This window comes from Myodes glareolus, chromosome X, assembly GCF_982192425.1.
Source record: "Myodes glareolus chromosome X, mMyoGla1.1, whole genome shotgun sequence".
NCBI classification, from domain to species: Eukaryota; Metazoa; Chordata; class Mammalia; order Rodentia; family Cricetidae; genus Myodes; species Myodes glareolus.
This window is the reverse complement of record NC_142053.1, coordinates 62178721-62250809: the sequence shown is the minus strand read 5'-3', so window position 1 is coordinate 62250809 and position 72089 is coordinate 62178721. Positions and strand designations below refer to the sequence as shown.

At 38.7% G+C, this 72089-nt stretch overlaps 1 pseudogene; it reads left to right on the top strand.

Annotated features, from left to right (window-relative positions):
* Positions 1 to 36119: 36119 nt before the first annotated feature.
* Positions 36120 to 39499, top strand: LOC125389443 (ubiquitin carboxyl-terminal hydrolase 28 pseudogene; annotated as a pseudogene).
* Positions 39500 to 72089: the final 32590 nt, after the last annotated feature.

The following is a 72089-nucleotide window of genomic DNA, read 5'->3' as shown; positions in this document are numbered from 1 at the left end:
ACTGAATCTCCTTTAAGTGCTAAAAGGCAAGGTAACCGAGAATCTGAATTATTTCCGCTTCATTCTATTTATTTTATAATGATTTGCCCACATGATCTTCAAGTAGTTTCTTGGAAGTAGCCCACACTTTCTTACTGCAGGGACTTTTCACTTATTCATACTTCCATTTAAAATACATTTCCCGCAATACTGTAGAACTAGACACCTATTCTTACTTTAGGTATTAAACCACTTTTATCTTCTTTTATAACATATGGAAATAGGCATTTTCTTCCAAACTACTTTTTTAAGAGCACCTGAATTGTTCATTTTCTTCTCACTTTTCACCTTCCATGTCTGGGCATCTTCAGAGCAGTATGCTTTTATCTCTGTTTACTGCTCTATTCCTATCTAACATTAGAACAGACCTGGCACTTATCATATAGTAATCAGTTAGGACTAGATAATCATATAATAAACAGCTAGATATGAAGTAGATAAGATTACTTTAGTCATAACTAAATAAGAACATATAGAGGGCAGTGTAATGCATGGGTCATACTTAACACAAAGATCTGTAGCTCTTTTCATCTCACAATCAGTGATCCCTGAGAAGTCTAAGGAATTTCATGAACAAGCCTAATTTTGATTATCATTGTGTGACATACTTTTCCTGAGGAAATTCAATGTGCAGTCTAGTGATTTGAATGAAAAATATTGTCCAATGATTTATGTGTATGAACCTTGGTCTCCTAGCACGGCTTAAAGAGATTATGGAGCTTTTAAGAGGTAAAGTCTTAAACGAGGCAACATGTAAATGGAGGTATTTGAAGAGTATCCCCCATTTCCAATATGCTTTCTTTGCTTCACATATAAGAAAGTATGATTATCCAGCTCCCTTCTCTCAACTCCTACTTCCATACCTTTCCTGCTGTTACTCTTTCTTCTTTTGGGATAATAAGAAGTAAACTATTTTTTTTCTATTAGTTGGTTATGCTCAAGAAATTTTATCACAACAATGAAATTTTACTAATGCAAAAACATGAAATCATTTCAATTCACCAGAGACACAAAACTTATAACAGAACAAAAAATTATTCCATCAAACTATCAATTGGTAAACCAATAACACTTAATGGGCTTACCAATAGGAGAATGGATAAGAAAGTCATTTATAAGGGTGAAAGAATGACTTAAAGGTATCTATGTCAGTGAAAGAAAATCCCACCTCAATATTGGTGACAATTACCAAAATAAGTAACCCTAAAGCACTTTGCACAGCTTTCGGGCAACTCAAAAGCTAAACTGTCAAGAATGTACTCTCACAGAAAGAGTTTACATTTTTTTTAAATTATAGCAAAAGGCTATAAATACTTCCAAGTTTCTGCTGTGCTAGCCATCTGAGCTTTGTTCATGTAATAGGTGTAATGATCCACATCCACTCTAGGAAAGAATGTTTTCAATTGGAGATTGAAGGCGTAAGTCACAGACAATCCCACACCAGTTTGGAATTATGATTAATAGAATGGTTATTTATTCAAAGGGGAAAAAACTTACAGATTACCGTCCCAGACAACAGCCCCTCCGCGCGAACAGGAAAGGAGTCCAGGGGCCGGAAACGGAGCCGGAAGACAAAGAGAGAGTGGAGGACAGCCGCTGCTTTTTTTAAAGGGAGAGACCACGCCCCAATGGGCTGGTAACTCAGCGGCGATTGGCTGAAGGAGCTGAAGGAACTCCCACAGCATCTCCCCCTTTTGTTTAAGTAAGAGAGTTCTAAGCCTACTACGCAATTATATACAATAAGTACAAACCTACGAAATTATATACAATAAATACAAATATCCTATTCTAACTAGCTTAAGTCTTGTATAACAAATAACTTGGCCAAGTCATGAAAGGAAAGTAACTACATTTATATAATCTTCAATCCCATCGAAGATCTGAGAAGGGAAATAATGTTATCTGAGTAATTAGGAAGTGCAATCAAACAACTTCCAGAACATGTACCAAATCGCAGAGACAACTGGCTACCTGGACAAACACCCAAAGTCACATTTGCAGCGTTGAAGCAACCAACTTTGGCTAAGGCCTGATGTAACTGACATACCATTTTCAAAGGCAAGAAACTTCAAAACTATCTTACCCTGTCTTGGCAGGATATGACAGTCTTGTTTTATCCATTTACGGATATTCTGTAACTCTGTCAGTAGTTGAGGTATGAGCATTTTTTTACCCAAAGGCCAGTTCTGCCAAGAAGAAAGGCTCCAGGTGGAGTGTCTTTGGTGCTCAACATTCTCTCGGGCATAGATCAGTGTTGCCAGGAGTGATTGTGTCTCCCTACCATAGAACTCTGAATTAGATTAAAGGCCATTTTCTACAGCTCTTTGAAGAGGTTGAAGATTATCTATCTATACTGAATATAATCTCTATATATCTAAAGAACCTGATTAGTCTAATTATAAATGACAAACTTAGATGACTGTTGATCTATATAATTCTCAGTATCTATCTAACTTAAAGACTGAGATAATAAACAAGTGTGCAATAAATGAGGACAATGAGACCTCCAAATATAAACAATGTGCAAGTATACATTGCAATATGGTAAATATATATCAATACATAAACAATATATAAGTATCTTAATCAGAGGTAGAAGTGTACAATGCAATATGGTAAATATACATATATCAATACAATATATATATACAAATACATAAAAATGTTTTAAACAGAGGTAGAAGCATGAAGCATGCATGCATAAAATAGTCAACATAATTTAACTTTGTATCAATATATAAGAATCGATACCAATATGTTTGTCTAAAAGCAATAACTCACAAGTACAAATCTATTTATCCCATAATCCAATTATCCCTCCTTTTTTTTTTTTTTTTTAAGATTACTGTGCTTATAAAATTCCTCCCCCAACCCTCAACCGTATAATAATTATAACCAACCCCTAAATGATGTCCCTAAACCCAAGGACCAACTTTATTGGGAGAGGGGACGTCGTTCTCTAGAATTATTTCCAGCTGTCATGGGGGCGACGTTCTTTCTGGGGGATCCTGTGAAAGTAAAATGATGGTTAAATTTAAAGATCAATGTCTTTTAAAATTGCAAATAGTCTCTGAGTATTTTGTGGAGGTCTGGCCAGAATGTTGTACAAGATGTGGACCATTTCAGCACGTTGGAACCGTCTTGTGCAGCTGGTACCCAAAACAGGTCTTGTAGTAGTGCTATCAGTATCATGACGTCATATCAACCAGGTGGAGTTGTTGTTATGGGGCCCCATCTTCTTCCTGGAAACTTCAAATGTCAATGTAGGAAAAACTCATTGTTCATTGTGGAAAACTTAAACATTAATTATATAGACATATATATGAATACCTATATTCATACCTATATTCAGCTTTTAAGGCATATTCCTCAATAAAACCAGATTTAAAAAAAAAAACAATGAATCTGTAGCCTCTCATATTCATTGGAAATTAAAGCATAAAATCTCCCCCAAAGTTACATATCTTGTGAATTAAATTTGAAGTTATGATATTTGTAAAATATATAAGTTGGTTGAATCTAGCAGTTTTTATAATCCAGTGTCTCCTAGCAGCCATAATATCTAAAGGCAACAATATAACATATGGGATCCAGACTCTCTATATTTCTCTCATTTTACATGGCTTATTATATTTTTTTTACTCTATTTTTTGGTGACTTTCTCTACTATTCCTTTTCTTTCCTAAGCTGACATATATTTTTAAACACATTATTAACCTACTTAGAATTTTTTTCTCTCTTAATCTGTCTTTACTGGTATATGTAACCTTTTTTGTGTGTATGAACAACAACCCTAAACCTACCATGTAGTGGAATGGCTTAACTTCATTGGTAGCTTAAGCCTACAGGAAGTGAATGGAAGAAGGCTTTCTGTATTATTGTCCATGAGAGAGAATGTAGCATTCTGTCAGGCAGGCTTAGCTCACAGCAGGTGACGGCTAGCTTCATCTGGCAGACAGTTATCATTACATGCATCTCTGTACTGTGTCTGTCCTGAGGCTGTCTTACCAGAAAAATGCATTTGACTTCATTTTTGTGTTTTGAATGTTTTAAATATTTTTAAAAGTATTATTTAGATTCACCATTTGACTGCTGTGTTTACCTGATCCAAATGCCTGCTCCCAAATAACTGACTTGGAGACATATTATGAATAAAAAATCTTTCGTCAAAAGCTCAGGCTTGTTACTACTAACTCTTACAACTTAAGGCATGTCTATTAATTTTTATGCTTTCCCAAGTCTCAAGTCTTTAACCTCTGGTCCATTTTGTGTGTCTAACTTGTTTTACATCTAGCTGGCAGTTCCTCTGACTCTGAAATACTTTATCCCATCATTCTCAGTTTGGCCTTTACACCTAATTTTATCCTGTTCAGATATTGGCAATTCAGATTGTTTATTAAATCAAGCATAGTGACATATATTCACACAATGTTTAGAAGGATTATTCCAAAGCAGAGTATCTTAATAAACAAGTTTCATTTTTAACTTTTGAGAAAAAAAATTCATTTTTATTTCCATTATGGCATAAATAAATAACATTACTATCAGAACATGTGAAAAAAAAAATAATTCAATGTATGTCTAACCCCCACTGACTTAAACTTCCAACTTGATAAAGAAGTGGGACAAAAATATTTTTCTCCTGGAAAGAATTGATAAATTAGAGATGCTATAAATGTGATTCAAGTGGACCCACATTGTATCAATTTAATAGTCAAACTTGGCAATGTGATCCCCATTGTTCTAGTTTCAGAATCATGAAGAAAAACTGATTAAGGGAGTTGTTTTATATTCTTCTATGGTTAAGAAGAGCTGGTAAAGACAGGCATATATCAGGAGAGTCCCTGCATGGAGACCCTGAGAAATGATTGCATGAAGCTATGAAAGGGAAGCTTGAATTGTTTTGAAAACCCCAGGGTGTTTGAGATGCCCTGCATCTCAATATCTTCCAGAAAGAGTTGCACAATATTTTGGTGCAGAAGAATTGTCTGTATTCTGTCAATCATGTTTTAAATAAACGCTGATTGGCCAGGCAGGAGGTGTAGGCGAGGAAACCAGAAAGGAAGTGGAAATGATGCAAGGAGAGCAGGAGAATTCTGGGGAGAAGGAAGTTGATTCCTCCCACTCCTGCCCCGATCACCGAAGCAGCAGGATGTGAGCTGCACCACTGAAAAAGGTACTGAGCCTCATGGCTAACATAGATCAGAAAATAGGTTAATCAAGATGTGAGTGTTAGCTAATAAGTAGCCTGACCTAAAGGGCCAATCAGCTTTATAACTTACGGAGTTCTTTGTGTAATTTTTCATTTGGGCTAAACAAGCTGGGGGAACCAGGTGGCACAGAAACCCACAAACAAACAGGCCCAGCCCGTTCATGTTATAATATTTGCCAGGAAGAGCTGCATACAAACAGTAGAACTATTCTAAAAGATATAAGTATATTTTAGGAAGCAAACTTGGAAATACAGAGCCATCTAAGCTCTTTGACATGTAGAAGGAGCTATAAGAGTTGGAATTTGCGCTCCTGTCTTTCAGATAATGACAGTTTGAATAAGAATGGCTCAATAGACTTACATGTGTCTGTCCATTTTGGAATAGGTATGTTATTAGGAATGGGATTGAAGCTCATATTAGGGGCATTCTCTATTTCCCTTTCTGCTACATGCAGATTCAGATAAAGGATTCCCAGAAACCTTTTCTCTGGCATGACGTTTGTGTACATAATTCCCTTTTCCTGCCATAATAAGAATGGACATAAACCTCTAAAATTGTAGGCATGACTTAGTTAAATTCTTTATTTTATAAGTATTGCCATGGTCATGGTGTCTATTCACGGCAATAGAACACTAAATAAGAAAAGACTATTTTTGGTTCAAGGGCTGGTAGTTTCTTCAAAGCCTGCAACATTTCTTCAGTTAGAGGTCACTATAACATATTTGTCTCTCAGTTAACCATTTTAAAGGTAGGGTGTAGTATGAGGACCAGCTTGTTGGGATTTCTGTCCCTCCCTGTTCCCTACAACCAACAAACCCCAAAGAAATTCACACACAGGACTCCATAAGATTATAATCTGATTGGCCCATTAGTTCTGACTTCTTGTTAATTTTTTATAGCTTATATTAACCCGTTATTCTCATCTATGTTAGCCATAAGGCTTGGTACCTTTTTCAGCTGTCAGCTCACATGTTGCTTCTTAGGTGATCTGGGCAGGAATGGTGGAGGGAGCTTCCTCCTCCCTAGCCTTCTCCTATTCTCATTGGCCCGCCAATACTTCCTGTCTGGATGACCCGTCTATACATCCTGCCTGGCCAATCAGCATTTTATTAAAATATATGATTGGCAGAATACAAATAATTCTCCCACACCATTTCCCTCTTTTTTTTTAAACAAAGAAAAATACACATAGTCCATTTGTTGGGAATGTGCGCATAGTATTTCAGGCTACTTCTGGCCGGTTGTGGTGCTGATAATCTTATGGGGGCCTAAAGAAAATTTAGAGTTATAATCAAGTCCTGACTGGAGTATCCTGTGGGTCTCGATCATCTCAGGTAGGAGTCTTGAATCAGTTCTGGATGTAGAACTCAGACATCCGGGCCATCTGTTCCTACCAGGGATTTCTCAGGTGGTCTTCCTTGATCAAATCTGATTTTTCTTAACTCAGAATGAATTCACAGCCTCTCATTTTCTGTGGAAACAAATGCAATATCTTTTCTCCAAAGTAGCATACATTTTTTAAGCCAAGGTATTTTCAAAATCTCTATCTTGGATTAATTCAGCATCATTTACAAGCAAATATCTTTTAGCAGCTGTTGTTCCTTCCTCAACATTCAAACAATTCAAAGAGAGCATAATAACACACAGTATTAAGATTCTCTAAGTAATTTCCATCTTTATGCGGCTTTATTTTAACCTCTATTTCTTTTATATTTACTTTCACTTTTTGAGACAGGTTCTCTGTATATCTTTGTCCTGGAATAACTCTGTAGACCAGGCTGTTCTTAAACTCACATAGATCCACTTATCTCTGCCTCCCCAGTGCTGGGATTAAAGGTGTGTGCTACCACACCTTGAACTCACAGAGATCCATCTGTCTCTGCCTCCCAGGCATTGGAATTAAAAGTGCATGCTACCACAACTTGAAATCAGAGAGGTCAATCTACCTCTTCCTCCCAAGTGTTGGGATTAAAGATGTGTACCACCATGCCCAACTACTCTCTTTCTTTTTTACTTTTAAGAAGTTTAACCTTGACTCTTGTCTCCTGGGCCCTGGGAAGACCAGCTACCCTGTAGCAGTGCTGAGGTGTTCTACCCAGAGAGGTGAGTTGGTGCTAGCCTGGGCGGCCAGCCTGGGAAGAGAGCACCGCCCCTCCCCTCTCAGCTTCTGCGGCAGGGTCTTCCGTGTTTCACCGGACCCCTCCCTGCCCCCACTGCCCTGCACTCTTCTCTCCTGGGCCCTGGGAAGACCAGCTACCCCTGTAGCAGTGCTGAGGAGCTCTAACCAGAGAGTGCTGAGGAGTTCTATCCAGAGAGTGCGGAGGAGTTTCATCCAGAGAGGTGGAGATGGGCAGGCTCCAATGTAAGAATTCCTCCCCACAACCTGAAAGGCAACATGACATCTCCAGAATCCTGGGAGAACGAAATGAGAAGAATTGAACACTCTACTCCAGAAGAAATAGAAGAAATCGACTCTAAGCGGATCTATATGAAAATAATAGAGGCACTTAAACAGGAGGTGAAAACCTGCCATAAAGAAATGGAAGATAAGTATAACAAAAAGATTGAGGAAATAAGTAAAGAAATGGAAGAGAAATATACCAAAAAGTTTGAAGAAATGAGTAAATCCATAAATGAAATTCTGGGAAACAAAGAAAAACAATCACACAGGTAATGGAAACAGTTCAAGATTTGAAAACTGAAAAGGAGTCAATGAAGAAATCACAAACCAAGGGCCGGCTGGCTATGGAAAATCTAGGTAAACGAACAGAGACTTCAGAAACAAGCATAACCAACAGAATACAAGAGATAGAAGAAAGAATCTCAGACTCTGAGGACACCATAGAGAAATTAAACGCTCTGACCAAAGAAAACAGCAAATCCAACAAATTCTCATCACAAAACATTCAGGAATTGTGGGACACAATAAAAAACCAAATCTAAGAATAATAGGGATTGAAGAAGGAGAAGAATGGCAGATCAAAGGCCCAGAAAATATATTCAACAAAATTATAGAAGAAAACTTTCCCAACCTAAGGAAAGATATTCCTCTGAAGGTTCTAGAAGCATACAGAACACCAAATAGACTGGATCAGAAAAAAAATCCCCTTGCCATATAATAATCAAAACACAAAACATACAGATTAAAGAAAGAATATTAAGAGCTGCAAAGGAAAAAGGGCAAGTAATTTATAAAGGTAAACCTATCAGGCTTACACCGGACTTCTCTATGGAAACCATGAAAGCCAGAAGATCCTGGATAGAGGTACTGCAGAAACTAAGAGACCATGGATGCAAGCCCAGACTACTATACCCAGCCAAGCTATCATTCACTATCAATGGAGAAAACAAAATATTCCAGGATAAAAATAAATTTAAACAATTCGTAGCCACAAATCCAGCCTTACAGAAAGTAATAGAAGGAAAATCGCAACCCAAGGAATCCAACATTGCCATCACTACCTACAATAACCCAGACATCTAGCGACCCTTCACAACCACAACTCAAAGAAGAGAAACACACAAACTCTACTACACACACACACACACACACACAAAGTAATAACCGGAATCAACAACCACTGGTCATTAATATCACTGAATATTAATAGACTCAACTCACTTATAAAAAGGCACAGACTAAGAGATTGGATACGAAAACAGGATCCAACATTCTGCTGTTTACAAGAAACACACCTCAAACTGAAAGATAGACATCTACTCAGAGTAAAGGGTTGGGAAAAGGTTTTCCAAGCAAACGGACCTAAGAAACAAGCTGGTGTGGCCATTCTAATATCTAACAAAATTGACGTCAAACAAAAATCAATCAGAAGAGATGGAGATGGACATTTCATACTCATAACAGGAACAAATCATCAGGAGGAAGTCTCAATCCTGAATATCTATGCCCCTAATATAAAAGCACCCACTTATGTAAAAGAAAAATTTTTAGAACTCAAGGCAGTCATCAAACCACACACACTAGTAGTAGGAGACTTCAACACACCTCTCTCATCAAAGGACATGTCAATCAAACAGAAACTCAACAGAGAAATAAGAAAATTACTAGAGGTAATGAATCAAATGGACTTAACAGATAACTATAGAACATTCCACCCAAACAGGAAAGAATATACCTTCTTCTCTGCAGCTCATGGAATCTTCTCGAAAATTGACCACATACTTGGAAAAAAAGCAAACTTCACCATATGCAAAAAAATTTTAGTAACCACCTGTGTCTTGTCGGATCACCACGGTATAAATTTAGAATTCAATAACAATTTGAACACCAGAAAGCCTACAAACGTGTGGAAGTTGAACAGTCAACTACTGAATTATCCCTGGGTCAAGGAAGAAATAAAGAAAGAAATTAAAGTCTTCCATGAATTTAATGAAAATAAAGACACAACATACTCAAACCTATGGGACACAATGAAAGCAGTGCTAAGAGGAAAGTTCATAGCACTAAGGGCCCATTTAAAGAAAACGGAGAAAGCACATATTGGAGTCTTAACAGCACACCTGAAAACTCTGGAAAAAAGAGAAGCAGACTCTCCCAGGAGGAGTAGAAGACTGGAAATAATCAAACTGAGGGCTGAAATCAACAAAATAGAAACACGGAAAACAATCCAAAAAATCAACGAAACAAAAAGTTGGTTCTTGGAGAAAATCAACAAGATTGACAAACCCCAGCCAAACCAATCAAAAGGCAGAGAGAGAACACTCAAATTAATAAGATCAGAAATGAAAAGGGGGACATAACAACAGACACAGAGGAAATTCAGAGAATCATTAGATCTTACTACAAAATTTTTTATGCCATAAAGTTGGAAAATGCATAAGAAATGGATTGGTTTTTTAGATAAATACCATTTACCAAAGTTAAATCAAGACTAGGTGAACAATCTAAATAGACCTCTTAGTCGCAAAGAATTAGAAGCTGTTATCAAAAACCTCCCGACCAAAAAAGGCCCAGGGCCAGATGGTTTCAATGCAGAATTCTACCAGAACTTCCAAGAAGAGCTGATACCTATGCTCCTTAAGGTATTTCACAATATAGAAACAGAAGAATCATTGCCAAACTCTTTTTATGAAGTTACAGTTACCCTGATACCAAAACCACATAAAGACACAACCAAGAAAGAGAATTACAGGCCAATCTCACACATGAACAAAAAACTGGCAAACCGATTCCAAGAACACATTAGAATAATTATCCATTATGATCAAGTAGGCTTCATTCCAGAGATGCAGGGCTGGTTCAACATATGCAAATCTATCAATGTAATTCATCATATAAATAAACTGAAAGAAAAAACCATGTGATCATTTCATTAGGTGCTGAAAAAGCATTTGACAAAATCCAACATCCCTTTATGATAAAGGTGTTGGAGAGATTGGGGATACAAGGATCATACCTATATATAATAAAAGCTATTTACAGCAAGCCAACAGCTAACATCAAACTGAACAGAGAGAAACTCAAAGCCATTCCATTGAAATCAGGAACAAGACAAGGCTGTCCTCTCTCCCCATACCTCTTCAATATAGTTCTAGCAATAGCAATATGACAAAAAAAGGGGATCAAGGGGATTCAAATTGGAAAAGAAGAAGTTAAACTCTCGTCATTTGCAGACGATATGATAGTATACATGAGAGACCTCAAAAACTCTACCAAAGAACTCCTACAGCTGATAAACACCTTTAGAAATGTGGCAGGATACAAGATCAATGCCAAAAAATCAGTTGCCCTCCTATACACAAAGGATAAAGAATCAGGGAGGGAAATCAGAGAAACTTCACCTTTCACGATAGCCAAAAATAACATAAGATATCTTGGGATAACTCTGACCAAGGAAGTGAAAGACCTATTTGAAAAGAACTTTAAGTCTTTGAAGAAAGAAATAGAGGAGGATACCAGAAAATGGAAATATCTCCCTTACTCTTGGATTGGGAGGATAACATAGTAAAAATGGCAATTCTACCAAAAGCAATCTATAGATTTAATGCAATCCCCATCAAAATCTCATCAAACTTCTTCAGAGACCTTGAGAGAACAATAATTAAGTTTATATGGAAAAACAAAAAACCTTGGATAGCCAAAACAATCTTATATAATAAAGGAACTTCTGGAGTTATAACCATCCCTGACTTCAAACTCTATTACACAGCTACAGTATTGAAAACAGCTTGGTACTGGCATAAGAACAGAGAAGTCGACCTATGGAATTGAATAGAAGACCTGGATATTAACCCACAAACCTATGAACACTTGATTTTCGACAAGGGGGCTAAAGGTATGCAATGGAAGAAGGAAAGCATCTTTAACAAATGGTGCTGGCATAACTGGATGTCAACCTGTAGAAGAATGAAAGTGGATCCATATTTATCACCATGCACAAAAATCAAGTCCAAATGGATTAAAGACCTCAACATTAATTGGACCACTTTGAACCAGATAGAAGAGAAAGTGGGAAATAGTCTACAAGATATAGGAACAGGAGACCTCTTCCTAAGTAGAACCCCAGTAGCACAGACAATAAGAGAATCAATGAATAAATGGGACCTCCTGAAACTGAGAAGCTTCTGTAAAGCAAAGGACACTGTCAGTAGGACAAAAAGGCTGCCTTCTGACTGGGAGAAGATCTTCACCAACCCCTCATCAGATAAAGGCCTGATCTCCAAAATATACAAATAACTCAAGAAACTAGACACTTAAAACTCTAATTAACCCATTTAAAAAATGGGGTGCTGATCTGAACAGAGAATTCTCAACAGAAGAACTCCGAATGGCCAAAAGACACTTAAGGTCATGCTCAACATCCTTAGTGATTAGGGAAATGCAAATCAAAACAACTATAAGATACCATTTTACACTGGTCAGATTAGCTAAAGTCAAAAACACCAATGATAGCCTATGCTGGAGAGGATGTGGAGAGAGGGGAACTCTCATCCATTGTTGGTGGGAATGCAAAATTATGCAGCCGCTGTGGAAATCGGTGTGGCGGTTTCTCAGGAAACTGGGAGTCAATCTCCCTCAAGACCCAGCAATTCCACTCTTGGGAATATACCCAAGAGATGCTCTGTCATACCACAAAAGCATTTGTTCAACTTTGTCCATAGCAGCACTATTTCTAATAGCCAGAACCTAAAAACAAACTAGGTGCCCTTCAATAGAAGAATGGTTAAAGAAGGTGTGGAACATATATACACTAGAGTTTTACTCAGTGGTAAAATCAATGACATCTTGAATTTTGCATGCAAATGGATGGACATAGAAAACGCTTTACTGAGTGACGTAAGCCAGACCCAGAAAGAGAAATATGGTATGTATTAACTCATAAGTGGATTCTAGCCATAATTAAAGGTCTTTGAGCCTATTATTTGAGATCCTAGAGAAGCTAAATAAGAAGGTGAATCTGAAGAAAATCATGTACTTATCCTCCTGGAGATTGGAAATAGACAAGAGTCCCAGGTAACCTCGGGTGCATGGGGGGGGGTGGATGGGAGGGTTATTGGAAGGGGAAAGGGGTAGAGAGAATGGAGTAGGGGAGGAATGGGGAAAGCTCGGGGGACTGAGATGGGGGGAGGGAGGAAGAATTGATATGGGATCAGGGAAGAATATATCTCAACTAAGGGAGTCATTTTAGGGTTTACAAGAGACTTGATTATAAATGGGATCCCAGGTCCAAGGAGAGATCCCCAGATTGTTCTCTGGACAGAGTAGAGGGTGCCTGAACCGGTTTGGCCTATAACCATACTGATGAATATTTTGCTTATCACCATAGATCCTTCATCCGATGATGGATGGCGATACAGATGGAAACCGATATTGGAGCACTGGACTGAGCCCCTAATGGTTCAAATGAGGAGCAGAAGGATGAAGAACATGAAAAAAAAATCTCAGGACCGCGAGGGGTGCGATCACCCACTGATACAAGGGGACTGATCTAATGAGAGTTCACCAAGGCCAGTTGGACTGGGACTGAACGAGCATGTGATCCAACCAGATTTTCTGTATGTGGCCGTGTTCTCTGAATGTGGCTGGCCCGAAGCCTTTCTGAAAAGCCATTGACAATGACACTGGAACTTGTTTCCTCTACATATACTGGATTTTGGGGATCCAGTTTGTTTGGATACTCACCTTCCTGGACCTGGAGAGAGGGGGGAGGATCTTGAACTTCCCACAGGGCTGGAAGCTTTGACTGCTCTTAGGGATGGAGAGGGAGGAGGAGGGGGAGGGGGGAGTGGGAGGGTGTTGGGAGGAGGGGTGGAAATGGAAACTTTCATAATTTAATAAACTTTGAAAAAAAAAGAAGTTTAACCTTTAGTTTGTATCTATTTTTAACACAGTGTAGACTATTTAGAGAGTTTTTTTTTGTCTTTGAATCTCTCTTTACTGTATATGTCTCTTTTTCTGACTTCATAAGTCTTTAAGGAGAGGATTAAAGCTGGGGTTTTGACGAGTAGATTCAGCCCATTCCTTAGCTTTCCAGTCTCATGGCAGAGGGATCCCTGGAGCCATTTTTATTGCCACAACTCTATGGTGTTTCAAGTTCCCTGCAAGCAAGCAAGCTGCAGCATTCTGCTCTCAGACCACACTCAGTCTGACTGCTTGCCTGAAAGAGTCAAAGTTTGCCCTGGCAGGACAGCCCAGAAAGTTGGCATTTTATTTTTTTTTATTTTTTTTGAAAGTAATTTTATTAAATTATAAAAGTTTCCATTTCCACCCCTCCTCCCACCACCCTCCAACTCCCCCCACTCCCTCTCTTCCTCCCTCTTTGTCCCTAAGAGCAGTCAGGGTTTCCTGCCCTGTGGGAAGTTCAAGTCCCCCCCCTCAAGGTCCAGGAAGGTGAGTGTCCAGACAGACTGGATCCACAAAATCCAGTATATGCAGAGGAAACAAGTCCCAGTGACATTGTCAATGGCTTTTCAGAAAGACTCCGGGCCAGCCACATTCAGAGAATTCGGCCACATCCAGAGAATCTGGTTGGATTGCATCCTCGTTCAGTCCCAGTCCAACTGGCCTTGGTAAACTCTCATTAGATCTGTCCCCTTGTATCAGTGGGTGATCGCATCCCTTGCAGTCCTTATTTCCTTTTTCATTTTCTTCATCCTCCTGCTCCTCATTTTAAAACAGCACAGATTTTTTCCTGCTAAGTCTGAAAGCTGAAAAGCATGCGTTCAGATTTTCATCAACGCCATTTAAGTGTTACATGGCAGGACCTCTTAAAAGAGTTGCAGGGTTTTGCAGCTAAACCTGAATCAGAAAGCCTCTCTTAGATGAGAACACTTGCTTGCCTCTAGCAAGCAGAGCAGAACCAAGAAATTGCTGCTACCAAGAAAAATGCTTTACTCTATTCTTTCCCAAGCTTTCTCAGACTTTCTGTAGATGCAGTTATCCATGTTAGGCACCATCTGTAGTATGAGAACCAGCTTGTTGGGGTTTCTGTCCCGCCTGGTTCCCCAACAAGTCGACAATCCCCCAAAAAAATCTCACAGAGAGGACTACATAAGATTATAAACTGATTGGCCCATTAGTTCTGGCTTCTTAATAAATCTTATAACTTATATTAACCCATTATTCTCATCTATGTTAGCCATAAGGCTTGGAACCTTTTTCAGCTGTCAGCTCACATGTTGCTTCTTTGGTGGTCTAGGCAGGAATGGTGGAGGGAGCTTCCTCTTCCCTAGCCTTCTCCTATTCTCATTGCCCTGCCTAAACTTCCTATCTGGTTGATCTGCCTATACTTCCTGCCTGGCCAATCAGTGTTTTACTAAAATACATGATTGACAGAATATAGATAATTCTCCTACACTAGTAGTGTTCTTGATACCTCTATAGATTTGCTAGTTGCTTTGTGTTCTTGTACAGCCTGAACAGCTGATGACCTTTGTGTGTAGTGCTTAATAATATCCTTCCAATTTTCTGAGACTGCAAGAATGTTAATCTGAATATAACATTGCTGCAGTAGGTCATGACCTCATAAATTCATTGCAATATTAGCCACATATGGTCTCAGGTTCCCTCTCAGGCCTTCTGACACTATGCATTCAACCGATCACGTGCTTTGTTTAACATGAGATTGGGTTTCAATTTCTAGTAATCAAACATTTTCGTCTTGAAGAGGCCAATTTGGATGTCAAAATTCTGGAGTAATGGTACTCATAACCACACCTGTGTCTATCAAACCTACAATTACAATGCTATTTATGTGTACTCTAAGATGAGGTCTTTGATCATTTATAGAAGTTTGCAAGAATTTATTTTTCCTATATTTTATTATAGTTTTTGATTTGTCCTTCATGTTTATTCCATTATCTAGAACAATATGTATGGTCTTTTAAAGAAGGCTCAGGATTTTTTTTTTAATTTTCCTGGTGAGATATGTTCTCCACACTGTCTGGGAATAACTGGACCACTTTTGTCATGGGTGGCTGTGAGAGGTGCCTCAAATAGTTTCCTGATGGTATCAGATTGCATTGTCTCTTTTTTTGTTCATCTCTATTTATTGGTCCAATCTCTGCCTTTGCCACACCCTCTAAATATACCTGAAGGATGAGTTCCCTTATTCTTGCAATTACCAGAGGAGATATTATTCCCAGAAATTCCTTGTCAAGAATCGCTTCGCAGATGTCCTATTCTAGCACAATTAAAACACATTTGGAATTTTGATGCCTCCTCATACCATCAGAAATTGCTTCTCCTACCCAAGATTCAGTCAAGTGCCTCAATGTTTAATGTATGTAGAAATCATTTATCCATTGGTGCTGATCTAACCTTTAAAAGTGCAAGTATTTTTTCATTCTAAGTTGGCATTTTCAAAAGTCTGAGATTCAATAAGTACTCGTCTAGCATCTGGGTCTGTTACTCCTATTTGAACAGTCTTAGTAAATTGTAAAAAAAAAAATCACTATAATTTGACCCTGGCATATAGTTCAATTCATTGTTCTAGTTCTTGAATCCTGTCCCAAGTATTTAAGGCTGCTTTATGGCATAAGGACAAGATTTGTTCATCATAAAGAGCTTGAACCTGTGGGTCCACAGAAGTCCCCTTGCCAAAAATTTGATCTTGAAAATTATCAAGGGCTTTTGCTTTTCCCTGTTGTTCTAAAATTTTTGCCTCTTCTCTGAAACAGCATTTAACATCAGTTGAGGCCCATCATCAAATACTGCTGAAATTGACTGAAGCCAGTTGTGTGATATCACTTTAATGCTGCAGGCCGATGTCTTTATCATCTACTTTACCAATGCAGAATTAAATCCATAAGTTATGACAGCTTGCTTAATTCCTTTCTTAATTCATTTCTATAGGTATCCACTTACCTTCTTTAAATCCTTTTGGACCTCTGGAACTTGATGCTTTGTCAGAGTAGATTACAGGATTGGAAGCTAAAACCCAGGGTAGAACATCTCTGATAGCGACTGGCGATGATGAATCCATCCTTGTGCCTTCTTTCCCTGTCTATCAGCTCCAAAAATTTCTTCAACTGTTTCAAACCTCTTTACTATTGTCTTTTTGTAAAGCCCGAATCTCCTGGCCTGTATATATTTCTTGTGATTTCACTGAGGCACCAACCCTCTAGACTTCATTCTGCATATGTGATTCCAAGGTCAGAGGATTCTCCTTTAAAGATAGCACCTCATCCTTGGACATTATTTAGATAGTTTGCAGATTGCCATCCTAGAGAAATACTCAATCTGCTAACCTATCATAATTTTTAAATAAATTTTGATTGTCAAATTCACCAGTATGAATTTTTCAGATAATTTCTCAGTACCCTTAGATATGGATTCAGTTTTGCCTGTCAATATTTTTTCTTTTTTTCAAGACAGGGTTTCTCTGTAGCATTAAAGCCTGTCATGGAACTTGCTCTTGAAGACAAGGCTGGCCTCAAACTCACAGAAATCTACCTGCCTCTGCCTCACACGTGCTTGGATTAAAGGTGTGTGCCACCACCAGCAAGCTTGTCTGTCAAATTAATGTTACACTTTTCAATAGTATTTTTTTTTTCGGGAAAACGTTTGACATTTGATGGTATGAATCTTGCCAACTAGCTGTTCATAATTATTCTGTAAAGAATGTGTCATTCTTAAAGTGACACATTCTGTCTTATTAAAATAATATGAAGAAAAAACTGAGTCCCAATATCAAATAAATAGGTGTTTCACCATAACCATATATATCTTGCAGAATAAAATACATAATATTAGCAAAAAGTTAGTTAACTTTTTAATATTAATATAGCCTGTCATATTGATTTATTAATTACCTATTATGAGATCTGGTAAATTGTTTTAGGTGTAATAATGTTTATTTTCCATCAGGTGTCATGGTTGCAAAGTTGTGAATAGCAGCAATGCAACCAGTTGAAACAGGTATGGTCCCTAGCTATGATTTTCTGTCTTGGTGCTGATTAAATACTGCTTGAAGGAATAAAAGCAATTAAATCAATTCCATTCATGGAACAAGAAACACAGAACACACGTGCAGGAAGCTTAAAACAGAAGCTGTATATGTCACCATGTGGCAAGGAACTGTGCAAGGGAACCAAACCAGGGATTGCAACAGTGGGGGTGGGAGGATGTGCATGCAGCTTTTGAAATTTCCAAGTCACTGCATGCAGTAAGCTTAGATGTGACAAGGATTCAAAAAAAAAAAAAAAGACGAAATTAAAAAAAAAAACACTTAGGGAGAAGCAAGACTAGAAGGTAAGGTTGGGAGAATATCTGGGCCTTTGACCAGTTATGTTTTAAGGTTGTCCATCTGGTAACTGTGGAATACAAATCCACATAAGTGCCAGATAAAAAAGGATGCTTAAAAGAAATCCCATACTAGCTCATAATTGAAAATAATGCAGGGTTATTTATTTAAGGATAGACTCACCAATCAATATTCTGTTCTGGAATGGAGACCAGCAACCAATTCCCATGGCCAGAAAAGAGGGCAGACATACACTTTATATTTCCATGAATAGTATAAGAGGCGACATCCAAGTGTTCTGGTAACTTAAAGGCTCCCGATTGTAGGAATTCCTACAGAAAGCAGTAGGTCTAGGGTACAGTAGAGGTGGCAGGAAGGGTTTGAAAAGAGTGAAGAAAGGAGAAATTGTAGTCAGGATTATTAGATGAGCAAAAAATAATTCTAAAAAAAAATGACATGAGTCAACAGTACCAAACTTTTGGTGAAGAGTCTGCATATAGTCACTATTTTTGAATGCTGAAGTAACCACTGTGAAGGACTTTGCATGGTAGTGAAACAAACACCATTGTCTGTGGTCCTTAAGAACCTGTTACATGGACATAGGTACCAATCTTACTATGGTTAAATCTCTAGAAATTATTTTTTCCCGAGTCTGCTTGTGTAGTTTCTCACATGATGACTTGTTCTCGCTGTGGTTTTCAGTAAATTCTAGAATGGACATGGTTATTGAATCAGCATTCATGAAGAATTTGTAACGGACATGCAAAACTTGTTACTAGGTTAACATTTCCTCTCACCACTTGTTTCTATAAATTAAGAAATTCAGTTAATAGTCAAAGGTAATTTAACTAGAAGTTCATCCAGCAGAGCCACATGCACTCCAAAAAGATATTGAAATATGCTGTCCTGAATGAATATAACAGCAAAAAGGATTCTGTGAAGACTTATTTTACTATATTTTAAAGAAGACTCTATGAAGATTTTTGAGATAGGATACAATCATAGCATAAGGTTATCTTTTGCTCTCACAAATAAAAGTAAATAAAAACTTTCATATAGGACTTTTTTGTAGTCCTCTGGATAATTCCTCACTGGGTATAGTCAAACACAAACACACAGAATAAACAATATAATAAGAAATCTAAGTATTTTTCAAGATTAAAAAAAACTCTTCTTTAGTGTACAATCATAAGAAAATATTTTTACACATTAGTTTTTGATATACTAGATCTGTAACCTCAGCATTCTTTAATCAAAAAGGAACATTTTATCAGTAGATATATATACTAGGATAAAACCGGAGTCATTTTTTTTACCTTACATCTAACTCCTTTCCTTCTTGTTTAATTTCTCTATCTAAATTCATTTCTTTTAATTTTATATGGAAAGATTGAAGGAATTATCCCTTTTCAGTAACTTTAAGACTGAAAAAGTATGAAGATAATGCCTATGTCTCAAACATCCTTTTGAGTATAGGATTCTATTGGCATAAATAGTAGATGATACAGTTGGTTTAAATGTCTCATGAAAATTTTGCACCAGTTTAGGATTTGATGTCTTGAGATTTTTATTTTTCTTGGAAAATTTGACCAGTATCTTTATTGAATACTTTTTGAAGTATATTTTTTTGAGTTCTGGAAGAAACAATGTAGACATCCCATTTAAGGACACAGGAAAATTTCAAGAGAAAAAAAAACGTTGTTCTGAAACTGAAGAGTGAACAATCATGCCCACTTTCACACATATAGTGAATGAATATAGTAATCTTTAATACAAAAACTAAAAGTTTGGAAAAGACTAAGAGAATGATTTTTCACACCCTAAAAAGGAACAAGATAAAAAAATCTACTGTGTAATTGAGTAGGGATCTCAGAGAATTTTTGCACAATTTTTCCTTTCTGAAGCAAACATAAGCAGAGACTTCAGAGAAATAAAACAAAAGACAGATTTATTTATGATCAGTTAGTGTGTATAAGTTCCCTACTGATGCCCCATGGATCATATAGGGTCTAAGATTTAAAGAAGTTACAGGATATGGTTTATAATATCAGGATAAAGGACAAACGGTTTAAGTTTAATTGAAGAATACAATGACATATCTGACTATAATAGAGATTTTCTACATAATTGTGAAAGAAATAGTAAACATTAAATTGTGTTCTGTTTATATGGATCCAAGGTAGGTATTACAGAAAAACCAAGCAACTTGTACAAATGAATTCATCTGGTACAACACAGGAAAAGATAGGTATAACTGCTATCAAGAAAAATTTCATTTGCATAATAAAGAATAGAAAACTGTGAATTTCTGTCTTAACGTTTCTGTTGCTGGGATGAAACACCATGATTAAAAGCAAGTAGGGAAGGAAAGGTTTATTTGACTCGACCTTTCACATCATTCTTCATCACTTAAACATGGTAGGAATTTGAAGGCAGAAACTTAGTGAAGGCCACAAATGGGTAATACTTACTGAATTGCTCCTCATGGCTTGCTCAACCTATATTCTTATATGGCCTAGGACCAATATCAAGAAATAACACCACTCATAATGGACTATGCTATCACCCATAAATCATTACTTAAGAAAATGACTATACTGGATTTTATGAAAGCATTACTAAATTTAAGTTACCTCATTTCAGATGACTCTATATTTTGTCAATTTGATAAACAACTAACCAGGACAATGGGTTGATGGTTTTGCTTATATGAATTTAAGACTTATATTTCCATCTTAAGAAAAAAAACATAATTCACATGAGTGCTAAATTAGTTTGCCATTCATATAAAACAATATTTTATCTCACAGTGAGTGTTTCTTTAAAAAAACTTTTATCGTGGATCAATAAACACAGTATAATCTGGATTTGACAGATATTAGTAATATTGTTTCTATTTAATAGTTGAAGATGGCCATCTGAATGTCTGTATTCATAGTTAATAAAAAGAATCCAGATATCTAGATAAATGGGATAAAGAAGAAATCATGGTTAGTCAATAGTGGGTTTTTTAAGTTATTTTCTTATTTAGGAGCATCAGTGGGATGGACTGTCTTTGCATATTCTTTAAAAGAACATATTCTTTGTCTAAACCACGTCAGTAAAAAAATTTTTGTCTAGTTTTGGATTATTTTTGTCTAGGTTTCCCCAACAATGTTCACTGAAGAGATAGATTTTGTTGGGTCATCTCTTTTGTTACATTTTCTCCTTCCCATACTCCCCTTACTCCTTTGCTGGAAGTAACAGAAATGGGTCCATTCTACCTCGACTAAAGGTCACAGATATCAGGCTTATTCATGCCCCTTCAAAGGTACGATGTAGTAGGAGCCCACTTGTTGGTTCCTTGCTGTGGGTCAATGGTCTGTATTCTGTCAATTATTTTTTAAATGAATGTTGATTGGTCAGTACCAGGCAGGTGGTATAGTCCTGAAACCCAGAATAGAAGTAGAGGTGGGTCAATGAGAACAGGAATATTCTGGGAAGAAGGAAGCCCATTCCTCTGCAGTCCTGACCCTGCCACAGAAGAAGCAAGATGTGACTGCCACACTGATTGAGGTACCAAGACACATGGCTAACATAGACAAGAATAATGGGCTAATATAAGTTATAAGAGTTAATAAGATGTCTGATCTAATGGACCAATCAGTTTACAGTCAATGTAAACCTCTGTGTGATTTCTTTGGGACTTAATGACTGGAGAAACCAGGCAGGACAGAAACCTCAGTCAACAGGTTCCTGAATGCTCAGATCCAAAATAATCACAGAGATACTGTATTAATTAAATCACTGCTTAGGCCATTATCTCTAGCTTCTTATTGGCTAACTATTACATCTTAATTTAACCCATTTCTATTAACTGGTATATTGCCACGTGGCTGTGGCTTACCAAGTAAAGTTCAAACATCTGTCTCTATTGTGGCTACATGGTTTCTCCCTGACTGTGCCTTCTTGTTCCCAGCATTGAGTTAAGTTTTCCCTGCCTACATAAGCTCTGCTTTGTGCAGGCCCCAAATAGTTCCTTTTTTAACCAATGGTATTCACAGCATACACACAGGAATCACACATCAATATGACAGGAGACTTGACCCAGGGAGTGACTGCCTAAAGAATGCTTGACCTAAGGTATCAACTCTGCATGTCCTGGCTAAACAACAAAATGCTTGACTCAGAGTAAAATTGCTTGATGCTTCAGGTATTGAAGAGATAATTGATCTGTATCATGTTGAAGCAATATTTGGTCTTCTTCCCTTTTTGGAGTGAGATATATAAACATATGGAAAATGAATGTGGAACAATTCAATAGTCACTGGACTTCCCTCCCTGTTCTATTCTGTTTCTCTGTATATTTCTTTTGCACTTCTGTTCTTACTGCCTGACATTTCTTTTTTTTTAATTATTAAATTATAAAAGTTTCCATTTCAGCCCCTCCTCCCAACACCCTCCAACTCCCCCCACTCCCTCTCCATCCCCTAGAGCAGTCAGTGTTTCCTGCCCTGTGGGAAGTTCAAGTTCCTCCCCCCTCCCTCCAGGTCCAGGGAAGGTGAGAGTCCAAACAGACTGGAGCGCCAAAATCCAGCATATGCAGAGGAAGCAAGTCCCAGTGTCATTGTCAATGGCTTTTCAAAAAGGCTTCGGGCCAGCCACATTCAGAGAATCTGGTTGGATCACGTCCTCGTTCATCCCAGTCCAACAGGCCTTGGTGAACTCTCATTATATCAGTCCCCTTGTATCAGTGGGTGTTCGCATCCCTCGCAGTCCTGATTACTTTTTTTATTTTTTTCATCATTCTGTTCCTCATTTGGACTGTGGAGTGCTCAGTTCGGTGTTCCAATATGGGTCTCCATCTGTATCGCCATCCAACGTCAGATGAAGGTTTCCTGTGCCCTTGCCTTCTTTGCTCACGATCTCTTCACTTCTGCCTCTCATTTGGACCTAGGGAGCTAGGTCCAGTGTTCCAACGTGGTTCTCCGCCTCCATCTCCATCCATCGCCAGATGAGGGTTCTATGGTGACATGCAAAATATTCATCAGTATGGTTGTGGGCCAAGGCCGGTTCAGGGACCCTCTCCTCTGTCCAGAGAACCATCTGGGGATCTCTCCTTGGACCGGGGATCCCCTTTATAATCAAGTCTCTTGTAAATCCTAAAATGATTCCCTAAGTTGAGGTGTATACTTGCCTGATCCCATATCCATCCTTCCTCCCTCCCCCCCATCCCAGTCCCCCAATCTTTCCCCAATCCTCCCCATCCCTTCTCTCTAAGCCTCTCCCTTTCCGACAACCCTCCCACCCCCCCCCCCCCATGCACCCGAGGTTACCTGGGACTCTTGACTATTTCCTACCTACTGGCGGATAGCTAAATAATCTTCATCAGGTTCATCTTCTTATTTAGCTTCTCTAGGATCACGAATAATAGGCTCAAAGACCTTTAATTATGGTTAGAATCCACTTATGAGTGAATACATACCGTGTTCCTCTTTTTGGGTCTGGCTTACCTCACTCAGTAAAGCGTTTTCTATTTTCATCCATTTGCATGCAAAATTCAAGATGTCATTGTTTTTTATCGCTGAGTAAAACTCTAATGTGTATATGTTCCACACCTTTTTTAACCATTCTTCTATTGAGGGGCACCTAGGCTGTTTCCAGGTTCTGGCTATTATAAATAGTGCTGCTATGAACATAGTAGAAAATGCTTTTGTAGTATGTTAGGGAATCTCTAGGGTATATTCCCAAGAGTGGAATTACTGGGTCCTGAGGGAGGTTGACTCCCAGTTTCCTGAGAAACCGCCACACTGATTTCCACAGCGACTGCACAAGTTTGCATTTCCACCAACAATGGATGAGTGTTCCCCTCACCCCACATCCTCTCCAGCATAGGCTATCATTGGTGTTTTTGAGTTTGGCTATTCTGACAGGTGTAAGATGATATCTCAAAGTTGTTTTGATTTGCATTTCCCTGATCGCTAAGGAGGTTGAGCATGACCTTAAGTGCTTTTTAGCCATTCGAAGTTCATCTGTTGTGAATTCTCTGTTAAGTTCAGTACCCCATTTTTTAATTGGGTTAATTAGAGTTTTAGTGTCTAGTTTCTTGAGTTATTTGTATATTTTGGAGATCAGACCTTTTTCTGTTGAAGGGTTTGTGAAGATTTTTTCCCAGTCAGAAGGTAGCCGTTTTGTCTTACTGACAGTGTCCTTTGCTTTACAGAAGCTTCTCAGTTTCAGTAGATCCCATTTATTTATTGTTTCTCTTATTGTCTGCGCTCCTGGGGTTCTGCTTAGGAAGTGGTCTCCTGTGCCTATATCTTGTAGACTACTTCCCACTTTCTCCTCTATCAGGTTCAAAGTGGTCGGATTAATGTTGATGTCTTTTATCCATTTGGACCTGAGTTTTGTGCATGGTGATAGATATGGATCTATTTTCATTCTTCTACAGGTTGACATCCAGTTATGCCAGCACCATTTGTTAAAGATGCTATCTTTCTTCCATTGTATAGCTTTAGCTCCCTTGTCAAAAATCAGGTGTTCATAAGTTTGTGGGTTAATACCCGGGTCTTCTATTCGATTCCATAGGTCGACTTCTCTGTTGTTATGCCAATACCACGCTGTTTTCAATACTGTTGCTCTGTAATAGAGTTTGAAGTCAGGGATGGTAATGCCTCCAGAGGTTCCTTTATTGTATAAGATTGTTTTGGCTATCCTGGGTTTTTTGTTTTGCCATATAAACTTGATTATTGTTTTCTCAAGGTCTGTGAAGAAGTTTGATGTGATTTTGATGGGAATTGAATTGAATCTATAGATTGCTTTTGGTAGAATTGCCATTTTTACTACGTTGATTCTCCCAATCCAAGAGCAGGGGAGGTCTTTCCATTTTCTGGTATCCTCCTCAATTGCTTTCTTCAAAGACTTAAAGTTTTTGTCAAATAGGTCTTTCACTTTTTTGGTTAGAGTAACCCCAAGATATTTTATGCTATTTGTGGCTATCATGAAAGGTGATATTTGTCTGATTTCCCTCTCTGCTTCTTTATCCTTTGTGTATAGGAGGGCTACTGATTTTTTGGAGTTGATCTTGTATCCTGCCACATTACTAAAGGTGTTTATCAACTGTAGGAGTTCTTTGGTAGAGTTTTTGGGTCGCTGATGTACACTATCATATCGTCTGCAAATAACGAAAGTTTAACTTCATCTTTTCCAATTCGAATCCCCTTGATCCCCTTATGTTGTCTTATTGCTATTGCTAGAACTTCAAGCACTATATTGAAGAGGAATGGTGAGAGTGGACAGCCTTGTCGTGTTACTGATTTTAGTGGAAAGGCTTTGAGTTTCTCTCCATTCAATTTGATGTTAGCTGACGGCTTGCTGTATATTGCTTTTATTATATTTAGGTATGATCCTTGTATCCCTAGTCTCTCCAACACCTTTATCATAAATGGGTGTTGAATTTTGTCAAATGCTTTTTCAGCATCCAATGCAATGATCATATGGATTTTATCTTTCAGTTTATTTATATGATGGATTACATTGATAGATTTGCGTATGTTGAACCAACCCTGCATATCTGGGATGAAGCCCACTTGATCATAATGGATAATTTTTCCAATGTATTCTTGGATTCGGTTTGCCAGTATTTTATTGAGTATTTTTGCGTCAATGTTCATGAGTGATATTGGTCTGTAATTCTCTTTCCTGGTTGTGTCTTTGTGTGGTTTTGGTATCAGGGTAACTGTAGCTTCATAAAAAGAGTTTGGCAGTGATTCTTCTGTTTCTATATTGTGAAATACATTAAGGAATATAGGTATTAGCTCTTCCTGGAAGTTCTGGTAGAATTCTGCATTGAAACCATCTGGTCCTGGGCTTTTTTTGGTAGGGAGATTTTTGATAACAGCTTCTAATTCTTCACGACTGACAGGTCTATTTAGATTGCTCACCTGTTCTTGGTTCAACTTTGGTGTATGGGACTTATCTAAAAAAATGTCCATTTCTTTAACATTTTCCAACTTTGTGGCATATAAATTTTCCTAGTAAGATCTAATGATTCTCTGGATTTCCTCTGTGTCTGTGGTTATGTCCCCCTTTTCATTTCTGATCGTATTAATTTGCATGTTCTCTCTCTGCCATTTGATTAATTTGGATAGGGGTTTATTGATCTTGCTGATTTTCTCCAAGAACCAGCTTTTTGATTCATTGATTCTTTTGATTGTTTTCTGTGTTTCTATTTTGTTGATTTCAGCCCTCAGTTTGATTATTTCCAGTCTTCTACTCCTCCTGGGTGAATCAGCTTCTTTTTTTTCTAGATCTTTCAAGTGTGCTGTTAAGTCTCCAATGTGTGCTTTCTCCGTTTTCTTTAATTGGGCACTTAGTGCTATGAACTTTCCTCTTAGCACTGCTTTCATAGTGTCCCATAGGTTTGAGTATGTTGTGTCTTTATTTTCATTAAATTCAAGGAAGACTTTAATTTCTTTCTTTATTTCTTCCTTGACCCAGGGGTGATTTAATAGTTGACAGTTCAACTTCTATGAGTTTGTTGGCTTCCTGGGTGTAGCATTGTTGTTGAATTCTAACTTTAATACATGGTGATCTGACAAGACACAGGTGGCTACTAATATTTTTTTGTATCTGTGAAAGTTTGCTTTGTTACCAAGTATGTGGTCAATTTTTGAGAAGGTTCCATGGGCAGCAGAGAAGAAGGTATATTCTTTCCTATTTGGGTGGAATGTTCTATAGATGTCTGTTAAGTCCATTTGATTCAATACCTCCAATAATTCTCTTATTTCTCTGTTAGGTTTCTGTCTGATTGACCTGTCCATTGGTGAGAGAGGAGTGTTGAAGTCTCCTACTATTAGTGTGTGTGGTTTGATGACTGCCTTGAGTTCTAGAAGTGTTTCTTTTACATAACTAGGAGGCTTTATATTAGGGGCGTAGATATTCAGAATTGAGACTTCCTCCTGATGAATTGTTCCTGTTATGAGTATAAAATGTCCATCTCCATCTCTTCTGATTGATTTTAGTTTGAAGTCAATTTTGTTGGAGATTAGAATGGCCACACCAGCTTGTTTCTTAGGTCCGTTTGCTTGAAAAACCTTTTCCCAACCCTTTACTCTGAGTAAATATCTGTCTTTGTGGTTGAGGTGTGTTTCTTGTAAACAGCAGAATGTTGGATCCTGTTTTTGTATCCAGTCTCTTAGTCTGTGCCTTTTTATAGGTGAATTGAGTCCATTAATATTAAGTGATATTAATGACCAGTGGTTGTTGACTCCGGTTATTATTACTTTTAGTTTGTTTGATTAATAGAGTTTGTATGTGTCCCTTCTTTGAGTTAAGCTCGTGAAGGGTCGCTTGATGTCTGAGTTATTGTAAGCAGTGCTGGCAATGTTGGACTCCTTGGGTTGTGATTTTCTTTCTATTACTTTCTGTAAGGCTGGGTTTGTGGCTGCGAATTGTTTAAATTTGTTCTTATCCTGGAATATTTTGTTTTCTCCATTGATAGTGAATGATAGCTTGGCTGGGTATATTAGTCTGGGCTTGCATCCATGGTCTCTTAGTTTCTGCAGTACCTCTATCCAGGACCTTCTGGCTTTCATGGTTTCCATAGAGAAGTCCGGTGTAAGTCTGATAGGTTTACCTTTATAAGTTACTTGCCCTTTTTCCTTTGCAGCTCTTAATATTCTTTCTTTAATCTGTATGTTTTGTGTTTTGATTATTGTATGGCGAGGGGATGTTTTTTTTTTTTTTTAATCAAGCCTATTCGGTGTTCTGTATGCTTCTTGAACCTTCATAGGGATATCATTCTTTAGATTGGGAAAGGTTTCTTCTATAATTTTGTTGAATATATTTTCTGGTCCTTTGATCTGCAGTTCTTCTCCTTCTTCAATCCCTATTATTCTTAGATTTGTTTTTTTTTATTGTGTCCCAGATTTCTTTAATGTTTTGTGATGAGAATTTGTTGGATTTGCTGTTTTCTTTGATCAGAGCATTTATTTTCTCTTCAGTATCTTCAGACTCTGAGATTCATTCTTCCATCTCTTGTATCCTGTTGGTTATGCTTGATTCTGTGGTCTCTGTTCATTTACCTAGATTTTCCATATCCAGTCAGCCCTCGTTTTGTGTTTTCTTCATTGCCTCCATTTCAGTTTTCAATTCTTGAATTGTTTCCATTTCTGTTTGATTGTTTTTTCTTGGTTTCCCAGTATATCATTCATGGATTTACTCATTTCTTCGATGTTTTTTTTATATTTTTCATCCATTTCTTTTCTCATTTCTTCAATCTTTCTGTTATACTTCTCATCCAGTTCTTTAAGGGAGTTATTCATATCCTGTTTAAGGGACTCTATTGCTTTCATAAGGGCATTTTTTCCTGCTTCTTCTGAATTAAGAGGTTCAAGTCCTTCTATTGTAGGGTCATTGGGTTCTGATGTTTTCATGTTGCTTTTTAGATTGTTGGAGGAGTTCTTGCCTTGGCGTCTGCCCATCTCTTCCTTCAAATGCTCTCTACTGGATCTTCTAGTTCCAGGTCAGGTTCCCTTGTTGGGCAGGGAATTCACTGACAGAAGGCCTACCTTTCCTCAGGCAGTCTATTGAAACACAGGCACTCCCTACTACCGGGTTGCACTCACAACCCAGGCCCAGCGAGCAAGGGAGTTGCTCTGGGGAGATCTTGTGGCCCCAGAGGGAAGGGGGGAAGAGAGGAAGGTGTACCTGTATAAAGGCTGGGACGGGATCCAGGAGAGCTCCGCAGGAAGGAGTTGCCTCTGCCTGGTGACCAGATTGTCGAGGGGGGCGGGGAAAGGCTGAATTCCTCCTAGAGGAAGCCATCTGGACAGGAGAAAACTCACCCCTCCTCCAATGGGAGTCTGCTAGAAGTTCACTCTCTCCTGGATAAAGGCTGGGACGGGATTCAGGAGAGTTCTGCCACTGCCTGACATTTCTAATCTACATGTCCCTATTCTGGAATGTGTGAACCCTTATGAAGCTGGTTCCTAAGACTTTCTCAAATTTGAGGTCTCCCTTTTCTTTTAGATTTATGGTTGTATGTGTGTATGTACATGTGTGTGGATTCATAGCTTTTTAATCAAGATATGCTGAGTTCATTTAGAGTTTGTATGCATATAATTTCAGGGCTGACTTCTTAATGTTGGATAACAAATCATGTGGTTCATTCTTAAGGAAGAATACCTCTTCCTCTCATGACATTCATTAGTTTCTTCTATTTCTTCATTCTGGAGTCAGAGCCTATAAGATTTTCCCTCTTCTATGTAGACATACCTTTTGTATAGTCACAGTTCTCATCTTATTTAGACAGCCATATTGTTAAAATATCATGTGTTTTGCTTCCTTGTCATTTCTTGGAGAAACAACCACACAGAAGTTTTTCTTTTTCTATGGCTTTTATAGTATTTCTTATTTTATTTCCTGCAATGTTCTCTGAGTTTTAAGTATAGGGAATGTTTTTATTGATGTACTTCTTTGGACTAGGAACCCTGTGATCAATTTTGTTTGCATTTTGACCAGATAAGATTTCCTGTAACATTTTCCATCTGTTGCAAAGGAAGCATCTTTGGTTGAGAGTAAGATATATTTTTCTTTGTGTTTATAAAGGTAAATATTTCAAATGCAGATAGGGATTATGCCACTCAAAGAAAGTTTTGATACTAGTTTTTCCTCTACTAGGTTTTCCTCTAAGTTCCATGACCACACTTGTCTTAAATATTTGGCTAAATTTTGATTAAGAATCATAATTTCCTTCCTGTTGAGCAGACATTAAGTCCAAGTAGAATACTGTTTGTTACACCCAAGATATGAGTGCTGCTATTTTACCTTTAGGAATACTTTATCTTGCTGGTCATTATTGTGGTTTACAGGTTTTATAGATGGGCAGAACTCATGCAATTAGGCTGCTTTTTTGTCCCAACCTCCCAGAAACAAAATAATCACATGGAAACTATATTATTTAGATCACTACTTGAATCATTAGCTCTAGCTTCTAATTGGCTATCTCTTACATCTTAATTTAAACCATCTCCTTTAATCTGCTCATCACCACGAGTCCATGGCTTACCAGCAAGGTTTCAGCACATTTGTCTCTGTTGGTGGTTTTATGGCATATCCCTAATTCTGCCTTCTTTCTACCAGCATTCAGTTGAGTTTTCCCCACCTATCTACGCTTTCCCCTATCAACAGGCCAAGGCAGTGTCTTCATTAATGGTAATTGCAGTGTAGAGAGGAGAATCTCACATCACTTTCCCTTTTCTCTTTAAATAAAAAAGAATGTTTAAGCTTTAACATAGTAAAATTACATAAAACAGTTATCAAGCAAGAATTGTGGTTACAATATTTATATCCACTTTACCTTTTATCATAACTAAATAAAGCTATAACTTTCAGTTCTTTAATCAAATTTTCAGTGAAAGGTCCCAGAAGAAAATAATATTACCTAAGTTAACAAGAAGTGCACTGTAAGCAACTTCCAAAACTCTAGAATTGACAGGGACATCTGGCTGCCTGAACAGTCACCCAGAATTCTTCTGTACAATTGGAGCATCCATTTTCAGCCTACAGGCCCATAGTGTCCAGCACATTTCCATGAAGCAGAATATCTCAAAGATTACACATATATTTGCAATTTGTCAGTTAATTTCTTCTATGTCTTGCAGAATGTCTAGCAGACTCTATCATGAAGCAGGAAACAGGAAAGATGGTCTCAGTTCCAGGGAAAAAGCTACTAAACATTGCTGTTTAGTGTCTAGAATTCCTTTCTAATCTTTCTTAGGTTTTAAGAAGATGTATTCAACCATGTTTTCTCCAATTTGTTGTAAGGAACTACTTGTTTGTTCCTGACTTCTCAGTCCTTAAATAACCACAGAGACACTTATTAATTAAATCACTATGCTATCTTAGTTATGGACAGTGAAAATGAAAACTTCTGAAAAAAGATCTGTAGAGAGCAATTCATTAATTAGAAGTTCATTACTGTGAATACACTCAACGGTTACAGATCCAGAAGCTAATTACCTTTTCGTTTGTTCATTTTAGACTTCCATTATTGGTAATCATAGACCACTGCTGTATCAGAACTATATTCTTGAGACTAACAGACAAAAACTTTTACAATCTATTAAAAGACCACTACCTTCCACCAACTGGTGTCTGAGGGTTTTGTTTCTATGTGTTGTTTCATTGGTTGAATAAAGAAAACTGCCTTGGCCCTTTGATAGGGCAGCCCTTACATAGGAAGAGTAGACACAACAGAATGCTGGGAAGAAGGGAAGTGTGACAGACACCATCCTTCTCCTACCCAAGATGGATGCTGGTTAGACTCAGGCTGGTAAGACATAGTCAAGAGATTATTCACATTAATGGAGATGGGTTAAACGAATATGTAATAGTTATCCAAGAAGAGGTTAGAACTAATGGGACAGACAGTGCTTATATGAATAATATTTTTTGTAATTATTTTGTGTCTAAGCTATCCAGGCAATGGGACAGAGCCCACCACTTGTCCTACTACAACCAATCCAAAAGCTTAGAATGTCCTCACACAGATAGCATCTTGAGCCTAAAGAAAATCCTCCCCCATCTCTCTGCATGTACTTCTTCAATGCACTACCAATATATTTTAAACTTGACTTGATTTACACCTTTTTTGCAAAACTATAAAAAATCATAAAATTGCTTTTAAACTATAACATGAAATTTGGGGTAATCAAAATCCATGTTTCCAGACCATTGTTACTAAAAATTTGTCCAGAATAAACTATATTTTATTACATTTAAAAGTAGAAGTGCAGTTTTATATAAACAGGAGATTTTTTTATCTTTGAAATTAATGAGTGCAAGAAATTTTATTTTTAAATTAATTGTGTGGGTTTGCTCTTAAATTAATTTAAGGTTTTTATTATTAACTCATGTGTTTTACATTAATATTACTTGTGTAAATTTATTATCTTTGTACCTTTCGGGATGGGGAATAAGTGATTATCTTACATTGTGTTTTCACTGGGTCCAGAATCTTTCTGTAAATTCCAAGTTATCATGGTTTCTTTACTCACTGATTGAGGGCCATATCAAACTAATTATGTAGCTTGCACACAAGATATTCTGTCCTCCTTTCTTATTTTCAAAGAGTTTTACAGCTATTATATTTTCAAAGTATTTATTATATCTATTTATCAGCAGCATTTATTTTTTCTCATCATTGAAAAAAATAGTAGAGGAATTTTGAAATTTCTTTCTACTTTCATTGTAAATGTAATGGTCAGATTTTCCTCAGGCCTGCATACATTTGTCTTAAGTTTTAAAGTTTACTTTTATATAGGGAGATCGTGAGCAAAGAAAGCAAAACCAGAGGGGGCCTTCATCCTACAATGGATGGAGATAGAGATGGAGACCCACATTGGAGCACTGGAAGTCAGGACCACGAAGGGTGCGTTCACCCACTGATACAAGGGGACTGATCAAATGAGAGCGCACCAAAGCCAGCTGGACTGGAACTGAACGAGCATTTGATCAAACCGTATTCTCTGAATGTGACTGACATGGGGGCTGACTGAGCCCCTGAGATCCAAATGAATACTGAGAAGCCATTGACAATAGCACTGGGTCTTGTTTTGTCTGCATGGACTGGCTTTTTGGGATCCTGGCCTGTTTGGATGCTCACCTTCCTGGACCTGGAGGGAGGGGGGAGGAACTTAGATTTCCCACAGGACAGGAAACCCTGACTGCTCTTGGGAATGGAGAGGGAGGAGGAAAAGGAGTGGGGGGAGCGGGAGGGTATTGGGAGGAGGGAATTGGAAAGAGTGTTTTCGGATACTTGAATAAACAAACAAATAAAGAAAAAAAAGAATAAAAGATTTTAGGTGAATTTGCTGAAATTTTATAGTTCAAAACTAAATTAAAAGCAAAAAACAATGACAGATTATTTGGTACTATTAAAACATTAAACAAATTGATTAAAAGTAGGATTTTCAATGAGTAAGGATATAGTATAGAATAATAAATCTGAAATCCATATATCAGTGCTAGGGATGGAAAAAGTTTATGGGCAATCAAGATAAGCTAAGAGATCAGTTCTGGATCCATTAATATGTAAAAAAATTATAAAGCTCTCTCATTACTATTAAAATCTCTACTTTTTATGTGTATTGCTTAGATAAGAACCATTTCTTCTAATTCATTTGGCTTTGACCTAGCTCTTTTTATCCTCTGGTACTTCATGCATCATATATAAAGTTTTTCAAAGAATTTGCAAAGGAAAACAGGGATAGATTCACCACATAATTAAAGAAGATATTGACCTGCACAAGAACAAAAATAGATCTGTATCTATCACCATGCACAAAACTCAAATCAAAATGGATTAAAGACCTCAGTCTTAATCTGACCACACTGAACCTGACAGAAGAGAAAGTGGGAAGGAGTCTACAACACATGGACACAGGAGACCACTTCCTATTTAGAACCCCAGAAGCACAGACAATAAGAAAAACAATAAATAAATGGGACCTTCTGAAACTGAGAAGTTTCTGTAAAGCAAAGGACACTGTCATTAAGACAAAAAGGCAACCTACTGATTGGGAGAAGATCTTCGCCAACCCCACATCAGACAAAGGTCTGATCTCCAAAATATACAAAGAACTCAAGAAACTAGACATTAAAACTCTAATTAATACAATTAAAAATGGGGTACTGAACAAAGAATACTCACCTGAAGAAATTCAAATGGCCAAATGACACTTAAGGTCATGATCAATCTCCTTAGCAATCAGGGAAATGCAAATCAAAACAACTTTGAGATACCATCTTACACCTGTCAGAATAGCTAAAATCAAAAACACCAATGATAGCCTATGCTGGAGAGAATGTGGCATGAGGGGAACACTCATCCATTGTTGGTGGGAATGCAAACCTGTGCAACCACTTTAGAAATCAGTGTGGTGGTATCTCAGGAAACTGGGAGTCAATCTACCTCAGGATCACACAATTCCACTCCTGGGAATATACCTAAGAGTTGCCCAATCATACTACCAAAGCATTTGTTAACTATGTTCATAGCAGCACTATTTGTCATAGCCAGAACCTGGAAACAACCTAGATGTCCCTCAATAGAAGAATGGATAAAGAAGGTGTGGCACATATACACTTTAGAGTTTTACTCAGCGGTAAAAAATAATGACATCTTCGCTTTACTGAGTGAGGTAAGCCAGACCCAAAAAGAGGAATATGGTATGTATTCACTCATAAGTGGATTCTAGCCATAATTAAAGGTTTTGAGCCTATTAATCGTGATCCTAGAGAAGCTAAATAAGAAGGTGAACCTGAAGAAAATCATCTACTTATCCTCCTGGAGATTGGAAATAGACAAGAGTCCCAGGTAACCTCGGGTGCATGGGGGGGTGGGAGGGTTGTTGGAAGGGAAGAGGGTTAGAGAGTAGGGAGTAGTGGAGGAATGGGGAAAGCTCGGTGGCCTGGGATGGGGGGAGGGAGGAAGGATGGATATGGGATCAGGGAAGAATATATCTCAACTAAGGGAGTCATTTTAGGGTTTACAAGAGACTTGATTATAAATGGGATCCCAGGTCCAAGGAGAGATCCCCAGATTGTTCTCTGGACAGAGGAGAGGGTGTCTGAACCAGCCCATAACCATACTGATGAATATTTTGCTTATCACCATAGATCCTTCATCTGGCGATGGATGGAGATAGACAGAGACCCACATTGGAGCACTGGACTTAACTCCCTAGGTCCAAACGAGAAGCAGAAGGAAAGAGAACGTGAGCAAAGAAGGCAAGACCAGAGGGAACCTTCATCCATCAATAGATGGCGATACAGACGGAGACCCACATTGGAGCACCGGACTGAGCTCCCCAAGGTCCAAATGAAGAGCAGAAGGAGGAAGAACATGAAAAAAAACTCAGGACCGCGAGGGGTGCGATCACCCACTGATACAAGGGGACTGATCTAATGAGAGTTCACCAAGGCCAGTTGGACTGGGACTGAACGAGGACGCGATCCAACCAGATTCTTTGAATGTGGCTGGCCTAGAGTCTTTCTGAAACGACATTGACAATGACACTGGGACTTGTTTCCTCTGCATATACTGGATTTTGTGGATCCAGTCTGTCTGGATACTCACCTTCCTGGACCTGGAGGGAGGGGGGAGGAACTTGAACTTCCCACAGGGCAGGAAACCCTGACTGCTCTTAGGGATGGAGAGTGAGGAGGAGAGGGAGTGGGGGGAGTAGGAGGGTGTTGGGAGGAGGGGCGGAAGTGGAAACTTTTATAATTTAATAAACTTTGGAAAGAAAATAAATCTTTTAAATGATAGTGTCTACTACTGTGACATAGAAAGTATGACTGACATAAAGCATTATGATTAATATGAGAGAAAATTCAGTACTCAGAGGATGCCTGAAATCCACTCCTTCCCTGGTTTTAATACAGTGGCTAGAGCATAGAGAGTGGTAAGCTCAAGGTCTTGTAAAGGCTTAATAAAACCTAGTGGTCAGATGTTTTGGTGGCTTCCTTCAGCTACCTCATCCACTTCCCTTTCGATGTTGAAAGGTTTTTTGTAACAAACTTTCATTGATTTTTAATTATGTACCCTTTCTTTGGGACACAATAGCCCAGAATCAAGGATCCTTTGAACTCCTTTTCATTTTTAAACATGAGTTTTTTTTTTTTAACATGTCCCTCATCTTTGTGGCTTCCATAATTTTCAGCTTACCTGAACTGTTATTTTATTCCCCATAACTAATAGAAGTTTCTCAGAAGGCAAAAAAGCCCTGTAACTTAGATAAATTACCTCCAAAACCCTCAATAAATAAATGTGCATTTATCTAAGATTGTACAATATAGCTCAGTGATTAAGAACACTGACTGCTCTATCAGAGAATCCGGGTTCAATTTCCAACACCTAGATGGCAGCTAACAACTATCTGTAACTCCAAGATTTTAGACATGGACATAAATGAAGGCAAAATACCAATGCAAATAAAATAAAAATAAATTATTAAAAAGAAAAGATAGGGGGCGGCGGTGGTGGCCATGGCGACGGCGAGGACGATGAGAGTGGGGCTATGCGCCGAGGGGCGTCTAGGCCATGACTGCCAATCTGCAGCAGAACAACGCGGCAGGGGCGGCGGAAAGCCATGGCTCGATTCCCTGGACTCCTTCTTTGACCTACTGATGCACTGTCCAGAGAGGAAAGCCCAAGGCACCTTAAGGCTGGCCGGTTACGACTGACAGCTGCCAGATGCTATTAAATCAACTGCGAGAAATCACAGGCATCCAGGATCCTTCCTTCCTTCATGAAGCATTAAAGGCCAGTAATGGTGACATCACCCAGGCTGTCTGCCTTCTCACTGACCAAAGAGTTAAGGAGCCCACTCACGACACGACTGCTACAGAATCGTCTGAAGGTGAAGGGAGCACTACCAGCAGAGAACTGTTAGCAAAAGTAATAGACCTTACTCATGACAACAAAGATGACCTTCATGCAGCCATTGCCTTGAGTCTACTGGAGTCTCCTAAGATTCAAACTGATGGCAGAGATCTTAATAGAATGCATGAGGCAAACTCTGCAGAAACTAAGCGCTCAAAGCGAAAACGCTGTGAAGTTTGGGGAGAAAACCACAATCCCAATAACTGGAGGAGAGTGGATGATTGGCCAGTTGGGCTGAAAAATGTTGGCAACGCATGCTGGTTCAGTGCTGTTATTCAGTCTCTCTTTCAGTTGCCTGAGTTCCAAAGACTTGTTCTCAGCTATAGTCTACCACAGAACATACTTGAAAACTGTCGAAGTCACACTGAAAAGAGAAATATCCTGTTTATGCAAGAGCTTCAGTATTCATTTGCTCTACTGTTGGGATCAAATCGAAAATTTGTAGATCCTTCTGCAGCCCTGGATCTGCTGAAGGGAACCTTCTGGTCATCAGAGGAGCAGCAGCAAGATGTGAGTGAATTCAAACAAAAGCTCCTGGATTGGCTGGAGGATGTGTTCCAGCTAGCTGTTAATGTTAACAGCAATCCCAGGAATAAACCTGAAAATCCCATGGTGCAGCTGTTCTATGGTACTTTCCTGACAGAAGGGGTTCGAGAAGGAAAACCCTTTTGTAACAACGAGACCTTCTGCCAGTATCCTCTCCAGGTAAATGGTTATCGCAACTTAGACGAATGCTTGGAAGGGGCCATGGTGGAAGGTGACATTGTGCTGCTTCCTTCCGATCATTCGGTGAAGTATGGACAAGAGCGTTGGTTTACCAAACTACCTCCAGTGTTGACCTTTGAACTCTCCAGATTTGAGTTTAATCAATCTCTTGGGCAGCCAGAGAAAATTCATAATAAGCTGGAATTTCCTCAGATTATTTACATGGATAGGTACATGTACAAGAGCAAAGAGCTTATTCGAAGTAAGAGAGAGAGTGTTCGAAAGTTGAAGGAGGAAATATAGGTTCTGCAGCAAAAATTGGAAATGTATGTGAAGTACGGCTCCGGCCCAGCTCGGTTCCCATTCCCCGACATGTTGAAATACGTTATTGAATTTTCCAGTACAAAACCTGCCTCTGAAAGCTGTCTGTCTGGAAGTGCTGACCACACGACATTACCACCTCCTTCAGTGCACTGCCCGGTTTCTGACCTCACATCCAAGGAAAGTTCAAGTCCAGAAAACTGTTCTCAGAATGCTGAAGGCACCTTTTCCTCTCCTGAAAATACTCTGCCCAGGTCTGATGTAATGAATGGACCGTTTACCTCCCCCCACTCCTCCCTGGGAATGCCTGCGTCCCCAGCTCCTCGGATTATCACTGATGAGGAGATGAACTTTGTTAAAACCTGCCTTCAGAGGTGGCGGAGTGAAATTGAACAGGATATACAAGATTTAAAGGATTGCATAGCGAGCACCACCCAGGCTATCGAGCAGATGTATTGTGATCCTCTTCTTCATCAGGTGCCTTACCGTTTACATGCCGTTCTTGTTCACGAAGGACAAGCCAATGCTGGACACTACTGGGCTTACATCTACAACCAACCTCGGCAAATTTGGCTCAAATATAATGATATCTCTGTCACTGAGTCTTCCTGGGAGGAACTTGAAAGAGATTCTTATGGGGGTCTGAGAAATGTCAGTGCATATTGCTTGACAATATGACAAGCTACCCCACTTCAATGCAGAGGCAGCTCCTAACGAGTCTGATCAAATGGCGTGAGAAGTGGAAGCCCTGTCTGTGGAACTCAGGCAGTACATTCAGGAAGATAACTGGAGGTTTGAGCAAGAGGTGGACGAATGGGAAGAAGAGTAGTCCTGTAAGAGCCCACAAATGGAGTCCTCCCCAAACTCCTCATCACAGGATTTCTCCACATCTCAAGAGTCTTCAGCAGCCTCCTCTCATGGCGTTCGAAGCTTGTCCTCTGAACATGCTGTGATTGCAAAGGAGCAGACTGCCCAAGCTATTGCAAATACAGCCCATGCCTATGAGAAGAGTGGAGTAGAAGCGGCCTTGAGTGAGGCATTTCATGAAGAATACTCCAGGCTCTATCAGCTTGCCAAAGAGACCCCCACCTCTCACAGTGACCCTCGCCTTCAGCATGTCCTTGTCTACTTTTTCCAAAATGAAGCACCCAAAAGGGTAGTAGAACAAACCCTTCTGGAACAGTTTGCAGATAGAAACCTTAGCTATGATGAGAGATCTATCAGTATCATGAAGGTGGCTCAGGCCAAACTAATGGAAATTGGTCCAGATGATATGAACACGGAAGAGTATAAGAGGTGGCATGAAGATTACAGTTTGTTCTGAAAGGTGTCTGTGTACCTCCTAACAGGCCTGGAACTCTTTCAGAAAGGAAAGTACCAGGAAGCACTGTTCTATCTAGTATATGCCTACCAGAGCAATGCCGCCCTGCTGATGAAGGGGCCCCGCAGGGGTGTGAAGGAGTCTGTGATCACGTTATACCGCAGAAAATGCCTTCTCGAGCTCAATGCCAAGGCTGTTTCTCTTTTTGAAACAAATGAGGACCACTCTGTAACAGAGGGCATTAATGTGATGAATGAGTTGATCATTCCCTGTATCCAACTGATCGTTAACAACGACATCTCCAAGGATGACTTGGATGCCATTGAAGTCATGAGAAATCATTGGTGCTCTTACCTAGGGAAGGATATTGCAGAAAATCTGCAGCTGTGCTTAGGGGAGTTTCTACCCAGGCTTCTAGATCCTTCTGCAGAAATCATCATCTTGAAAGTGCCTCCAACTATTAGACCGAATTCCCCCTATGACCTTTGCAGCCGGTTTGCAGCTGTCATGGAGTCCATTCAAGAAGTTTCAACAATGACAGTGAAATAATTCCCTCGGCCCAGACTCAGCCTGCTCTCTCATCACCTGCTATTACACAGCAATTTGTTGTTGCAGACTCTGCTGGAGACGGGGACTGGGTGGCTGAGCAAGAGTCAGACCCTCACCCCTGTCATGGTGTGTGTTTAAAGGGATTAAGGATAAAGTGCACATTTAGGTGCAGAATCATGAGAGCTATTTCACTGAAGAAGGCCAGTACATTATAGTTTTGAATTATTCCAGAAGACCTGAATTGCCTTTTTAATCTCCCATAATACTTGGGTTTCTATAAGAATCATGTCACTTTTTAAATTACCCCTGAGTCACCAGTATTTCTGGAAGCAGAAGGGTGACTCATCAGAACTGAACTGGAGGAGCAGTTATTACTTATTTTGTCAAGTTCAGATGACATTTAAAATCCCTAACTATCAGAGATTGGTGATAGAAGTCTCGCATGGCTCTTGCAGTGACTGAGGGGGCACTGATGAGTCCTTCCTTCCGCATGTGGGTGGAACCTGAGGCTTCGCTGCAAAGCCAGGAAGAGCTGCCTCGCCTTCTGGTCTGTTTATATTTTAGATAAATCAGAAAACCTCACATTCAGTACTGAGTGAAAGGGAAGAGAGCATCATGGACTGTCGGCCCAGTGGTATTGGGAAGCTGCACAAGGAACATTTTGATAGTTAGTAATCATTTAAGCAAAATTTTGAAAACTGTCTAAAGCAGGTGTTTAAGGCTAGATACCCTGCCCTAGAAGAACATTTTGATTCTCTTATCTCCTGTTTTAGAAAATAAGGGATGTGAATTTGTATAAAGAAAAGAACATTTATCTGTATGTATATGTAGAGAGAAATTCATTTTTAAAGAACTTTTAATTGGAAACTCATGTTTTAGCCAAATTTTAAGGATCAGTGGAGAATCATGGGAGGGAAGAAAACAACATAACTATGTGGATTTTATAAATGTGCAATAAAAGTATTTGTTTTTCCTTTGAAAAAAAAAGAAAGAAAAGATAGACACTAACATGTCTATTGGTTGTTGTCTTTTATGTTCAATTCTTGTTTGGGCAATCAGACGCAAAAACAACAATCAAGAGGCCATGAATTTGAAATAGAGTAAGGAGGAGTATATGAGGAGTGTTGGAGTGTTGGAGGAAGGGTCTTAAGGGGGAATTGCTATAATTTATATGTGGAGTTTTTCTGTCCTGACAGCATGCTCCCAAATAACTGGCAGTCACTGCCCCAATTACTGACTCAGAGAATTAATATAAATTTTAAAGGATTGTCCGTTAATTCAGGTTCATTGCTAATTAGCTCTTACAACTTAATACATTTATATAAATCTATATGCTTCCCCAAGGCCCATAGATTTAACCACTATCACAGTTTGTATGCCTGATTCATTCTCTGTTTGGTGACTCTGTGACTCTGCCCTTCCTCATTCCATCATTGTCATTTGGATTTTCATGTCTAACTTTATTCTGTTCTAATATTGACCTGTCAGCTTATATGGTGACATATATTCTCATAGTGTACAGATAAATTCTTCCACAGGAATAATTTTTTATAATTGCTTTATTTAAATCATTTCAAAATTAAAACTATTTATGGGAGATAAAATTAAACTGATAATAAACAAAAATGAAAATAAATATTAGGAAACAGCTGCTAGGATTGTTCAACCTTAATTTTGGAGACAATTCCTGAAAACTCACTGGGAGCTGACCAACAACCACAGGAGTGAACATTTTTTTTCTGGAGGAGGACAAGTCAGAATGTGGCAGTTGCAGAATTATATGAGATTGAGGCGCAGAGTGAAAATGGTACCACCTACTTTTGCTAGGATCTCCAAAGCCATTGAAAATTCCTAGGCTTCTCTGGCCTACCAGTGTTCATTTGTTCATATGATTTTCTTCTCAATGCTTTTGTTTGCTTCTTTTCACCTTCTTATACTCCCCCATCACAAGGAGGAAAATACCTCCAAGGATTTTGGCACTACCACTTCTTGGACCATCTGAACTGCTACATAGCATGGCATTGTACACTAATGGTCCTGGGCAATCTTTTCCAATTGATAAAAATGGTAAACAAAGCTGTTAATGGCTTAAATATGCTAATCAAAATGTGATTTTTATAGTTGCATGTCAGATATTTGCATTACATAAAAGTAGCAAAATTACAGTTGTGAAGTTATAATGAATTAAGTTTATGTTTGGGGAGGTCACCACAATATGAGGTACTACATTAAACATCAGAGCAATAGAAGATTGAAAACCATTGTTTTCATTCAATTGTAAGTGGTTTTTTTAAATGTAATTTCTAAGGGGTATACACTATTTGATTTCACATTTTTTAATACACAGCAATAATCAAATTTAAGGACTCATGCTTTCTAAAGAGAAACAAATGCTATTTGAACAATCCTAATAATTCATCTATGTCTCCATTGTCTTAGTAGATCTATGAAATCAGACCGAGGCCATGGAAAAACTACTATCCCACTGGTAAGCATTTTTTTTAATTAGATACTTGAATTTTTATGATAAAGATAGCTTATGTATATGCTGTGGGAGCACATTCTGCTCCTTCAGCCAAAAGCCTTTAAGATACCAGCCTACATGGGCATGGTATCTTATACTGTAAAAGCAGCTGTAAGGCATGCACTCCCTCTCTTGCTTCTGGCTCATTTCTCTAGCTGCAGGGTTGGTTTTCTGTTCCCTGTTCCAGCACAGGATTGTGACCTTGGAATCTATCCAAAATAAATAACTCTCTATTATTCTCAATCCTGAGCTAGTTTGTGATTATTTTGTGATTTCTGTCATTACTTAGTGCCCAAACATTTGATTTTAGAACCTCTGACTCTGAATGTAGGTGCATCCTCCAGCAGGTTTGGTGTGAGTCCTACATCAGTCTGCCTCAGCCGTGGCCTGGGCATGGAGCCAACAGTTCATTTGGATATAGAAATCTTGCACAGCAACTTTTCTTGCTACAGATTGGCCACAGTTCATTATAATTTCTCAGTACATGCCTTGGAGCAGCTTCAAGTCTCTGCACTCCCCATTGCTTGCCTCCCACCAGTGTGCACCATGGAAACTCAGGTGAGACATGGGCTTCCCTGCTCTGAGCCAGCTGTTCCGTAGCGTCTAAAAATTTGTTGGCATTTGTTATTTTACTGCTCTAGAGACATCCATGGAGAACAAGGTCTGTGATTTATATTATATAACTATTTTCAATTTGAGCTTATCTTTCAGAATTTCACTCTGAGATCAAATTCAGACCAGCCATGTGACTCCAAGTTTTGTACCAATAGACCCAGAGCTGTGTTTGTTTTGTAGGTGGCCCACAACATCTACTGATTGGAAACAGTTATTGCACCTACTTCAGCTCAAAATCAACCATAGGTAAAATTTATAATTTGAAAAAATATATAACTTTATAATTTAAAACAGCAATATGTTGGACAACCTAACCATCCATGGTTTCAATAGCCTTTTTAATTACACCATGTATGAGGTTTTATAAGACTAATATGATTCCATTCCAACATCACTATTTTTGATTCTGGGAATAAGTTTTGTTCTCAATATTTTTTTCTTTAAAAATATGGTTTGATAATAAGGCTAAGAATGAATTGCTTTTAGAAATGATACAGTCTTTACAGAGTTATACCAAGCAAGCTTTTAAGAGGTCAGAACTCTGAAGAAGGATACAACAAATTTAACTAACAAAACTCAGTCAAATGTGGTACTTTTAGAAATTATACAGAAGGATAGTGACTTATTAAAAGAAAATGCAACTCTCCAGAGAAGGATACAGCCAATTTGACACATAAAACCAAGTCAATGACAGTGGGATTGTTTGAGAGGATTCACACTGATGAATGTATTAATCAGACTCTGTCAAAGGTATATGACAAAATGACTGACAGAATGTTTCTCCAGGAAGGTAATATGCATGCCATAAAGACTATGTCCAAGGACGAAAAATTATCTCTACAGGACAGCTTTTATACCTTGGAATCCTCAATGAGAGCATTAGAACAGAACATTGGACAGGATATCCAGACTTTCCAAAAGTCAGTGGTCAATAGATTTGAAAAGATTGAGGAAATTATTAAATTTGATGGCCAGGTACAAAAGGTACAAAGACAAAATTTAGCCTTCTCATTATGTAAAACTCTCCAGGATAGCTTCCCCAGATATGAGCCTGCCTTTCCAGTAATAACATCAGAATGAGTATCAGGCCCCAAGTACCCTGTTGCCAAAGAATATGCATAGGAGACCATACATGTAACTGATATAAAAGAAATTAAACAATGAATTGTAGCTTACAGACTACACTTATACTTTGTTATGGAAATGGTCAAAATGTGGGCTTCCAGTAACAAAGCAACCACATAAGAATAGACTCAGTTAATCTCAGCAGCTCTAGAGAGTGGATCACAGTTGCTCTGGAGGTGCTATTTAAAAGAAGAAGTTAAAATTTTAGAGCAACAGGAGAAAGCAAATGAACTTGAGATTTTTCTAGATCAAATTCTAGGCAAAGGACCTTTCTCTGATCCTCAAGATCAAGCTCTTTATCATGACCACACGATGTCCCTATGTAGCACAACAGCTTTAAATCCTTGAGAAATGATTCAGGAATATGAAAAAGAGTTGAATTATGTCTTGGAGTTAAACAGGGTCAAAGAGAAACTTTTAATGACTTCTTATGAAGACTAACTAGGGGTAACTGACCCAGAAGCTAGATGTATAATAATTGAGTCTTTGGCTTATGAGAATTCCCACTTAGAATGCAAATGGATCCTTGGGCCTTTAAAGATGGGATCAGCACCTATGGATGAAAGGGTCTTGCATACAATGAATGTCAAGACACATGACTATGGTACTGAATCTTGTGTAGGAGAAGCAATTTCCAATGGTAAGAGAAGATATCAAAATATCAAATATTCAATTGTGATCAAATGGGACATCTGAGAAGGAATTGTAAACAAGGGATTCCTGATAATATAAGTCACAAAACAATCTCATACCAATTCAAAATTATGGATAATAAGAGTGTTATTTATTTAAGGGAAAAACTTACAGATCACTGTCCTATACAACATTCCTCTGAGCAAACAGAAACTGAGTCTAGCAGCTGGAAGTGGTAGCCAGAAGCAAGAGAGTGGGCACACAGTTACTGGTGCTTTTTACAGTTTAAGAGAGCGTGCCAAAGTGGACTGGTATCTTAAAGGCTATTGGCTGAAGGAACAGAATGTGCTCCCACAGCAGATTCTTAGGAATAATGTCTGCTGTGGGAGTGGCAGAAATAGGAGGACTCAGCTTTCAGGTATATGCAGTAGGTTTAGCAAAGAATGACATTGAACCAATGAATACAGACCAATGAAAGAGAGACAAGGCAATCCAATACCATTGGGAAATGTCATGGGAGGCCTCTTGCAGGACGTGATGACAAATGTGGTTCAATCATTCATAGTTACTTTGAAGAACGTGTCTCACCAGGAAAATTCTATAAATGATCAAAGATCAAAGCTAAGAGTGTGTAAAAATTAATTTTTATTGAAGGATTACTAAACATGAATATAAATGTTAAGTATCATTATTCCAGAATCATGGCATCTGAATTGGTCTGTTCATGAGGTAGATGTTCAGTTTCTAGGAATCAGAACCCTATTTCAGATAAAACAAATCAATTCAAAGGTTGAATGTCTGTAATATGAGGGCCTGCTTGTTGGGGTTCTGTCCCACCCAGTACCCCACAGCCAGCAACTCCCAAGGAAAATCAATCACACAGAGATCTCTATAAGTTATAAAGCTGATTGGCCCATTAGGTCAGGCTTCTTGTTAGTCCTTATAACTTATGTTACCCCATTATCCTTTTCTATATTAGCCACATGGCTCCGTACCTGTCTCAGCTGGACAAGTTACATGCTGCCTCTTCGGTGGTCTGCGTAGGAGTGGAGAGAGAGCTTCCTGCTTCCCAGAATACTCCCAGTCTCTTTGCTCCACCTCTACTTCCTGTCTGGCTTTCCCACCTATACTGTCTGCCTGGTCAAACAGCATTTTATTAAAATATGATTGACAGAATACAGATAATTCTCCCACACCAAATGTCTAGGGCCAGAAGTATAGAGAGGAAGAATGAGGCCCTATACAGTTAATATTGCATTTTCTTTTGGTCATGACCTATTATAGCAATGGAATACCCAGATTAATATTCCAAAGGCCCCCAAAACTTATGTTTCTGGGGAAAATATTAGAAAATATTACAGATCATGGTCACCAGCCATTTGGTCTGTACAAGAACACAAAGCAATTGATAAACCTTCAGAGGCACTAATGGCCCTGCCTTTAAAATGGATAACTGAGAAACCAATATGGGTTAAACAGTGGCCTCTAGCTGAGAAAAGTTGCAGGTTTTAGAACAAGAACAACTACATGCTTGACGTATTTGGGAATCTACAAGACCTTGGAAATTTTCTGTATTTGTTGTTAAAAAATCTGGAAAATGGAGAATTGGGACAGATCTCAGATCAATCAAGGAGGATATTCCACCTGTGGGCTCTCAACATTCTGGAATACCTTTGAATTCTCTGTTACCAAAGGGATGTCCTCTTATAGCTATTGATTAAATGGATTGTTTCATCACCATATCTTTAGAGGAAGAAGATAGAGATAATTTCACCTTCACAGTTCCTAGTTATAATAATTCTCAGCCTATTAGGAGATACCAATGGACCATCCTTCCACAGGGAATGCTCAATAACCCCCACCTGGTACCAATGCTTTTTCACTCAGCCATTGGAAATAATACATAAGCAGTTTCCTAGGTCTATAATCTACCATTACCTGGGTGAGAGTTTGTTATATGATTCAAATATGGATACTTTTGAAAGAATATTTGAAGAAGTAAAGAAAGTCTTGCCTAAAGGGTATTACAAAAATGATCCATAAAAGATTCAAAGAGGAGATTGTGTTAATCACCTAGGTTACAGAATCAGTTTGTGGAAAATTAGAACACAAAAGGCTCAAATTAAAAGAGACAAGATTTGGATTCGTAACAACATTCAAAGATTATTGGGAGACATTTCCAGTCTATGAGCAAGTGTTGCAATAATACCTAACCTAATAGTTCATTTAAACATAACCTTAGATGGTGATAAAGAGTTTAATAGTCCCAGAGAGTTATCAGCTGAAGGGGAAAAGGAATTGATGATTGTTGAGAAGAAATTACAGACATCGGATAATAGAAAATTCTTCTGAATTAAATCAGCTGTGTATTTCAAGTTCTGTTGACCTCACAATGGAAGCCAGGAGATGTGATACATTGGGGAAGGAGTCTTACTCTTATTTCAACAGGAAAAGATAAGTTATGGATACCATTAAAACTAATAAAGATTTTGTTTTTTTTTTAAAAAAAAAAGAAATCTCTTGAGAAGGAGAAATGAGAACTCATCCTCAGAGATAAAAAACAATCAGGTGATAATAAAACCTCATAAGGGATGGGGTTGGGCTCTTTTTTTGCCTTGCAGGAGAATATTCATCTTCAAAAAATCAAGAGACCCTGGATATCTAGATGCCTAAAGAAGAAGAAAAGATGATTATCCAGATAAGATCAGCAAGCAAAGACAATTATGACTTATGAGAACATATCATCTGAGGGTAAGAATCTCAAACATAAAATAAAATAATAATTTGTTGTAGGAATTCCTACTGCCAGTAGCCTTTAAGTTACCTACCCACTTAAGCGTGGTCTCTTATACTATATATGCCGATGAAAAGAGCATGTCTAGTCTCAATCCTGGTTCTGAGATCCAATTGTTGTTCCTCATTCCAGCATAGGATTGTGATTTGTGAATCTATCCCCAAATAAAAAAAAACCTTTATAATACTCTGAGCTAGTATAGGATTTCTTTTAAGCATCCTTCAAGTTTTCATGTCAGCTTTTAAAAAAGTTTTTAATCTATTTCTTTAGTATCATATTTAACTCACATCTGTTTTAAAAAGCTCATTTTTATGCTAACTGCCAGTTTTACATGTTTCTCATAATCTAATTTAAGTTTTAATTAAGGCATAATGCCTATTTATGATTTTTTAAAGACTTTATTGTGCCCACAGTAACTTGCTGGGAACCTGCTTGCCAAGCCAGCCAGGGATTCAAGTAGAAGAGAACTTTGGTATCTCTCCTATATAATTGCAGTGTCCAAGTCTTATCTCCAACTTTGTAGATGTCCATTTGCAGTAGTTTTTCCTTTCTTTCTCCATACTCAGTAGATTTTACAGATTTTTTTCCCAACAGTCTTATTCACCACACCATCCTTTTGTCTTAGCTGCCAATACACACAGTATTTCCCAAGGAACTCAACAGACAGAACTACCATGGAATAAGTTAGGCAATTCTCACTTTTTATTCTTTCTTCCAATTCCAATCCTCTAGTCTTACCCCTAGATTTGTAGCAGACCATCATCTGTGACATCTCCTTCCTCTCTTCCCCATTTCTCAGAGGGCGATGCAGACTAGTGGCACAGCCAGATTCCCTTCCTCCTGTGGAAAATCTCAGACTGCCTTCATTTCTAGCCTATCCTCATTCAATAGTTTCAGATCTGTGGTGGTTTTATAGAAAATGACCTAAAATGGTGTAGTACTATCAGAAAGTACAGCGTTGTTGAAGGAAGTTTGTCACTGTGGGAGGAAACTTTGAGCTCTTTTGTTCAAACTTCCATTTATGTGACTGCCAGTTGACATTTTCTTGGCTCTCAGTCAAGATGTCAGAGTCTCAGCACCACATCTGCCTACATGCTGCCATGCTCCTCATGCTAATGATAATTGACTGAACCTCTGAAATTCTAAAATGAAAGCTATTTAGAAGAGTTTCTATAGTTGTACTGTCCCCTCACAGAAATACAATTCTCTAACTAAGACAAGCTCCCATTATGCATTCTACCCTGAAGCCACAGAGGCCAATATGCAAAGAAATCAGAAGCATTGCCTACCAGATAAACCTGTACATACCCACCATATTCTATGATCCAGAGAGAATTGAATAAACATTGAATGGTACACCAATCCAAAAAACACAAATCAGATATTAAAAAGTATAATTGTAATAATCATCCCAAACCCAGATACCTAGATGACATTATAAAAACACAACCAGTATGCAGGACAGTGTGTCTCATCTAGAGTCCAACAATACTGTAACAGTAGGCTATAGGAAATGTAATATAGCTGAAAAAAAAGAAAAGATTTTCAAAATAGGTATGATGAATATAATCAAATTCCTTAAAGAATATATAAATAAATTCATTTATAAATAATAGGAAAGCACAAATTATCAGTGAAAATTTTTAAGAAAACTTTTAAAGATATGAAATTTCAAATAAAAACAAAGAAATCCCGAAGTGAAAGAAATCTTGACAGTATAAAAAAGTGTAGTAACCAAACAGAAGAATTATAGTCAAATCTCACCAATAGTATATAAGAGGTGGAAGAGAGTATTTCAGGCAAGTTAGAAGCAAAGAAACATTGGTCAAAGAAAAATTTAAATCCAGGAAGAAAACATCCAGAAAATCTGTGGCACTTTGTAAAGAAGAAATCTATGTTTAATGGGAATAGAAGAAGTAGAAGAAACCCAGAACAAAAGCATAGAATCATAGAAAATTGCCCTAACCTAAAAGAGATGATTATCAAGGTACAAGAAGCATGCAGAACACCAAGTAAAATGAACAATAAATGAAATTCTCCATGACACACAATAATCAAAATCCTAAACATACATAATAAGGAATATTATAAGCTACAAGGGTAAAAGAATACATTGTATATAAAGGCAGAGCTACTGTCATAGCATCTGATTACAAATTAGAGACCCTAAGAGTCATAGGGACCTAGATAGGTGTTCTACAAACTGAAAGACATCATAGATGCCAGCAAAAACTATTATTCCCAGTAAAACTTTCAGTCATAATAGATGAAGAAAGAAAGACGACTTATGATAAATCCAAATGTAAGCGATATCTATTGACAAATCTGGCTCAACAGAAAATGCTAGAAGAAAGTCTTCAGACTGAAAAGTTTAAGCACACTGTGTAAAACACAAGAAATAAATAATCACAGATAAGCAAATTAAATGTGGGGGGAACCCACACATCTAAAACAAAATAGCAAGAATCAGTAAATACAGCTCATTGATAATTATCAACATCAGTGTTCTCAATTGCTTAACGGAAGACAGAGACTGGCATATAAGATTCAAAAGCAAAATCTGTCCTTTTGCTGCATCCAAGAATCAATACCATAACTTTATAATAAGATAACATGTCAGGGTAAATGATGGAAAAACTTTCAAAGTGAAATTAATAAAATGCATGACAGTTTAACATATTAATAACTTTTAAAATCAGAAGAAATATGAACAGACCCTATATGTGCATCAAAAGAAAAATCCACCAAGCAGATATTGTAATTCTAAACATATGTGCAACAAACAGAAGACACAAGTTCATAGAAGAAACTTTATGACAACTTAAAAGACATAGACTGATATAGGGAGATTTCAATACTCAAGATTCACTAATAGATATTCATCCTTACATAAAACAATAAATGCTGAAGTTAAATGGCAACATACACCAAAAGGATGTAATATATATTTTTCACTTGAAAACAAAAGAATAAACCTTTTTCTCAGCAACCCATGGAACTTTCCCCCAAAATAATAATATACTAGAATATAGTAAGTCACAACAGGTACCAAAGAACTGAAATATTATTGAGCATCTCACCTGTTCCCCAATGAATAAAACTATATATCAACTACAATAGACAAAATAGGAAGCTTAAAAGATAAGGGAAACTGATCAGTTCACTACTGAATGAAAAATGGGATAGGAAAAGAATTTAAAACTTTTCATATTTAAAAGAAATTGAAAACAATAAAACCAAAGACACATGACATAGTAAAGGCAGTTATCCGAGACAAGTTCATAGCCTTAAATGTGTACATCAATGGAGAGAGCTCATATTGACAATTTAACAGTATTTTTGTCTGCGAGGTCCCTGACGAGCAAGGGGACCTGAGCCTGTACCAGAAGATCCATTGGAGGGATGAGTGTGTTCTTGACCCATGGCAGTAGCTCGAGAATCAGAGCACAGACATTCCTCAACCCCCTAAACTTCCTGGTCAGGCTGCAGGGGCTTCTCTCCCCTGCTAATGACTCTCTCTTCCAATACCATCCCAGCTTGTGCCCAGGCACCCCTCCCTTCTTCCTCCTGTCTTAGGGGCCATAAGATCCCCCAAATCAACCTGTTGGGGCACTGGGACAGGGTGGTAAGTGCAACCGGTTGGGAGTTCCTTTGTTTCAATACCCTGCCTGCAGTAAGGTAGGCCTTTTGTCTGAGAGATCCCTGCCCAATAAGGGCAACTGATCCTATACCAGAAGATCCATCAGAGAGCATTTGAAGGACAAGATGGGCACGTGCCAATGCAAGAATTCCTCCAAAAATCAAAAAGGCAACAAGAAAACACCAGAACCCAGCGAATTTACAACAGGAAGATTTGATCACACTAATCCAGAAGAAGTAGATAAAATTGACATTATGAAAGTGATAGAGTCCCTAAAACAGAAAGTAAAAAATTCCCTTAAAGAAATAGATGAGAAGATTAACAAGTTTGAAGAAATGAGTAAGTCCATAAAAGATACATTAGGAAGCCAGGGAAAAACAATCAAACAGATAATGGAAACAGTTCAAGACTTGAAAACTGAAATGGAGGCAATGAGGAAAACACAAATGGAGGGCCAGTTAGATATGGAAAATCTAGGTAAATGATCAGAGACAACAGAGGCAAGCATAACCAACAGAATACAAGAGATAGAAGAAAGACTTTCAGATGCAGAAGACACCATAGAGAAAATAAAAACACTGATCAAGGAAAACAGCAAATCCAATAAATTCTCATCACAAAACATTCAGGAAATCTGGGACACAATAAAAAAATTAAATCTAAGAATAAAAGGTGTAGAAGAAGCAGAATTACAGCTCAATGGCCCAGAAAATATGTTCAACAAAGTTATAGATGAAAACTTTCCCAACCTAAAGAAATATATTCCTATGAATGTTCAAGAAACATACAGAACTCTGAATAGACTGGATCAAAAAAAAAATCCCCTCACCATATAATAATCAAAACACAAAAGATACATAATAAAAAAAGAATATTAAGAGCTGCAAAGGAAAAAGGTTAAGTAACTTTTAAAGGTAAACCTATCAGACTTACACCTGACTTCTCTATGGAAACCATGAAAGGCAGAAGTGTAGGGAGCCGCCAGGATGTGGCCTTGGCCAGATAGTGCCAGCAGTCCTACAGCCTGGAGGTATACATATCCTTTGATGTTGCCGCCTTAGGCCGGTGTGCGCAGAGCCTTGTTTTGCATTTCAAGAGACTCGGTCTCCTGACCTGTCCCGTGGCCTTGGGTCCTAGTAGAATGGCATCAACCAATCAGCATTTGAGCCTCTCACCCTAGAAAAGCGGCTGTCTTTGGATTTTTCGCTCTCTCTCTCATTCCTTTTCCCCATTCCCCCTTTCAATCAAGGAGCTCTAATAAATTGTGATTGAGAAGGATTCTTGATTTTGTGATCGTCCATTTCTGCTGGTCAGGAAGCGCGTCACATTTTGGTGCTGAAAACCGGGACGCCGGATTTGAACAAGCCAAGGAGGGAGCAGAATTCAGAACTCAACACAAAAGAGCGGTGACTGACGTCAGGAAATCCTCCAGATATATGCTGATTGCTAAGGCTGGTCCAGAGTGGTAATGTTTGCATTTGTTCTTCTCTGTTGCTTTGGGTTGTGCTGTGATTAACCAGGTGGTGAGTGCCTTTGCTGCTGCGACTGCAGCTCTAGTCAAAAGTAAAACTAAGTCCGCAGTAGATCAAGCGGCATTTTTCTAAAAGGACTTCCTTGTAAGTAAAAAGGAGGTTTTTTCTTTAGCCCAAGGGGTAAGTGCGCATCATGGGCAATTCTTATGGAGCCAGCTCGAACCCCAGGGAGATTTATCGCTCAATCCAGGCATTTTTGCGACAGCGTGATTTAAAGATCTCTTCTAGCACTGTCGCTAACATCGTAAAAGACATTGTTGATGTCTCACCTTGGTTTGCAGCTTCAGGTGATCTGACTTTGCCATCTTGGAATAAGCTAGGCAGGGATTTGGAACAAGCAGAAGGAAATATTGGGAGAGGCACACTTCCTTTTTGGAGGATGGTGCGGGACTGCTTGAAGGAAGAACGTAATATAGAGATATTAAAACAGGGTCGCAAGGCATTACAGAAACATCAGGACAGCTTTTCAGAATCAGATCAGAAGGAGGAACAAGAGTGTAGGCCTAGAAAGAAAAAGGAAAAATTAAAAGATAAGGATCCGGAAATAAAAAAAGGAGAAAAGGGGAAGAGAAGCCCCATAGCTTTAGTAGTGAAAGAATTTGTAGATTTAGATTTATCAGAGGAGGAAGAACAACTAGAGGAAGCGGCTGCTAAATCTGAGAAAGAGCAGCGAGGTAGCCTAAGGCGGGGCGATGTTGATGTGTTTACTACAAAGGGCAGAAGAGACGAGGCGCCAGTACCTTCTGTCCCACCCCCATCCGCCCCTCTACCCATGTACCAGCAGGTAGCTACAGAAGGTCACAGCTTCATAGGAAGGCAAACTTGGTCGCAACTGGCTGCTGCCTTTCCTGTTTTTGAGGAGCCACAGAATTATAATAGGTGGTATGAACCAATCCCATACAGACAGCTGAAGAACTTGGTTGAAGCTGCGAGAAATTTTGGAGCAAATGCCAGTTATACAATCGCATTATTGAGAAGGATTGTTACAGTAGCGCTGACTCCTACAGACTGGCAGGAGATTGCAAGAGCAGCTCTTCCATCAGGGCAGTTCCTGGATTTTAAATCTATAGTCCAGGACAAGGCTCAGACCCAAGAGCGCATTAACATACAAGGCAGCCACCCAGAGTGGACGGCTGATATGCTTCTTGGACAGGGGGCATTTGCTGGAAATCAGAATCATTATCCTTGGGAGGTTTATAGGCAGGTTAGTGAGATTCTTTATAGAGCATGGAAATCACTCCCTAATAAAGGTGAAACAGCTGGTAACTTAACCAAGATTATTCAAGGTGCTGCAGAACCATTCTCTGATTATGTGGCTAGGATGACAGAGGCAGCTGAAAGAATGTTTGGGAATTTAGATATTTTATTTCCTTTTGTCCAGCAAATAATATTTGAGCAGAGCACCAAGGAATGTCAGAGAGCAATAGGTCCAGTAAAGGGAAAGGGATTAGAAGCCTGGATCAAAGCCTGCCGTGAAGTTGGGGGGCCTCTAACCAATGCAGGGCTGGCGGCTGCTGTGCTTGCTGCTGCCAGAGGTGTCAGAGGAGATAAGGGAAAGGCATGCTTTAAATGTGGACAGTTGGGGCATTTCAAAAAACAATGTCCCAATAGACATAATGCCTCAGATTCTTCAGGGCTCTCAGCTGCAACATCGCAGAGGCAGCCAGACACTTGTCCCAGATGCAAGAAAGGGAAACACTGGGCTAATGAGTGCAGATCAGTTAGGGATATAAATGGACAACTTATTCCTCTGCCTGTTCAGTCATTGTCAAAAAACGGATTGAGGGGCCCATGCACCCAGGGCCCAAAAAATATTTGGGACAATTCAGAACACGATGGCAGTCCCCAAGATGACTCCATCGTCCCAACAAGAAGGGCAGCCAAAGGCTCCGGAGGGCTGGACCTCTGTGCCACCTCCAAACTGCTATTAACTCAGGATATGGGAGTTCAGGTCATAGAAACAGACGTGTCTGGGCCATTAGAAAAAGATACTGTTGGCATAGTCTTGGGACATTCATCCTCAATTATGAAAGGCCTGATAGTCCATCCTGGAGTCATAGACTCTGCCTATGAAGGCTGCATTAAAATTCTTTGCCATTCTCCATACGGGGTAGTTTTCATCGCCACAGGAGACAGAATAGCTCAACTCTTAGTTCTGCCTTCAGGGCGTAATAAGCTTCCAGTGGAGGGGCTTGTCTTAAAGGACAAAAGCCTTGCTCCCATGGGAGTAGATTTGGCTTGTTTATCCTTGGAGCTTGATCAGCGACCAATCTTAAATTTAGAAATAGAAGGAAAGATTTTTTCAGGCCTGGTGGATACTGGAGCAGATAAAAGTATCATCAGATCCCAAGCATGGCCAAAACACTGGCCCTTACAACAGGTCTCCCAGTCCCTTCAAGGGCTGGGGTATGCACAAACACCGCATATAAGTGCTAAGGAGTTAGTCTGGAGAACAGACGATCAGAGCGGGACTTTTTAGCCATTTGTGGTTGATTTGCCCATCAACCTATGGGGCAGGGATGTGCAGTCTCAAATGAGATTGAGACTTACAAATGATTATTCTGATACCAGTAAGCAAATGATGGCACGTCAGGGCTATGTTCCCAATAAGGGACTTGGTAAATGTCTCCAAGGTAGACAGAATCCTATTGAGACTGTCTCCAAGCTAGATAGAAAAGGCTTGGGTTTTTCATAGGGGCCACTGAAGCTGTAGCTTCCACACAAAAGACAATGCCCATCCCTTGGCTAGTAGATAAGCCGGTATGGGTCCCTCAGTGGCCCCTTTCCTTGGAAAAGCTGGAAGCTGCAAGACAATTAGTACAAGAACAGTTAGAACTAGGACATTTAGAACATTCTGTATCGCGTTGGAATACGCCTATTTTTGTGATTAAAAAGGCTTCTGGAGGTTGGAGGTTACTGCATGACCTTAGGGCAGCAATGCTCAGATGCAGGTCATGGGCCCAGCCCAGCAGGGCCTCCCATTGCTTTCAGCAATACCAAAGAATTGGCCTGTAATTTCCTTGGACATCAAGGACTGTTTCTTTTCAATTCCCGTGTGCCCTCAGGACTGGGAAAGGTTTGCATTTACTCTTCCATCTGTTAACAATGAGCAACCCAATGCTCGGTTTCAATGGAAAACTTTGCCTCAGGGAATGGCCAATAGCGCCCTCATGTGTCAGTTATATGTAGATGCAGCATTGAGTCCTGTTAGGAGACAATTTCCTACTGTGAAAATTGTTCACTACATGGATGATTTATTGTTATCTGCCCCCCATCAGGAAACCCTGAAGGAAGTTTTCCAAAAGGTTACATCCCATTTGGAGGAGCAAGGACTCCACATAGCCTCAAATAAAGTACAAACATCTTCGATGGTGAAATTTTGGGGGACTATAATCACCCCTGAAAGCATCAGGCCTCAGAAAGTGCTTATTCGCACCCATCACCTTAAAACTCTTAATGATTTCCAGCAGTTGCTGGGAGATATAAATTGGATAAGAGGATATTTAAATATAGCTCAATCTGAGCTCTTGTCTTTGTTTTCCATCTTAGAAGGCAATCCTGATATCTGTTCACCTAGAGCCATGACCCCGGCTGCAATGCAGGCCCTTAAGAGGGTAGAATCTGCTATTACTACAGCTCAATTACAGCAAGTGAATCCATCCTTACCAATTTTGCTATGCATTCTCAAAACAAAGAATTATCCCACTGGAGTGTTATGGCAAGATGGGCCCCTCTGGTGGATGCATGGAAATTCCATAGGAGCAAGATCTGTTCAATATTATCCAGAATTGGTGGCTGGCCAAGCATTAATGGGAATAAAGCTTTGCTTAGCCCGCTTTGCGAGAATGCCTGACAAGTTGATAATTCCCTATACGAGGGAACAGGTAGAAGTTTTGACAGCCACAGTAGATGGCTGGGCTATCCTGCTTTGTGCATTCCCTAATGTTATTAACAATCATGTGCCAAGGCACCCCTTAATAAATTTTGTGGAGAAAAATTTGGTGTATTTTCCCAGGATTACCTCGCCCCACCCATTAGAAGGAGCCTTAACTATCTATACAGATGGCTCAAAGACCGGAAAAGGGGCTCTGGTGGCAGGAAATGCTAAACCTGTGGTCTTTCAATTTCGGCCTGATTCCCCCCAAGTCACTGAGTGCTTGGTGGTTTTGGAGTTGTTTCAGAGATTTCTTGAGCCATTTAATTTAATTTCAGATTCACAATATGTGGTCAATGCTGTGGCCTCTCTTGAGGTTGCAGCCTCAATTCGCAGCTCAAGTACAGTGTCTAATATTCTTTTACAAATACAAAAACATATTTTAAAAAGAGAAAATCCCTTTTATGTTGCTCATATTCGAGCCCATTCTCTCTTGCCAGGACCTATGGCAGAGGCCAATGCTCAAGCTGATGGTGCTACTCGAGCACTCGCCCTTGTGGCTACAGATTCACTCCAGCTAGCTAGAGATTTCCATCAGCTCTATCATGTTCCAGCGAATATACTTCGCTTAAATTTTAAGATCTCTAGGGAAAATGCCAGGAGGATAGTAAAAGCCTTTCCCTCCTACGTGACCATGTCACATCCCCCACATACTGGGGTAAATCCCAGGGGGTTAAAGCCAAACTCACTCTGGCAAATGGATGTGACTCACATCTCGGAGTTTGGCAGACAAAAGTATGTTTATGTGTCGGTGGACACATGCTCTGGAATAATTCATGCCACCCCACTGGCAGGGGAAAAGGTAACTCATGTAAAAATGCATTGCTTAGAGGCCTGGGCAGCTTGGGGAAAGCCAAGTCGTTTAAAAACTGACAATGGCCCGGCATATGCCTCACAGGGCTTTAAAGCCTTTTGCAAGCAATTACAAGTTGAACATACCACTGGCCTACCATACAATCCTCAAAGCCAGGGTATCGTAGAAAGAGCAAATAGAAATTTAAAGGAAATTTTGTGAAAGCAAAAAGGGGGAATAACTGTAGCAGCTTCCCCCATAGAAAGGATTTCTCTTGCACTCTTTACACTTAATTTTTTAATTCAAAATATTGCTGGAAAAACAGCAGCAGACAGGCATGCCCTGTTTGAAAGCTCTACAGTGTGAGATTTGGTCATGTGGAAGGATGTATTGATTAATAAATGGTGTGGACCGGATCCGGTAATTACCAGATCCAGGGGAGCAATTTGCATTTTCTCTCAGAATCGTGACGATCCAATCTGGGTGCCAGAGAGACTGACAAGAGAAATAAAGAAGAAAGATGATCCAGTGGATGCTGAGTGTCCTGCTGTGGAAGATTCGTGTGGAGGCAGCAGTGATGACCCTCTGGGCTGTGTCAAGAGCAGCTGTTTCACATTATCACCTTGAGCAGCACCCTGTGCAACCTCTTATCTCTTAACAATTTTCTGACTGACTCTATTCTGCCTTTCTCCCTCCTTGGGAATGGGTGGGAGCAGAGATATTCTTGGCATGCTGTGTCTAGGTGGAAGTGCTGTATGTCTTTGATTGATGTGCTACCTGCTAGCCCAAGTGAAGAGGGACAAGGTCTTTGTGACACAGGCCTTGGCAGCCTTGGAATGTGTATCCTCACCCCAGGTTTGGATCTCAGCCTCAAAAGAGCTCATAGGCAATTAGCCATGCATAGCCTTTGCACCCTCTAGGGACCAGATAGTGCCACGGCACAGAGGAAGGTATGCATAGGTGGAGGGTGTGCAGACACAGCCCTAGCACTCCCAGGGAAGTAGTTGTCCCATTGCACGGGAAGGATGTGTCTTGCTTTTCTTTTCTTTAATCAGTCCACACATCATGAGGTGGGGACCAGATTGGAAAATAGTTTTGCCTTATTGCTCTTAAAGACAATAAAAGGAGGAGCTGTAGGGAGCCGCCAGGATGTGGCCTTGGCCAGATAGTGCCAGCAGTCCTACAGCCTGGAGGTATACATATCCTTTGATGTTGCCGCCTTAGGCCGGTGTGCTCGGAGCCTTGTTTTGCATTTCAAGAGACTCGGTCTCCTGACCTGTCCCGTGGCCTTGGGTCCTAGTAGAATGGCATCAACCAATCAGCATTCAAGCCTCTCACCCTAGAAAAGCGGCTGTCTTTGGATTTTTCGCTCTCTCTCTCATCCCTTTTCCCCATTCCCCCTTTCAATCAAGGATCTCTAATAAATTGTGATTGAGAAGGATTCTTGATTTTGTGATCGTCCATTCCTGCTGGTCAGGAAGCGCGTCAGACAGAAGGTCCTGGATTTATGTACTGCACAAACTAAGAGGCTATGGATGCAATCCCAGACTACTATACCAGCCAAGCTTTCATTCACCCTCAATGGAGAAAACAAAATATTCCAGGATAAAAAAAAAATTAAAAAATATGTCGCCACAAATCCAGCCTTACAGAAAGTAATAGAAGGAAATTCACAAACCAAGGAATCCAACAATGCCCAAAATAACTCAGACATCTAGTGACCCTTCAATAGTACAACTCAAAGAAGGGAATGACACAAACTCTACTAACAACAACAACAAAAAACAGAAGTTAAAAACCACTGGTCATTAATATCACGTAATATCAATGGATTCAATTCACCTATAAAAAGGCATAGACTAAGAGATTGGATATCAAAACAAGATCCAACATTCTGAAGTTTACAAGAAACACAAATTACCCACAAAGACAGACATCTACTCAGAGTAAAGGGTTGGAGAAAGGTTTTTCAAGCAAATGGATCTAAGAAACAAGCGGGTGTGGCCATACTAATTTCTAACAAAATTGACTTCAAACTAAAATCAACAGAAGAGATGGAGATGGACATTTTATACTTATAACAGGAATAATTCATCAGGATGAAGTCTCAATCTTGAATATCTATGCCCCTAATATAAAAGCACCCACATATTAAAAAGAAGCATTACTAGATCTCAAGGCACATATCAAACAACACACACTAATAGTAAGAGACTTCAAAACTCTCCTCTCTCACCAATGGACAGGTCAATAAGACAAAAACCTAACAGAGAAATAAAAGAAGTAATGGAAGTAATGAATCAAATGGACTTAACAGAAATCTATACAACATTCCACCCAAATAGGAAAGAATATACCTTCTTCTCTGCAGCTCATGGAACCTTCTCAAAGACTAACCACATACTCGGTAACAAAGCAAACTTCCAAATATACAAAAAAAATGTTTCTTATCAGATCACCATGGAATAAATTTAGAATTTAACAATAATTCTAACCCCAGGAAGCTTATAAACACATGGCAGCTGAACAGCCAACTACTGAACAACCCCTGGGTCAGGGAAGAAATAAAGAAAGAAATTATAGTTTTCCTTAAATTCAATGAAAATAAAGACACAACATATCCAAACCTATGAGACACTATGAAAGTAGTGCAAAGAGGAAAATTCATAGCTCTGATTGCCCACATTGAAATAATGGAGAAAGCTCACATTAGAGACTTAACAGCACAGCTGAAAGCTCTAGAAAAAAAAGAAGCAGATTCATCCAGGAAAAGTAGAAGACTGGAAATAATCAAACTGAGGGCTGAAATCAACAATATAGAAACACAGAAAACAATTCAAAGAATCAGTGAAACAAAGAGCTGGTTCTTTGAGAATGCTAACAAGATTGACAAACCTTTATCCAAACTAATCAAAAGGCAGAGAGAGAACATGCAAATTAACAAGATCAGAAATGAAAAGGGGCATGTAACAACCAACATTGAGGAAATTCAGAGAATCATTAGGTCTTACTACAAAAGCCTATATGCCATAAAGTTGGAAAATGTAAAGGAAATGGACTTATTTTTAGATAAGTACCATTTACCAAAAGTAAATCAAGACAAGGTGAGCAATTTAAATAGACCTATAAGTCATGAGGAAATAGAAGCTGTCATAAAAAACCTCCAAACTGAAAAAAAGGCCATGACCTGATGGTTTTAACACAGAATTTTATCAGAACTTCCATGTAGAGCTGATACCTATACTCCTTAATGTGTTTCACTTAATATAAGCAGAAGAGTCAATGCCAAACACGTTTTATGAATCTACAGTCACCCTGATTCCAAAACCACACAAAGACCCTAACAAGAAAGAGAATTACAAACAAATCTCTCTCATGAACATCAATGCAAAAATTTTCAAAAAATACCTGGCAAACAGAATCCAGGAACACATTAAAAAAAATTATCCATTATGATCAAATAGGCTTCATCCCTTAGATGCAGGACTGGTTCAACATACGAAAATTTATCAATGCAATTCATCATATAAATGAACTGAAAAAAATCATATGATCATTTCATTAGATGATGAAAAACCATTTGACATAATTTAACACCCCTTCATGATAAAGGTTTTGGAGAGGTTAGGGATACAAGGATCATACATAAATATAATAAAAGCACTATATAGCAAGCCAACAGCTATTTTTAAATTAAATGGAGAGAAACTCAAAGCCATTCCACTAAAATCAGGAACAAGACAAGGCTTTCCACTCTCATCATATCTATTCAACATAGTTCTTGAAATTCTAGCAATTGCTATTGGACAACATAAGAATATCAAGGAGATTTGAATCAGAAAGGAAGAAGTCAAAATTTCATTATTTGCAGATAATATGACAGTTTATATTAGTGACCCCCAAACCTATACCAAAGAACTCCTACAGCTGATAAATAACTTCAGTGAAGTGGCAGGTTTCAAGATCAACTCAAAAAAAAAAATCAGTAGCCCTCCTATACACAAAGGCTAGAGAAGTAGAGAGAGAAATCAGAGAAACTTCACCTTTTACGATAGCCATAAATAGCATAAAGTATCTTGGAGTAATGCTAACTAAGGAAGTGAAAGATCTATTTGACAAGAACATTAAGACATTGAAGAAAGAAATTGAAGAGGACACCAGAAAATGGAAAGACCTCCCATGCTCTTGGATTGGGAAGATCAACATAGTAAAAATGGCAATTCTACCAAAGACAACTTATAAATTCAATGCAATCTCCACTACAATCCCAACAAAATTCTTCACAGATCCTGAGAGAACAATAATCAACTTTATATGGAAAAACATAAAACCCAGGATAGCCTAAACAATCTTTTACAATAAAGGAACTTCTGGAGGCATTGCAATCCCTGATTACAAACTGTTTCACAGCTTTACAGTAATGAAAACAGCTTGGTACTGACATAACAACAGAGAAGTCGACCAATGGAATCGAATAGAAGACCCAGATATTTACCCAAAAACCTATGAACACCTGCATTTTGACAAATGACCTAAAAGTATACAATGGAAGAAAGAAAGCATCTTCAACAAATGGTGTTGATAGAACTGGATGTCAACCTGTAGAAGAATGAAATTAGATCCATATCGATCACCAGGCACAAAACTCAAGTACAAATGGGTTAAAATCCTCAATATCAAGCTGAACACACTAAACCTGATAGAAGAGAAAGTGGAGAGTAGTATGGGTACAGGAGACCACTTCCTATATATAGCACCAGTAGCACAGACAATAAGGGCAACATTGAATAAATGGGACCTCCTAAAACTGAGAAGCTTCTGTAAAGCAAAGGACACTGTCATTAAGACAAAAAGGCAACCTACTGATTGAGAGAAGATCTTCACCAATCCTGCAGCAGACAAAGGTCTGATCTCCAAAATATATAAAGAACTCAAGAAATTACATTTTAAAATGTTAATTAACCCAATTAAGAAATGGGGCTCTGAACTGAACAGAGAATTCTCAACTAAAGAAGTTCAAATGACCAAAAGACACTAAAGGTCATGCTCAACCTCCTTAGCGATCAGGAAAATGAAAACAAAACAACTTTGAGATACCATCTTATACCTGTCAGAATGGATAAGATCAAAAACACCAATGATAGCCTTTGCTAAAAAAGCATTTGTTCAACTATGTTCATAGCAGCATTATTTGTAATAGCCAGAACCTGGAAACAACCTAGATTCCCCTAAATGGATGACTGGATAAAGAAAGTGTGGAATATATACGCATTAGAGAACTACTAAGCTGTAAAAAACAATAACATCTTGAAATTTGCATGCAAATGGATGGAAATAGAAAACACTATCCTGAGTGAGGTAACCCAGTCCTAAAGCGATGAACATGGTATGTACTTACACATTAGTGGATTCTAGACCTTAATAAAGGATATTGAGCTTATAATTCTTGAACCTAGAGAAACTAAATAAGAAGGTGAACCCCAAAATAACATATAGTTATCCTCCTGGATATTGGAATTAGACAAGATTTCCAGGCAAAAACTTGGGGGTGAGGGTGGGATAGGCATAAAAGGAGAGGGGGAGGGAGAAGGGAAAGATGGGGAGAGCTTAGGGGGATGGGGTGGTTTGGATGGAGGAAGTGTGGCTATGGGAGCAGGGGAGCAGGTATTTTAATTAAGGGAGCCAATTTAGGGTTGGCAAGAGACTTGGCTTTAGAGGGGTTCCCAGGTGTCCAAGGTGTCCCCAGCTTGTTTTTTGGGCAGCTGAGGAGATGGTGCCTGAACTGGCTCTAACCTATAGCCGCACTGATGAATATCTTACATATCACCATAGAACATTCATCTGGTGATGGATGGAGAGAGAGAGACCCATATTGGAGCACTGGACTGAGATCCCAAGGTCAAAATGAGGAGCAGAAAGAGGAAGAACATGAGCAAAGAAGTCAGGACCGTGATGGGTGTGCCCACCCACTGAGACAATGGGAGCTCACCAAGGACAGCTGGACTGGGACTGATGGACCATGTGAACAAACCAGATTCTCTGAATGTGACTGACAATGAGTGCTGACAAGAAGCCAAGGGCAATGACACTGGGCTTTGATTCTACTGCATGTACTGGCTTTGTGGGAGCCTAGTCCATTTGGATGCTCACCTTTATAAACTTGGATGGAGGTGAGAAGACCTTGGATTTCAGACAGGGCAGAGAAACCTGACTATTTTTTGGACCGGAGAGGGAGGGGAAGGGGGATTGTGGGAGGGAGAAGAAAACAGGAGGAGAAGGAGAGGTGGACATTTTTAAGAAAAAGAAAAAGAAGAGAGAAAAGGAAAAAATAAATGGAAGAGAAGACAAACAAAATGTTAGAAGAAATTTATAAATACCTAAAAGATACCCAAGATAACCAAGAAAAAACAATTGATCAGGTAAAGGAAACATTTGAAGATCAGGTAAAGGAAACAGTTGAAAATAGTGGTAATAAAGAAAACACAAACCGAGGGATGGCTGGATATGGAAAATCTGGGTAAACTAACAAGAGCTAAAGAGATAAATATAACAAACAGAATACAAGGGATAGAAGAACGAATCTCAGATGCTGAAGATACTATAGAGGAAGTAGACTCATTGATCACAGAAAACAGCAAATCCAACAAATTCCTAACACAAAACATCCAAGAAATCTGGAACACCATGAAAAGGTCAAACCTAAGAATAATAGGGGTAAAAGAAAGAAAAGAATTCCAGCTCAAAGGCTCAAAAATTATATTCAATAAAATTAAAGAAGACAACATTCTCAACCTTAGGAAGAATATTTTTATGAAGGTACAAGAATCTTACAGAACACCAAATAGACTGGATAAAAAAACACTCACCATATAATAATCAAAACAAAAAACACACAGAATAAAGAAAGAATATTAAGAACTGCAAAGAAAAAAATTAAGTGACATATAAAGGTAAACCTATCAGACTTACTCTGGACTTCTCAATGGAAACCATGAAATCCAGAAGTGCAACATGTAGGGCCTGCTTAGAGGTTTCTGTTCCACCCAGTATCCCCCAGCCAGTAAGCCCCCAAAGAAAATCACAGAATCTAAATTAGGTTATACTCTGATTGGACCATTATTTCAGGCTACTTATTAGCGATTATTGCATATATTAACCCATTATTCTTATCTGTGTTAGCCATATGGCTCAGTACTTTTCTCAGAGGGGCAGGCCACATTTTGCTTCTTTGGTGATCTGGGGACAGATGGGAGGAATGGGCTTCCTTCTTCCCAGAATACTCCTGTTCTCTTTGCCCTGAAAGTACTTCCTGTCTGGTTGACCCACCTATACTTCCTGTCTGGCCAATCAGCATTTATTTAAAACATTATTGACATAATACAGACAATTCTCTCACACCACAGAAGGTCTTGGATGTGAGTCCAGAATACTAGAATTAGCAAAGTTTTCTAATTCACCATCAATGGAGAAAATAAGATATTCCATATTCCATAACAAAAACAGGTTTAAAAAATATGTACCCACAAACACAGCCTTACAAAAGAACACTAGAAGGAAAATTTCAACCCAAGGTAGCCAACAAGACCCAAAAGAGCACAGACATCTGACAACCCTACATCAACACAACTCAAAGAAGGGAAACACATAAACACTACCACCAAAAGTAAATAAATAAATAAATAACAACAAAAAACGGAGTTAACAACCACTGGTAATTAATATTGCTTAATATCAATGGACTCAATTCACATATAAAAGGCACAGTTTAAGAGAATAGATACAAAAACAGTATCCAACATTCTACTGTTTACAAGAAACACACCTCAACCTCAAAGACAAACACTACCTCAGACTAAAGGGTTGGAAAATGGTTTTACAAGCAAACGGACCTAAGAAACAAGCAAATAAGGCTATCCTAATATTTAACAAAATTTATTTCAAACTAAAATTAATCAGTAGATATTGAGAAGGAAACTTTATACTCATAACAGAAACAATTCATCAAGATGAAGTCTCAATTCTGAATATTTATGTCCCTAAAATAAATGCAACCACTTATGTAAAAGAAATATTGCTAGAATTCAAAGCTCACATCAAACCACACACACACTAACAGTAGGAGATTTAAACACTCCTCTCTTACCAATGGACAGGTCAAGCCGACAGAAATGTAACAGAGAAATAAGAGAACTAACAGATATAATGAAGCTAATGGACTTAACAGATAAGTATAGAACATTCCGCCCAAAAAGGAAAGAATATACCATCTTCTCAGCATCTCACGGAGCTTTCCCAAAAAGTGATCACAAAATCAGTAACAAAGCAAACTTCCACAGATTAAAAAAAAAATGGATTAACCCTTTGTGTCTTATCAGATCACCATGGAATAAAGTTAGAATTTAAAAACAATTCCATCCCCAGAGAGTCTACAAACTCATGGAAACTGAACAGTCAACTACTCAGCGATCCCTGGGTCAAAGAAAAAATTAAAAAAAAAATTAAAGTCTTCCTAAAATTCAATGAAACTGAAGGCATAACATACCCAAACCTATGGGACACTATGAAAGCAGTGCTAAGAGGAAAGTTCGTAGCACTAAGTGCCCACATAAAGAAAATGAGAAGCTCACATGAGAGACTTAACAGAACACCTGAAAACTCTAGAAAAAAAAAGAAGAAGATGACTAACCCAGGAGGAACAGAAGACTGGAAATAATCAAACTGAGGGCTGAAATCAACAAAATAACAAAATAGAAACACAGAAAACAATCCAAAGAATCAATGAAACAAAAAGCTGGTTCCTGGAGAAAATTAACAAGATTGACAAACCCCTCCCTAAACTAATCAAAAGGCAGAGAGAAATCACACAATTTAACAAGATCAGAAATGTAAAGGGGAACATAACAACACACACTGAGGAAATTCAGAGAATCATTAGGTGTTATCATAAAATGATGTGTGTCACAAAATTGGAAAATGTGATAGAGTTGGACATTTTTTTAGATAAATACCATATGCCTAAATTAAATCAAAACAAGGTAAACAATTTAAATAGACCTATAAATCACAAGGAAATAGAAATTTTCATCAAAAATTTCACAAACATAAAATGCCCAGAGCCATTTCATTTTAGTGAAAAATTTGACCAGAACATCCAAGAAGAGCTAATATCTATATTCCTTAATGTGTTCCACATAATAAAAACAAAGGAGTCATTGCTAAACTTTTTTTATGAATCTATAGTTACCCTGATACCAAAACCACACAAAGACTCAACCAAGAAAGAGAATTACAGACCAATCTCACTCATGAACATTGCCACAAAAATTCTCAATAAAATATTGGGAAACCAAATTTAAGAACACATCAAAATAATTATCCATTGCGATCAACTTGGCTTCATCCCAGAGATGCAGGGTTGGTTCATCATATGAAAATCTATCAATGTAATCCATCATATAAATAAACTGAAAGAAAAAAAGAAAACATATGATCATTTCAATAGATGCCACAAAAATCATTTGTCAAAATTCAAACCCCATTATTATAAAGGACTAGGAGAGATTAGTTATACCAAGATGATATCTAAATATTAAAAGCAATATACAAAAAACAGACGACTAACATAAAATTAAATGGAAAGAAACTCAAAGCAATTTGACTAATATCAGGAACAAGAAAAGGGTGACCACTTTTTCTATTACTCTTCCATATAGTGCTTAAAGTTCTATCAATAGCAATAAGAAAACATAAGGAGATCAAAGGGATTAGAAAAGAAATCAAACACTTGTTAATTGCAAGTGATATAATAGTGTATATTAGTGACACTAAAACCTCTACCAGAGAACTCCAACAGATGATAAATACCTTCAGTGAAGTTGCAGGATGCAAGATCAACTCAAACAATTAGTAGCCTGTAGAAGGGGCGAGCGGGCCACTTTTCGCCACCCGGCTCGTGGCTAGCTTTACCCGAAATGATTACATGGAAACTGTATTCATTTAAACACTGTCTAGCCCATTAGTTCTAGTCTCTTATTGGATATCTCTCACATTTTGTCAAACCTATTTCTAATAATCTGTGTAGCACGATGAGGTGTTGGCTTACTGGGAAAGATTCAGCATGTGTGACCATGTGGTTGGCTCCGTGGTGTCTGCCTGACTCTGCTTCTTTCTCCCAGCATTCTGTTCTGTCTACTTCACCTATCTAAGCTACTGTCCTATCAAAAACCAAGGCAGTTTCTTTATTAACCAATGAAAGTAACACAGAGACAGATGACCCTCCAACGTTATTTCCCCATTTTCTGTTTAAACAAAAAAGAACGGTTTTAACTTTAACATAGTAGCATTACATATAACAAAACAGTTATCAAGCAATAATTACAGTTGCAATATTTATATCTATTTTATCTTTTATCATAACAATGGAAAACTATATTCTGTAACACGAGGGCTTGCTTATTGGGGTTTCTGTCCCACCCGGTACCCCAACAAGTTCACAAACTCCAAAGAATATCACACAGAGGACTCGATAAGATTACAAACTGATTGACCCATTAGCTCAAGCTTCTTGTTAACTCTTGTAGTTCATATTAACCCACTATTCTGATCTTTGCTAGCCATATGGCTCGGTACCTTTTTCAGTTTTCAGCTCACAACTTGCTAACTTGCTTCTTCAGTAGTCTGGACAGGAATGGCAGAGGGAGCTTCCTGCTTCCCAGAATACTCCTGTTATCTTTGCTCCACCTTTACTTCCTGTCTGGTTTTCCTGCCTATATTTCCTGCCTGGCCATTCAGCATTTATTTAAAACATGATTGACAGAATACAGACTATTCTCCCTCACTTCTCCCCACCCCTTTTTTTAAACAAAGGAAATTATCCATAGTCCACTTTTTGGGAATGTGAGCATAGTATTCCAGGCTACTTCTGGCTGATTGCGGGTGCTGATAATCTTATGAGGACCTAAAGAAAATTTAGAATTATCATCAAATCCTGACTGGAGTATCCTGTGAGTCTTGATCATCTCAGGCAGCATTCTTGAATATGTTCTGGATGTAGAACTTAGACATCTGGCCCATCTGCTCCTACTGGAGATTTCTTAGGTGGTCTTTCTTGATCAAACTGGATTTTTCTTAGCTCAGAATAAATCCACAGCCTCTCATTTTCTGTGGAAACAAAAGCAATGTCTCTTCTCCAAAGTAACATACCTTTTGACTTCAATTTTGAAGTCAAGGTATTTTCAAACTGCCTAACTTGAGATAATTCAGCATCATTTATAAGAAAATATCTTTTAGCAGCTGTTGCTCCTTCCTCAGTATTCAAACAATTCAAAGAGAGCATAATAGCACACAGTATCAAGATTCTCTGTGTATTTTCCATTTTTATGTGGCTTTACTTCAATGTGTATGTCTTTATTTTTACTTTTATTTTTTGACAAAGGTTCTCTGTATATCTTTGTCCGTAGACCAGGCTATCCCTGAACTCACAGAGATCCTGTCTCTGCCTCCCCAATGCTGGGATTGAAGTTGTGTCCTACAACACCTTGAACTCACAGAGATCTGTCTGTCTCTGCCTCCCTGGCATTGGGTTTAAAGGTGTATGCTACCACACCTTGAGGTCACAGATGTCAATCTACCTCTGCCCCTTGAAGTTTCAGAGGTCAACCTACCTTTGCCTCCCAAGTGTTGGGATTAAAGTTGTGTACCACCACACCCAACTACTTTCTCTCTCCATTTTTTATGTTTTTCACTATAAGAACTTTAACCTTTAGCTTGAATATATTTTTAACACATAATAAAATATTTAGAGTCTTTTTTCAATCTTTGAATCTCTCTTTACTGCATCTCTCTCTCTCTCTTTTTCTGATCACATGAGCCTTTAATTTACCAAGCAATATGTGTAAAGATTAAAGCTGTGGCTTTAACGGATGGATCCAACCCATTCCTTAGCTTTATGAGATTCCAGCCTTCTGGCTGAGGTACTGGCCAGAGCCCCAGTACACTGCCCACAACTCCACAGCATTTCAAGGTTCTTGACAGCAAGGAAGCTGTAACACTCAAATGTTCTCTCTGTAGCTGACATCTTGCCTCAAAGAATCAGAGTTTGCCCCTGGAAGGATGGCCCAGAAAGCAAGCAATTTAAAATGGTGCAGATTTTCTCCTGCTACAACTGAAAAGTAAAAAGCATGTGTTCAGCTTATCATCAATACTGTTTAAGTGTTTTGTGGCAGAACCTTTTACAAGAGCTGAAAAGTTTTGCAGCTAATGCTGAATCAGGAAGTCTCTCTTAGATGAGAGTGAATGCTTGCCTCTAGCATGCAGAGTACACCGTAGAAAATTGCTGCTATCAAGAAACCAAACAAAATGCTGTCATTTTGTGCTAGAATTACTTCCCAAGCTGTCTCAGGTTTTATGTGGATGCAGCCTTCCACGTGGGTGCAATTCTGTATCATTAGGGCTGGCTTGTTGGGATTTCTGTCCCACCCGGTACCCCAACAAGTCGACAGGCCACAAAGAAAATCTCACACAGAGGACTACATAAAATTATAAACTTATTTGCCCATTTGCTAAGGCTTCTTGTAAACTCTTGTAGTTTATATTAACCCATTATTCTGATCTATGCTAGCCATATGGCTTAGTACCTTTCTCAGTGGGGCAGCTTACAACTTTCCTCTCCAGTGGTCTGGGCAGAACTGGTGAGGACTGGACATCCTCCTTCGCAGAATTCTCCTGTTTTCTTTGCTCTACCTCTATTTTCTGTCTGGTTTTCCCACCTATATAATCCTGCCTGGCCAACCATCATTTATTTAAAATATGATTGACAGAATACAGACAATTCTCCCTCACCAGTAGCCCTCCTAAACAGAAAAGATAAAGTAGAGGAGAGGGAATTCAGAGAAATATCATCTTTCATGATAGTCACAAATAGCATAAAGTATCTTGGGTGACACTACAAGAAAGTGAAAGATCTATCTGACAAGAACTTTTAGTCTTTGGAGAAATAAATTGAAGTAGATACCATGCTCTTTGATTGGTAGAATGATCATAATAAAAATGTCAATTCTACCAAAAGCAATCTATAGATTCAATGCAATCCACATCAAAATATCAACAAAATTCCTCACAAACCTTGAGATAACAATAATTAACTTTGTATGGAAAAACAAAAAACCCAGCATAGCCAAAAATATCCTATAAAATAAAGGAACTTCTGGAGGCATTACCATCCCTGACATCATACTCTACTACATAACTACAGTAATAAGAACAGCTTGGTATTGGCATAAAAACAGACTCATTGACCAATGGAATCAAATTAAAAACCTAGCTATTAATCCACAAACCTATGAAAACTTGATTTTTGACAACAAACTAAAATTATACAATGAAAAAAAGAAAGCATCTTTAAGAAATGGTGCTGGCAATGGATGGAAATAGAAAACGCTTTACTGAGTGAGGTAACCCAGAGCCAAAAGGAGGAAAATGGTATGTACTCACTCATAAGTGGATTCTAACCATAGTTAAAGGTCTTTGAGCCTATAATTCGTGATCCTAGAGAAGCTAAATAAGAAGGTGAACATGAAGAAAATCTTATAGTTATCCTCTTGGATATTGAAAGTACACAAGATTGCCAGGCAAACTTGGATGCAGGGGTGGGGTGGGGTGGGGGGGTGGAAGTAAGGGGAGATGGTTAGAGAGAAGGGGAGAGCGGGAGGATTGGGGATGGCTTGGGGGAATGGGAGGGGGGAGGAAGGATAGATATGGGACTAGGGAAGTATATATCTCAACTAAGGGAGCCATTTTAGGGTTTGCAAGAGTCTTGATTCAAGAGGGGTTCCCAGGCCCAAGGAGAGGTCCCCAGATTGTTCCCTGGGCAGCAGAGAAGAGCATATCTGAACTGGCCCTGGTCCATAACCATACTGATGAATATTTTGTATATTACTATAGATCCTTCATCGGGCGATGGATGGAGATAGAGAAAGAGACACACATTGGAACACGGGACTTAACTCCCTAGGTCCAAATGAGAAGCAGAGGGAGGGAGAACGTGAGCAAGAAAGGCAGGACTAGAAGGAACCTTCATCTGACGATAGATGGAGATAGAGACGGAGACCCAATTTGAAGCACTGAACTGAGCCTCCAAGGTCCAAATGAGGAGCAGAAGGAGAGAGAACATGAAAAAGGAAATCAGAACCGTGTGGGATGCGTTCACCCTCGGATACAAGGGGACTGATCGAATGAGAGCTCACCAAGGCCAGCTGGACTGGGACTGAACAAGCATGTGATCAAACTGGAGTCTCTAAATGTGACTGACTTGGGGGCTGACTGAGAAGTCATTGACAGTGGCACTGGGTCTTGTTTTGTCTGCATGTACTAGCTTTCTGGCATCCTAGTCTGTTTGGATGATCACCTTCCTAGACCTGGAGGGAGAGGAGAGGAACTTGAACTTCCCACAGGGCAGGAAACCCTGACTGCTCTTAGGACTGGAGAGGAAAGAGGGGAGGGAGTGGGGGGGGAGGAGGAGAGGGAGTGGGGAGAGTGGGAGGGTATGGGGAGGAGGGGAGGAAGTGGAATTTTTTATAAACAAATAAATTAATTAATTAATAAAAAAATGGTGCTGGCATTACTCGATGTCAACCTGTAAAAGAAATAAAATAGACACATATCTGTCACAATGCACAAAACTCAAGTACAAATGGATTAAAGACATCAATATAATTCCAACCTGACTGAACTTGGTAGAAGCGAAAGTGTCAAGTAGCCTGCAATACATGGGCACAGGAGACCACTTCCTACATATAAGCTTAAGCTTAGTAGCACAGACATTAAGAGAAACAATGAGTAAATGGGACCACCTGAAACAGAGAAGTTTCTGTACAGCAAAGGACACTGTCATTAAGACAAAAACGGCAACCTACTGAATCAGAAAGGATCTTCACCAACCCCATGTCAAACAAAGGTCTGATCTCCAAAATATATAAAGAACTCAAGAAACTCGATATTAAAATTCTAAATAACCCAATTAAAAATGGGGTACTGAACTGAACAGAGAATTCTCAACAGAAGAATTTCAAATTGTCATCAGATAATTAATGACATGTTCAACTTCCTTAGCTATCACGGAAATGCAAATCAAAACAACTTTGAGATACCATCTTACACCTGTCAGAATGTCTAAAATCAAAAAAGTCCAATGATAGCCTATGTTGGAGAGGATGTGGAG